Here is a 72,089-nt window from a genome sequence, read left to right as displayed (position 1 = left end):
CTCTCTCTATCTAATCATTATGATTACATAATGAATGCCACACTAATTTTCCCACCATAAAACCCTACAACATCATCTAGATCTAAACCCATGGCTCCCAAATCAACAAAGAGGGAAACTATATTGTCATTTGTAGATATGTTGGCTTCATTATCTTTGAATTTGCCATCCTCCATCTCATCATCATGACAATCATCCTCCTTGCTAAAAATGGTGGCATGGGACTCGATTCATCAATCTGTCTCTCCTTGTTCTCCTCCCCATCCAAAGTCGTATCTGGGAGAGGGTCGAAGATGGTATCCACTTCATTTGGGTAAAAATTGGTTCTTCCCCTCAAGGTGCTACTAGAACTACAAACCAAAGTTTTGGTTGGTGCATTGATGGGATTCAGATGACCTTTAGAATAGAAGTTCAAAATGAGTGACATTGATATTATGATACAAACAAAAAAAGTTAAATTTAGTAATCACTCACTTGTTCACAATTGTGTGGCAAAACTAAGTTATCATACCTCCCCGTGTGATGCACACTAGAGTCCACCATGTAGATTCCATTTCATGCCGTCTAGAGACATTCACAAACCACTTGCACTCAAAGATGAAAGTATAAAGTATTCTAAAATTGACTTTTAGTATCTTTCAATAGTCCCATTGTCTTGTGAATCCACTCAAGAATAATGAGATCTAGAAAACATGTAACATGTGTAGAAACAAAGGGTGCCCTCCTATCTTCATGAGCTTTTGTCCATCCTTCCCTCTCTTGCAAATGTGCTACCTTTTCCATTTTCACAAGTCCATCCACTTGGTCATAACCTTTGCATTGAGGATGAAAAAGCTATTGATCACTTGGTGTAGATCCATATCCTTGCTAGCTTGTTTTTTCTTTCCACTTGGCAGTGTAAATTCATGCTTGCATCCTCCTCATATGGCCACATGAGAGCCATAGAGGGATCAATATAATCCAAATACAATGAAATATATACAAATACCTCTTGCACAATCCATCCTTCAGCCATGTATGCCTCTGGTTGTGGGCACAAAATCTTTGTCAGTCTGTAAAAACCTCTCTAAAATAAAACATGCATTGTGCATACACTACTTTACATATAGATATCTTCTCAACCACATGAACTAGGAGTTGGACTTTACTAACAAGAATGGATTGATACCTTATGCAAGTGATCTGGTCACTCCATCACCAATGATGGCCCACAATTAGGATAGGCATTGTGGATCAATGTGGACAACCCTACACTCATATTGTTAGAAAAAATCTTGAAACTTTAAATGCTAAAGAGCGAGAAGAGAGAGAAAAACATACCAGAGATCTCTCAAAGGCCAACATAGTCATGCATACTCCACATAAGGATGCCCCTCACAATGGCCTCTTTCCTCTTCTTTGGAAGTGAAATATAAACAACGGAGATACCATTCCATAACTTCTCCAACTCCTCAAGGGGCTCAAGGTAGAAATTAATATTTTCCACTTTGTACCTCCTTGCCACAAGCAGTGAAAGAAGTATATTTCCCTTCTTGGTTGTCTCCCATGGTGGAAATTGTAGTTGATGATCACCACTGGCCAAGTGCTCCATGATGTAGACATGGTGTCAAAGGGATTGACACTGTCACTTGCCAACCCAAGCCTCAAGTGACAAGGCTCTAGCCAAAACTCTGGCCACTGAGTCTTGATGTACCTGCATGCAGGTAAATTGGTAGGGACATGCATCACTCCATCATTGGATTGGTGGTTGGAATTCCATTTGGGAAGCTCCATCGTAGACATGATTTTCAACGTATGCTAAATTCGAGGGATAAGTAGAAAAATTCATCAATAACTTATGGAGTAAGTGAGCCCCGATCATGTTGGTCTTGTAGTGCACTTCTATGAACTCAGGATAGGCATTAGGAAGAGGATGGGGTCTAGGAGGGCCTCTTTATTTTCATGAGATTATGGAGGTGATTAACATTTTGATAAATAGATGCACACCATGTGTGCAAGAATGGTGGGTGTGTAAGAGTGTTCAAAGGATGCACTTTCCCCCCAAAAAAGGGGGTGGACAACTTTATGCTTTCGGCCTTCCATAACTCCGACATACGATCTATAATTTGAATGGAGATTATGGATCTATGATCTACACTCTGAGCTCTTTCCATAGATATGTTATATGACATGGTTTTGCTTGATAGATTTTAAATTTCATTTGGGGGTAAAAATTGAATTCAAATAGACTAGCCATTTTGCCTATTTAAATTCAATAGTTGTCTTTTGATTGCTTTTTTAATAGGAGAGGTTTGACTTCCTTAAACTGCCAAATAAAGAGGCCCTCCTAGACCTCATTCTCTTCCTAATGGGGTGGCATGTGCATGTTGATTGTGGTAAAGTATGCAATTTTGATGCGTACGTGGATGTGCTCATACTCCATGCCAAGTGTAATTACAAACGATCTTGCCCGTTGATGCTCTAAAGGCATGTGGTGATCTCTAAGAAGCATTTTTCCTATCAATCTACAACCCAATAGATAATCAATAAAAATTTACAAAGAGACCAAGAAGACAATAGAAAAAAACAAAAAAGTGAAACTAGAACTTACTTGAGGAGTGCATCTACACTAGCATTGCTCCGACTTAAATTGTCTTGCAAGTTGAGGACTTCTAATGATGCTCGGAGCACCGAATACTATGCATCAACCTAACCTAAAGAGGTGTTCATGCACTCGATAGCAATTTGTCCTCTATCACTTGTGCATGTTTAGTGCATGGTCTACAATTCCCTTTGCACATGTTGTCTTCATGTGCCAACCACCCATCAACCATGTTGAACATGTTCTCATCCTCAAATTCAAAGTGTTCCTGAGAGGCCTATGAAGGAGAAATCAAAGTAGAGCTAATGCCACAAACACTAGGTGCCATAACTTTGCTCACACCCTCTTGCCGTTATCTTTCATCCTTGCATTCCCTCTTACCTCCACCAATAACAGACCAATGGGAGCATCCTCAAGCAAGGGAGAAATGGTGCTTTCATCTACTCAAGCTAGCACTTTTTTTAGGGATCAAAAGCCCCTTGTTCTCCACATGCTCAAAGGTAATGCATCACAAGTGAGTAATTGCACCTTTATACTTGGTGCAAGGACAACAGAGTTGAGCCATCACTCATGCTCAGGGGCATTCGGAGGGCCACAACTTTCCCCATCGCCCTACACACACATGTAAAAAAGTTATATTAATTCAAGAATCTTTGAACATTAACATGTGTTCTGAAAAATTAAGAGCTAGTAGACTAGGTGTAAGCTAAATTTTGAATAGTGAAATGAAAGAAAAGACTAAAGAAATATTTTTTTTAAAATACACTAAGTAGAAATTGAGAAAAGAGTTGAAAAATAAAATTAGTACTAAAGTCAGTGTGTGATAGAGAGAGGGTTGCAAAATCTATAGCCTTGCAGCATTGGATACTTTTTTGAACGTTTTAAAAACTCAATATGGATAATGTTTGTGACAATCGACGCGATAACAAACACAACAATATAGAAGCAAGATTTTCCATGTTTTTAGACATACCTTGCTCTCTTCATCTTCTGCCATTGCACCTACTAGCGAAAACATCTCCTATCTCTCCTTGTCAAGGCCCGCTTTCCCCCCCCCCCCCCCCCCCCCCCCCCCCCCCCCCCTCTCTCTCTCTCTCTCTCTCTCTCTCTCTCTCTCTCTCTCTCTCTCTCTCTCTCTCTCTCTCTCTCTCCCCCCCCCCCCCCTTTGCATACACACATCTACACACACGCGCGCACGCACAAGCTCTCTTTGAAGGAGAACTCTTTACTGGTGTTCGTTAGAGCTCAACCGCAAAGAAAAAAGGAAACCCTACCATAGTGGAAGCTCGAACGCAAGGAGGAAGAAATCTCTATCATTGTGGAAGCTCAACCGTAAGGAGAACTCTCTACCGGTGTCTGTTGGAGATTAACCACAAAGAAGGAAGGAAACCCTACCATTTTGGAAGCTCGACCACAAGGAGGAACAAAGCTCTACCATAGTGGAAGCTCGACCGCAAGGAGGTTCAAGCGAGAGGAAGCAAAGAGGTAAGTTTTCTAACACACCTCCCTTCCTTACCATAATTTTTTTAACACACACACACAGTAAAGAGTAGAAATAAATCTCATTTCTTATATGATCACTATCTTGGTTGCTTGTAGTTGCTTGTCCTCTTTGCTTATGGTTTGTTTGCTTGCGGTTTGCTTGCTTGCAATCCGTGTATGATTAGTGTGATAGACGTAGATTAATGTGTGAGTAGTATGAGAGAGAGAGAGAGATGTCGAGCTAGGATTGGAAGCCATGGCGAATATTGCACAACCACTTTCTTGAGGCCATCTCTTGCTCCCTGTCAACACGACAATTGAAAACTACTGGCCACTACCCCTACTCAAATCAACCATTTGATAGCTTTAGCATGGCTTTTCCCTATGCCTTTCAACTTGACCTCAAGGCGGCCGCATGCCATGAGGTCCTTGGTCAATGTTCTGTTGAATTTGACCCTATGGTCATGTCCAACTTTCTAAAGGATGCTCTAACTCCTGACATTGAGGTGAAACGGGATCATAAGGTATCCCTAAACTCATCAATCATCTAGTACCAACTAGCGGTGTTTGAAGACAGGGTTGTGGTTATGTTCTTTGCTGGGAAGCTTCCCCATTTGCCGGAGATAGCTGCAAAGATAGACATAGGCTTTCAGCACCCTGTAGTCAATAAGATCTTCTATTCGGGATTTGGGTTGTTTGAGATTTTGTTCTTCAAACCCAACAGCGGGAATAATGTGCCTTCATCCTCAAAAAATCTCAAAGTTGGAGACAAGGGGAAAAGAGTAGTGGATGTAGATGGCTACATTGTAGCAAGGAAATCCTTTAAATCTAAGGGTTTCTTATCGGGTTATAGCTCTCACAACTACTATGAAGCCCTTATAGAGGATATACCCTCCCTTGAGACACTGGCAGGAAATCGATAGCATCATGGAAACACATGAATTTTAAAAAAATGAAAATCTCCACAGATGAGACCCACCCACCAAGCATACATCTGGAAGTTCACATGCTAGAAACTAATAGCAAAGAGGAAATGCACGTGGTTTATAACTCCAATATGAGGTGGGGAACATTCAATGTGAAGGGGCCTGATGACCCCACTAGACTGTATACTTTTAATAAGTGGATATTATCTAGCCAGCTTGATGATGTTTAGTTTAGGAGCATAAAAAGCATGATAGGGTGGGGAAACTCCTGCACTATAGAGGTATGCAATGTTTCTATGGAGGAAATAAGAAAGGGGGATACTTAGGAGTATCTACATTAAGGCCTCTCTCAATCCTCTTGGATATTGGATCACCCAACTGGTCGATGTTCAATTTTCCTCCACTCAGTGGGTCAATCTGATGGTTGTTAATCTTTATGCTAATAATAGTCCTAGACTCAAAGGGGAGCTTTGGAAATTAGCTAGAAACTATGCAGTTATCTCATGGGATTGTTCCTAGAGACTTTAATATGGTCTATATAGGTCAAGACACCACCTCCACTGGCATAGTCATTACCAAATTAGAAAGTAGCTCTAGAGAAATCTTGGTAGGTGCAGATAACCTGCAAGATTCTTGGATTACAACATCTCACAAAAATTAGGGTTTTACCTTTCATTCCTAGTTAGGCTGGATAGGATTTATTTTGTTTCTACGCATTGGTTGCCCTCTAATGCTAAAGTGATTTTTGTTTATCAATGCTCTCTGTCAAATCACTTTCCTGTTTTTTTATCCTTGTCTGATGCATTCGTTGATTCTCAGTTAAAAAAGTTAGGCTCCCTCGCCCTCTCATGGTTAATAACTATTTATTGAAGCATTCATTTTTTAAAATGTATGTGAGCAAACTTATGCAGCAAATACATGAAATGTTTAAAGGGGAAGATCTAATTAATTCTTGGTTTTTCTTGTCTGGTAAAATGTAAAATTGTATCAAAAATGTGGGGAAGCATGTAGCTTATCAGAATCATCATAAGATAGTAGTTGCATCAAAATTCACTAAAATTTTAGTCACAAAAGATGTCATGTCCACCTTAACTGAATGAGAATTGGGAACTCTAGCTACAGTAAGGAAAACCATCCAAGATTTTGATTCAAAATTGGCTCTCAATTGGATATGAGGGCAAGGTTCTTATGTAGATATTCTGAGTTAAAAGATGTTCAATGCTCATCTAAGTTCTTCTAAGGGCTAAACATTGAAGAGATTGTATGTCCAAGATAGTGAAAGAAGATGACACATTGGTAACTGAGCATGACATAATCATAGTAGAATGTAAATATTACTTTGAGGACATTTTGATAGAGAGGTTGATCAGTATAATGAGAGGCAACAAGTTGTTGATATTATGCTTTCAATGGTTGATCCATGTGTTGAGGAAAGCAATGCCAAAATATTGAAACAACAATTTGATCAAAATGAGTTGTACTTTGCTCTAAAGAAATTGGCCAATGATAAAACTCTTGGTGTATGTGGATTAACCAAGGAAATCTTGGTGGAATATTGGGATCAATTAAAGGATCTAATGACATCAGCTATTAATCACATCTGGCTAAATCACTGCATGGATCCATTACTTAAGCAGGGTATCATCAAATTGTTGCTCAACAAGACTTTTTCAACCTCTTTTATGAATGGAAACCTATATCTATGATGGGGATTATGTACAAATTGTTGGCTAAAGACATTGCTATCAGAATTGCACCATTTTTTAAAAGACACATACATGAGGCACATTCATTCATTAGGCGAATGTCCATTTTAGACAACATTCTCACTATCATGCTGGAAATAGAATATGCTCAAATATGTAGCCAAAAAGTAGTGTTACTTCACCTTGATTTTGCTAAGGTATTTGACTCAATAATTTGGGACTTTATTGTGAATGTGATGAAAAGGTTGCGATTTGGGCAAAGAGTGTCAAACTGTATACAAATGCTGGGATTGGGGGCCATTTCAAGGGTCATTGTCAATGGGAGATTATCCCCAACCATTAAGGTGGAATGATCTACTAGGCAAGGATGTCCACTCAATCCTCTTTTGTTTACAGTTTCTACTCATCCTCTATTTTTCTTTCTTCATGCACAAGCGTTAAATGTGAACCTCAAAGGGATGCAAGTAGGGTCAAATGTATGTCTTATTTGAATCTGTACTCACTTGCTACTGGTTTAGATCTAAATCTTGGAAAATCTCAATTGTTTGATGTTTTTACATAATAGTTTCACAATCTGATTTGGCAAGGTAAGAGAGTTCCAAGGGGAGCTATTTTCATACATTTAAGGTATCCTCTGGGAGTTGATGTATGTGCTAAACAACTCATACAATGGGTACATGATAGAATCGAATGCAAAATGGCTTCTTGGCACTGCACTAAATGGCCCATTCATGTTAGATTAAGAATTTTGCAGGCTATTCTAATACCTTACTTGATGTGTTTTTTGCCTTTGCTAGACTAGTCTGACATTAGCTTAACCAAGTTTAAGTCTAAATTGCTGAAATTATTCTAGGGTTCATCTGCAAATGCATGGATTTCCTGGGATTATATTGCTTACCTATTAACCTTGGAGGGTTGGGTATCCTTAATCTGAAAATGCACATGTTGGCAAGGAAAGCAACACTAGTTAAACATATGCTTTTCGTTGATACATGATGAGCCAGAATAATGTGGATACTAATGGATAAATCTGTGGTGTACTTTCATGGAGTGTGGGATATGTCTGTATGGGACAAACTCTTTTCAACAGCTCATGTTAAATTGTGTGAGACTATTGCAAATATGTTGGTACAATCATGGAAAACTATGTTTGATTTGTTTATTTGGGAGGGTAGAGCCAGATACATTGATAACTCACTAGGGGTTGAATCATGATTTTGGAGTTTTGTTCTTTTAAAAACACCTACTTTTTTGGTTTAAAAAAACATTAAACCTCTTCAAAAGAGGGTTAAGCTCAATAAACCAAATAGCTGACTCTGAGGATAGTCTTATCTCTTTATGGTTGCCAAGAGAAGGTTCAAGCTAGGTCATGGTCTTAGATTTTCTTGGGGGCAGGTGTATGCTCATGTCTTCAACCTCATTATACCATGCAATCAGGATGTAAATCTCAGATTCAAGGATTGGACATTGCCAAACACTACAGCTAACTAGTGGTCTTCACCCACTTAAATGTTTTATATGCACTTGGTCCCTCAAACTTAGATCCAGATCGCATGTAATTGGATATGGCAATTCGAGTATACTCAAAGTTTGTGGTTGCAAAATGTTTTAAATGTATGGTGCTCATCAATGAGTCTCAAGCATAAAGTTCTGTTGTGGAGAATACTTACAGGGGTTCTCCCCATAGGTGAAATGTTAGCAAGGAAGAAAATGTTAGATGGCAAATGTCCCAAATGTGGTCAGCTTGAAACTATCAAACATTTGTTTTGGAATCACCCTACAATTCATTCATGGTGGTTATGCTTGTGTAATGTATGTATGATGCAATGGAAAGTAAAGGTCACCAAATACAATCTGCTTTTTGTTTCACTCAAGACTGGTGATGAGGGGTTGGATCTATGTATTGCCTCACTTAGAGTTTGGATGTTGTCTTTCTTGTGGAATGCTAGAAATTTAGCTTTGTTTGAGAGAGGTTTAATATTTCCTAATTGAATAGATAATTAAGAAAATTAGACTTAGATTAATATATTTCTACTAATCAATTGAGATTAACACTACCTTGATTAATCAACTAGAGTTTTTCTCTCTAGTGATTTTTGTGAAGGATCTTTTGAGCACGAGAGATTTTTGGCCAGGATTGCAAGTCTAAGTGAAATTGTGAGGCTTAAGGGCCTATTTATAGCTTTTCCATGCACATAGGGATAGCTTTTAGCAATTACTTGCAGCTCAAGCATGCCTCCATCTCTACCAACTGCTCCTATTCTAGTCCCTGGCAGGTCAATGATGGCCCTTCCCAGCACTTGTCCACTTTAAATTTCAACACTACCAATTTTCAAGCCTTTTTTTTTGCTTTGTTGGTAAATATTTGGAAAATATCTAGGAGGTTATGATAAAAGTTTTCTGCCTTAATGTACTAGAAACTTTTTTAATTATTTCAGAAAATAAAGTAACTATGAAAACTTCAAGAGGAAATAGCGGGGTTTGTTTTTACCCGTATTCAGTTCTGAAAATTCCTAACTATAGTATTGTCGTACTTAAGATTCTAAAAATACCAACCTTTGCTAAGATTGGGCAATCTATCATTGATATTTCAAAATTAAGCCAGGCTTAGTACAATTTTCTTTTATTACAATAGTTGGAAATCTTACAATATTGAGAGATGTCTAGGGCCAGAGTTATCGCAAGATGACTATCAATTCTCTTCATAGAGGGTAAGAAACAAAAATCTCAAAAAGGATTTGCACTTAAAGGCATGCACCACATTTGAGCAAGTCACTAGAGCAGTGTTGTATCTAGTTGACAATTGAAAGACTTACAGAGAGGTATCTAAGGACATAGACACAATCATCAGTAGTGTCTCTTCACCCATCAGTGAATCATCAACAAAACAAAGTGCTCCTACTTCAATGACATAAAATGTTGATCAAGTGGTTGAGGTAGTGATTGGAAGAATGAACCAAGCTTATCGACAAAATCCTAATCTACAACAATAGCCGCCATATGCAAAAAATATACCGAGAGCATTGAAGTGGTGTGCAATCCAAAAAAAATTATACCAACCACAATATGAATGAGTGATTTTACAACTAGAATTACATGAGAAAAAGGTCGTAAGGACCTCCAGCAGCGCAACAATTGCCACCACCTCCAAGGTACAAGATTGAACCCAACAATGCAACACAAGAAGGGAGAGATAAACCACAAGCTGTGTTGGACCAACAACCACCTTTACGTCAAGACAAAAGAGACATTATTTGATATACGCAGCCGATAGAACCACTTGTGAGTCAACAAACAAGGCCACCAACTGCTTATTACAAAGATCCAGTGAAAATTTATGAGAGGGAGCCTAAGGGAGTAGTGTATACCACTGAGGACTCTCCTTTTTGGGCAAGCCGAGATGATGCTACAAAACCTTTATATGTGACTCAACCAGTAAAAAACTAGTACACGATGGACAAAAACACACTCATGTTCATAGCAGACCAAGATTACAAACCTAGAGGATATCCTCCTAGGACGAGACAACCAATGGGGGCACCACAAGCTGCCCAACCAGAATGCCCATGCTATGAATATGGAGGTAACCATTGGACACAAATTTGTCCACACAAGGGCGAGAGAACAAAGACATTTTGAATTTTGTGAGGATTGTGGGAAAGAACACTTGATTCAACATTGTGCCAAGAACCCAATAAATAAGGAGAAAGCAATTGTGAATATCATTGGGATTTTGCCTTGTTCTAGTGCATCTGAGTTAGAGCCAATATTTCCTGTCAATGCAGTGACTAGAGCTTGAGCTCAAGAAAGAAGTAGCAAAAAAAAAAATCGAAAGCAGAAGAGCTAAACCCTCTTGAAGAAATAGAGTTTGAAATCTTCAAGATGAGAACTCAAAATTGTGGAAAGCGAAAAGAGATAAAATGGAATCAAAAACGCTAAGGAAAAGACGGCAGTAGAGACAAAACTACACCAAACAAAAGAACAGCTTAAGCACAAGCAACAGAATAAACGAAAAGTTGAGGCAGCAAAATTGTCAAAAACCATACTAGGTGGTTCAGTCTTAGTGAAAAAAGTGAATGAGCATTTGAATGCCATGATGCAAGCCTATGAGGTGAGACTGAAATGCAACCAAACATTGAAACAAAGATGGTTGATATCCAAAAGTTAAGATTAGATGGTTAGAAATGTGCAAACGGCTCATAGAGACAACCTAAGCTCTAATGCAGCAAAAAATATTGAACATTCTTGAATAATTAGTGTCAATAACTAAAAAGCAGGATGAAACTGCACACAAAAAAAACAAAATTGGTGAACCAACTAAACCAAGGAATGAAATTCCATTGGATACAAGGATGGTTTTAAACACAACGGATGAGGCCGAGTCTCAAGAGATACAGTCAATTCCCAAATTGGACGAGCTGTGGCCACAATCCTTGTGGATTCTTGGGGGAAATAATCAAGAACTGAAAAGATGGTAGTGCCATGTTGCAGTTAGCACCAATCCCATTAATCAACATGGACCATGAGATTTACCATGGGGATATACAGACATTGTAAAGAGATGCGTGAACAGAAGTATCCGCAAAGAGTAAATCTGGAACATTAAGGACTTTATCTTCTTTTGTAGGGGAACAAGAGACAAAATCTGAGGTGAGGGTTATTCCATCTCAATTTGGAGTCCAATTCCATAGCAGATGTTGGACATAAAAAGCCTCCACAAATTGATGTCATCTTCTATAAGATGCACCATTACTCGTGTAGAACTTTTGAAGATTACACCACATTTATGGGGTCAAATGGGTTAAAAAAATGGAGAAGATGGGGTTAAAAATCCCTCCACAAGATGTTCTTGTGAATTCAACCTGAGAAACCAAAAGTAAAGCCAATACCAGAGAATAAGGTGGGTGATTGTTGTGAAAGAGAAGAAGCACACACACCTTACCACTGAAGTACGAAGGAGTGAAGATGATATCTATGCTTGACAGTGGGACTTGGGTAGCCATTGCTACCAAGGAATTCTAGGAGAAGTGGGGAAGACCAGCTCTCAAAAAGACACATATAAAATCGCAACTAGGAGACGTGTTTGTAGAGAAACTTTTGGGTACACTTAAACAAATAAATGTATCCTCTTGTGGAATTGAGTATGAGCATACTTTTGCCATAGTAGACTTTGAAAAAAGAAATAATTTTATTTTGGGGTGAGCATTCACGTGTCAACTCAAAATGGTTCAAGATTGGGGCTATGACCATCTCTACTTGAGGCATATATGCAAAGGACCATATTTATAGAGATATTTATCAAACCCCAATGGAAATCAAATCCCAATGGAAGACTTTGACATAACTATAAAATCCAGAACACAATTACGTGTCTAGTTGATAAAACAAACACATATTTGGATGTGCAGAGCATCTAAATGTGGAAGCTTGAGAAAGGAAGACTGTATGCTAAAGAGATTGATTGAGGATAAAAGCTACATACGAGAGCCATTTTTGGAGGAGTTGTTTGAACCCTTTGGGTGGGATCAGATACTAGAAACTCTAAATGTTTGTGTGACTGAGCTAGCACACACACAATTTGCACAATAAAGACGAATTTGACATAATGCCCTTCCAAATAGTGAATGATATCTTGGAGCCAAAAGTTGAAACTCAGGCACTGAAAACTCACAAAATAGTCGAGAAGTACTCTCCTCCTCCATCTGACCTCAACCATTGTAAATATTTCCCAATCTTTTTTTAAACCATAAGCTTGAAATTCTGAAAGTAAGTAAACATCTCACATTTCCCCTTCATGAGTACACCCATTCTCTCCTTTCTAAACTTATTCAAGTAATCTCCCCCCATTCTCTTCTTTCTAAATTTAAAGTACTCTCCCCCTCGTGTGACCTTAGGCACTGTACGTATTTCCTAGTCTATTTTTCAACCATAACCTTGAAACTCTATAAGAGTTTCTTTGTCATGAAGCACCCCCATAGTTCCCTTGTATATTCATCAATGAAGATAACATAAAACTTGTGTCCACCCATACATGCAATCTTTGCAGAACCCCATACCCCAAAATCTGTTGTCTACAACATATTTTTACTTAGATGATTGTCATCAAGAAATCATGCATTTTATTGTTTTCCAATCTGCAAAGCCTCACAAACCTTATGCCTTCCAACTATTTTAGACACTTACAAACCTACATCATAAACCTTGTGTAAACATGGGAGTTTTTATCTCAAATATATCTACATAAAGAATGAAAATTATACCCACTTTCTTGCCCTATGCAATGTCTAATCTTGAAACCGTGTTCAACTATTTTACCAACAGAAACTAAGCTTTGGTAATGTGGGGTACATGTAATACATTAGCCAGATACTTCAATTTGTGATCTATTAAAGACAATGGAATGTTCCTTGTGTGCACAACGGGACGTGATACATCATCCCCAATGTTAACATAACCAAAACTATCCAAAGTTTGTAGGACTCCAAACCATTCACCATGGCTAATCATGTGATTTCATGCATTCGAATTCTCTTACCACCACATTTTGATGTATTTATAGACATAAGTGTTCATATATGCTACATAACAAAGAACCTCTTTGGCTCATTTAGGTTGCATAATTATTTAACTACCTTCTTCATGGTAGTGATGCTCAAATGGTCTCGACTTCTACATGTCCAAGATCTCCAATCATTGTCTACAAATTTTTTTAAAAAAGTTTCAACGACCTCTTTGAGTCCCCCTAGTTTTAAAGTTTTCTACAACATGATTGTCATATATCCACTAATTGCCTTGAGTTCGGTTTCTATAACTTTCACCTCTCTACTTCTACCTTTGTTTTTGTAGTAGATCTATTCAAAATTACTTGGACCTTGTGAAGATGATTCTTCATCAATATTCATATCTTCCACAATCAACAAAGACACAAGACCTATAACACCAAAATATTTTCTTGAGTATGAATAGAGATCTTAAACTAGTCTTAAATTGGTCCTAAACCACACAATCAAGTTTCCACCTTGTCATCATCATCATCAAATGTAACACCAGTAGATGTAACGGACACATTTGTGTTTCTAATCTTCAATACAAACTCATTCATAGTTTTGAGTGATACATCTCCTACAGAAATTCTTGTTCATCTTCATGTTCACCTTCAATGTACTCCCAATAACTTTTTACCTTGCCTGCCATGCGTAATATAGTCATATTTCCTTTAGCTCCCTTTGGGTTAAATAGTGTAACAAAGCTGGCCTTGTGTATCGTGATAAGGCCTTGACCTTTAAAACAAGTTATGGGTTGAGTTCACTCAAGGGCTCTTGATGGTACTCATAAAGGGATTCTTCTGTTAGACCCTTTCCACAAGCACTTGAGCAACGATTGATACTCCTTAACACAGATTGAGAGAAGACTTTCACCCACACACGAGAACCGCCACAGGTATCTCCCTGAGACTTGGATGTGGGTGCATCCCTCTCCTTAGCACCAGTAATCTTCAAGTTTTGAATAAAAAAGCAATATCTTACCAGTGTGGACAGAAAAAGGATTTCTGAAGTACATAAAAGTCTTATGCTGGAGACGGTGCCTTGAAAGCATTCACATAATTTATCGTGGATTGCAAAGCAACTACTCATTGTCGACCTTATTTACCTGTTAGCCACATTATGTAAACAACTACTCTTGGTTTTAAGTCCTTCACCAGTGAGAGGCAGAACCATTTAAATCTATGAGTTGGAAAACATATACACCCCATGTGTAAGATCTAGATATGGAAAACATACACACCCTGTGTATAGCGTCTAGATATGTGCCGAGTTCTGACCTGTACCCACTATTTGATAGAAGTCCGATTGATGAATTGGCAATAACACCGTTTGCCTTCATTATAAAGCTGACAAGTAGGTAACATTGTACAAAGTGACTTCAATCCTGGGAGTCCAACCCTTTTGGAGGGAAGAATTTTTTACAGAATCAGTTAGTGTCAAAAGAAATAATTGCTCAAAGAATCGGATGGCATTGAAAGGGCTCTCAGAACTGTAATATTGTACCTTCACACAATTTGTAAGAGCTCCTCAATATCTTGATCGACTAACCAATGGACTTAAAACTTCTATTCACTTGGTTGACACCAAGTCAGGAAAACATGTGCAGTAAAGAAGGGAATGTCTTCTGGAATATTAACAAATGTCCCCCCATTTCACCTTCAGCTTTGTGAATTTGGAAAGCCTTGTAACCTGGAACCATCACCAAACAACTAGGTTAAGGATCACCATTTGTGTCTGCGGGCTTACAAAAATAACAATTTGCAATATACAATTTCTTCTGCAACATGTACTTCTATAAATAATGATAATCTTAGGCTCACGATTAAAGTCATTATCTCACCTGCATGTTAGCCAATGTTTCCCGCTCACTTTGGCGTAGCCTTCAGGCCCAGTCCCTGCAGTATTTCTCCTATTTCATCTTGCTTCTCCAATCTCCAATTGACTACTTTAGCGACAGCATCTAAACCTGCTGCCTGAGTCACAAGGCATGCAAGTCAGGCTCAGCTAAATTGTGCAGTCAAGGATAGTTTCCCTTGCGGTGTGGACTAAAGAGGCGACTCATAGTGGTTCAGGGCAATGGAGATGACCCTGAAAATTTACTTAGGTCCTTTGTGAGCCACTGTAATGGGTTGAAGGATTATGTTTTTGCGTCTAGGTCAAAAGCACAGCTGAATGTGTTCGTTTGCGAGTAACAGACCCTCATTAGCTATACAAAGGTGCTCCAAGCCAAAGTATAAAGGCCTCCTATACCACGCACTCACATTCTCTCTAGATTCGCTACTCTCTCCAGAGAGTGCTGATTTCCTCTCTCTAAGGCTGATTTTTCCTCTCTAGACTGTCCATTCTCTCAAAAACAGTTTTCCATCCTGGTACTTTCTCTAAAATCTGCTCATATTTCAGTAGATTTATTTATTTTTGGTGCAAAAGTAAATGTTTCTATTTCTATTGCACAGTACATCAAATTTTGGCAGAATCTCCCTCTAAAACAACACTGATTAAACTTTTAGAATTTCAAAGTTTTTTCCTCTTCTCTTGCTTTTGTGCCCGAAAATCTCTTGCTTTTGCTTTTCTCAGAAAAGCACTTGCATCTCTTTTCTCCAAAAAAGCACTAGCTTTTTCTTTTCCCTGAAAAGCACTTCCTTTTATTCTTTCCTTCAAAAAGCATCAACTTTTTGCTTTCCTCAAAAAAGCATTGCATTTTACTTTTCCCTAGAAAGCACTTGCTTGTATGCTTTGTTTTGAGGATCTCTTTTTGCTTTCGCATGTGGGTGTGTGTAAAAAAACCGTGGGGTGGAGCATTGCTTTAGTTTCTTGCTTTGGAGGATAAACCCTATATAAGAGTTCTTAGAGGAGGCACCTGACTCACACAATGGTGAGGATGTCCTAAGTGACAGCGGAAGATGGAAGAATATGGCTGAATACAGCGGCAACAGGTGCATAATCTCTCGTACCCAATAGGGGACAGCAGCAACCTCCAAATGTGCAAGCTCCAAGAGCAACCCTATCGATGGAGAAGGCACAAGAGGGAAGAAAACCTACAAAAATGTGAAGGCAGAGTGAGGGGGGCCAATCTGGCAGAAAACGCTACACACAGAAACTGTGCAAAGAGAAAACACCCTCACGAGGGGGGGGGGGGGGGGAGAGATCCAAAATGCTAGCTAGAGAGAGAGGACCCGAAATGCTGGCTCTGATTGCAATGCACAAAACTGACACAACGTGGGGAAATAACTAGATTAATCATTGCCCGATATAACCTAAAAACCCCAAGACCCAGAGAATATGGGCAAACACTAGGATAAAAAAGATACCCCGCTCCTAATAAGAATGGGTGGCACTTGGCTCTGGGATAAAATGCATGAGACCTGGGCCACCAAGAGGCAACCTATATGACACCACGAGCAGTATAGGGTGGCAAAACAATGGCAAAACCCAAAACTAAGAAAACTACCTCACATAGGCTGGGCTTTTTTGCTACAATTTGACATGGTAAGAAAGACTAGGCTTGTTGACCCCTCACTTCTGTTTAGAGCACAAGAAGGTGCTGATTTTCTGTATCAATAGGGCCATTTGTGGCTGCACTTTCTTGCAGGGTCAGCCCTTGTTCTTGCGTTTTTGCATCCGAAGGGGGCTGCCAGTGTTTCACTACGATTCTGACGTGGAGAACCCCTGTGAATGTGCGTTTTTCAGCTTGGAGAGGTCAATGCAATGCTGCTGCATTGTCAGATAGAAAAAAGACAGGTTTATAATGGCGAGGGGCTCATGTGCGTAATTTCAGCCCAGATCCAGCCCAGTGTATGTGTGTGTTTCGGCTAGCCGGAAACAGGGTTTGATCGACAAAGGGAACCTGCTTTGGAGGCCATTTCAGCCTGGTGTACCTATCTCTTGTGAGAGGAGGTTGAGCCACAAGGCCATTTGCTTGCAACCTTGAACCGGGTTTATACTTATCTATGGATATTCCCTCTTGACTTTGAACTTTGGATCCGAGTGACCATGCTAAAGGGCATTAAAGAGAGCTCCCAATCGTCATCACATTGGATGTCAGATGACTCTTTGAGCAAACCCAAGAAGTTTACTCAACACATAGTTTTACTAATAGGGTCTTTTTTTGCAAAATACTTTTGACAGCTGCTTTTAGCCTCGAGCTATAAGTTAAAGGGCAGGCGTGCTAGTTGCAATTAGTGTAACAAACATGGACACCCCAAGTCAAGATTCTACCGCGACACAGCAGAGATTCACTTCAAAACGGTTCACAAAAGACGACACGGCCTGGCGTAGTTCCGTGCCAAGAGTTATTGGCCCCAAGACTGTCGCCCCTTTCGGTATATGTTTTTATATTAATCTGTGTGCAAAGTACAAGAGCCCGCGGGTGCTCGCTCTCAGTCTCTGCGTCCAGATGCCCCGAGGAGTGAGCCCCTGAGGCTTATTTATTCTTACAAGGGATGCCCAAAAGCAGAGTCCCAAAAGCTTCTCAAACTCAAAAGCTTTAATTTCCAAAAGCTGCCAAATACAGCCAACGTAATTTTTGTACGACCTATCAACATAAATCACGGAATTCCATACGCCTGCCACGTTAGCATGTCAGTAGAAATTTGCGGAGGTCCGTACGTATTGCCACGTCAACCTGTCGGCACGTTTTCCACAGCCTGCTACCACGTGGCATTTCCTGCCGCAAGGTGTGTGTATCCGGAGGCCTGCCACGTCACCAACTTGTGACATACCCCCCTCTTGAAAGAATTATAATCGCCCTCATTTACGCCTGCAAAACAGACAGAGGCCATAAACTGTCTTAGTAGACACTGACTGTTAGTACCGATGCACTAGACACGACACATCTAGCACTTGTACAAGACGACAGTCACATCACCGGACATCACAAGACATCACTTCACATCGCAGGACATCACATGACAAATCACATACAGATTCATTCCAAATCTCAGACCATGACCAATCGGCAACGTATTCAGTAATCGCATCTAGATTTATTCAGGACCACACGGATGCCCGATTAACTAATCCTTATTACAATCATGTCTATAGAGATTTATGAGACCAATATGTTGCAGTCATTCCATCTTTCAGTTCCTGCACTCAAACAAGCCAAAGTACAAATCAATCATTTTCATTTTGGGGAATTCCAATTATAAAGTCAAATAGAACAGAATACTACTCAGCCCTTTAGTATCCCTGAAACCCAAAGGAGACGACACTGACTCTATTCAAAATCGGGGTAATCCGTTAACAAAGGAGTGGAGTGACTCCCCTCTTGTGCAAACCCGCTGCACTAGATTCACCCTCACTAAAATCGGGGTTCTATCGGAGTAGACTATGCTAAACCGAATGCTTCAAGGTAAAGTTCTAAAATCTGAGGAGTATCTGCTAGGTCCTCCTTCTCCATCCACTTCGCATCCAATGCAGGATAGTTCTTGAACTTAACCAAGAACCACCTAATCACTTACCTTTTATCTTTCTGTCGTTGTGTGCCAATATCTCTTCTGGAACAAGTATCTCCTCGCTTTCCTCCACTTCAGGTTGCTCATTTGACTCCCCATCATCGAGCACATCGCCTTTAAAAGGCTTCAATAGACTCACATGAAATGCATTGTGAATCTTCCAAGTATCGGACAGCTTCAATCTAAAGGAGACATCATTTATCTTTTCTTTTATCTGGAAAGGGCCATAATACCTCACGCTAAGCTTTGGAAAAAACTGCTCCTTTCCCTTTTTCTTTCTTAGGAGTGCCTTCTCAAAACGTAAGAGCACCCAATCGTCTTCCTTTAATTTCAAATTGCGACAATGTCGATTTGTTGCCTTCTTGTGTCGTTCCTGAGATTTCGCTAAACCCTCCCGGACCTTGGCAAATGCAGTGCCCAAGTCCCTCGTGTATTGGTCGGCTTCAAAAATCTTATCTTTCGTGCTAAGGGTGGAACCTTCAAAGCACCTTCTATGATCTCAAATGGCGCCTTCCCACCGAAGAGTAAACCCTGTATTGTAGGCAAATTCCACCAAGGGCAAAAAAGAATTCCCATTAAGTCTTCTTATCAAAAATGTAAGACTTCAATAAATCCAGAACAACTAAATTTGCAATCTTAGATTGCACGTCAGTCTGCTGGTGGTGTAACAGACTTGGACACTCCCAAGTCGAGAATCTACCGCGACACCACAAGAATTCACTTCTCAAATGGCGTCTTCCCCACCAAAGAGTAAATCCTGCTGGTGGTGTAACAGACTTGGACACTCCCAAGTCGAGAATCTACTGCGACACCACAAGAATTCACTTCAAAACAGTTCACGGTTCACAATTGATTCGACATTGGCCCGGCGGAGTTCCGTGCCTAGAGATGTTGGCCCCAAAGACTGTCGCCCCTTTCAATATTTCTTTTTATATTAATATGCAACTCAAAATACAAGGGAGTGGGAGGCTCTCACTCTCAGACTCTGCGTCCAGATGCTCTGAGAAGTGAGAAGCTTGCCCACTTATTGAAAGGTTACAAGGGATGCCAAAAGCAGAGCCCCAAAAGCTGAAAATCAAAAGCCTTCAAAATAAAGCATCTTCAATTTTTCCAGTCGCAAGCCCTCATTAGGGAATTAAAGCAATTCCCAAAAGCTTCTAAAGCTTTGCATAGAATTCTCCTTGCGAAGACAAAAGCAGCCCACGCATCTACTTTTCCGTACGTTGTTGCCACGTCAGCATTCCGCGATTTGCGCCGCATTTTCCGGCCTATCCGTACGGTGCTTGCCACGTCAGCATTCCAACAAGGTAATCCGCGGGACTATCCATGCCAACCGGAGGTGTGTGCTGTGTGTGTATTGGGCAGCCACGTCACCAGTTTGTGACATACCCCCCTCTTGAAAGCATTGTAATCACCCTCGATTACGCCTGCAAAACAGACAAAAGCCATAAACTGTCTTAGCAGACACTCATTGTTAGTACCGACGCACTAGGAACACACATCTAGCACATGTACCAATCGACAGTCACATCACACGACATCACAGGATATCACTTGACATCACATGACAAATCACATTCAACATTCATTCGGATCTCAGACCATGATTTATGGGCAATGCAATTAGCAATGGCATCTAGATCCACTCAGGACCTCATAGATGCCCGATTGACTAATCCCTATTGCAACCATGTCTATCGAGAGCATTCAGACCGAAATGTTGCAATCGTTTCGTCTATCAGTTCCTGCACTTAAGCAAGTCAAGAACAAATCAGTATCATATTATCGGGAATTCCAGTTCATAAAGTCATAACAGCAAAATACTGTCAGCTCACAGTATCCCTGAAACTCAAAGAGATATCACTGACTTTAATATCAAAAATCGAGGCAATCTGTTGACAAAGGAGTGGAGCAACTCCCCTCTTGTGCATACCCGCTGCACCAGATTCTGCCCAAGCTGAACTCGGGATTCCATTTAGAATAGACTATGCTAATCCAAATGCTTTGAGGTAAAGATTCACAATCTGAGGAGTATCTGCTAGGTCCTCCTCCTCCATCTACTTCGCATCCAATGCAGGATAGTTCTTGAATTTGACCAAGAACCGCCTTATCGCTTTACCCTTAATCTTTCTATCTTTATGTGCCAATATCTGTTCTAGAACAAGGATCTCCTCGTTTTCTTCCACTTCGGGTTGCTGATCAGGTTCCCCATCTTCGGGCACATCACCTTTAAAAGGTTTCAGGAGACTCACATGAAAAGCATTGTGAATCCTCCAAGTTTCGGGCAGTTTCAGTCAGAAAGAGACATCATTTATCTTTTCGGAGATCTGGAAAAGTCCGTAGTATCGCATACTAAGCTTTGGAAAAAGCCTCTCTTTTCCCTTTTTCTTTCTCAGGCGTGCCCTCTCAAAACGTAAGAGCACCCAATCATTCTCCTTCAATTCCAAATCGCGACGATGGCGATCTGCTGCCTTTTTCAATCTTTCTTGAGATTTCTGCAAAGCCTCGCTAACCTTGGCAAAAGCCATGTCCGAGTCGCGCGTGTACTCATCGGCTTCAAAAATCTTATCTTTCGTGCTTAGGAAGGGTTGAACCTTCGTAGCACCTTCAACAATCTCAAATAGCACCTTCCCTGTCGAAGAGTGTATCGTGTTATTGTAGGAAAATTCCACCAAAGGTAAATACTTTTCCCATTGAGTCTTCTGATCCGAGATGTAAGACTTCAATAAATCTAGTACCACTGAATTGGCAATCTCAGATTGCTTGTCAGTCTGCGGGTAGAAAGATGACGAGAACTGCAACCGCGTGCCAATGTTCTCCCAAATAGCCTTCCAAAACAAACTCGTAAATCTAGGGTCCCTGTCGGAGACAATCGTCTTGGGCATGCCATGTAATCTGAAGATCTGGGCCACAAACAGTCTCGCTAAGCGATCCAGCTTGATTGTTTCCTTCACTGGAATGAAATGAGCTTGCTTGCCAAACCTGTCAATAATAGTCCCAGATACCATCGTGACCACTCTGTGTTCTCGAGAGATCTAAAATGAAATCCATTACAATACTTTCCCAGGGGCGGGAGGGTATGGGCAAAGACTGTAACAATCCCTGTGTTTTATGCCTGTCAAACTTGACCTTCTGGCATATCAAGCAACTGCGCACAAACTCGTCCACATCCTTCTTGAGTCTCGGCCAAAAGAAGTATCTCTCTACCCCTTTCAAGGTGGTAGCAACGCCGCGATGACCCGTAAAAGGTGGACAGTGGCATTCGATCATAACCTTTTCCCTCAACGGCTGTGTAACGCATAACATGGTTTTCCTCATCAAGTAGCCATCCCGAATGACATAGCTACTATCTCCCCATTCCGTATCCGAGTGAAAATATCTACACAATATGTATCTATGGCATACTTGTCGACCATATCCTCGAAGCTCCTATGATGGATCGCGGAAATAGCTAGAACCAACGGCTTTTGAGACAAAGCATCTACCACCAAATTCTTCTATCCTTGCAAATGGATAATCTGTTGCTAAATGGACTATTTTCTTATTTTCTCCAGTAATTTCTTTTTATTGAAATTAGGATATTTAAAGATGTGCACTTGAATCGTAAGGTTAGGAACTGTAGATCTACTGGAATTATTAAAAGCCATCAGGAACGGAAAACTCTAATGCGTCATATGATGGGTGACATTAAGCATCGCGAAGGGCTTTTACCGTTAGTTCGGTAGGAGAGATCGGGAAACGAATATTCCTGATGCGTCACGTGATGGGTGACGGGAGCATCGAAAAGGGAATATCTCGTTGGTCTGGTAGGAAACCTGAACTGGAAAGAGACGCAAGCATAAGAATAAAGATGGGTTCTGAGAAGCTTTTCTAAAAAAGCGGAATATTTTAACGAGTTTTCCGGGAAGAGCAGACGCTTTCCCACGAGGAATCTATGTCTGCATTGCATTTGTGCATGTGGTTGCATCCAAGGACGCCTAGGAAGTGCTATGAAAGGCATTGTTTTAAACTTGTAAGGTTTTATTGAGTTTTCGGGTAGGTTCAGACCAATTTTAACATATGCCGGCCGCCCACTTAATAAGTGGGCAGCCACTCAGAAAATAAAGCAACAAAACCAGCCAGCGAATTCTTGGTCCCTATTTCGGATAGAACAGCACACCTACCAAAAAAAAAAAACGCCGTGATCTCTACGCGGCCAACCTCTACTGAGCTATTCTTGCTATGGCAAGGGAGCTATAAAAACACCACATGCCCTCACTCAGAGGAGTGGTTGCTAGCACCAGTAAGAGAAGACTCTGCCGCCAAAAGACGCAAGAGATCGCGAGACTACGAAGCACGGAAGTCGCTTTTACCGCGAAAGAGCAACAAGTATCTATTGTGGAATTCGTCATACGAATTGTTGTTCCGTGTTTGTGTGTGTGTTTGCAGGTACTTCATCGCGAAGGAGAAGCGGGAAGGCTTCAGCCTACGCTTGGGAATTCCGGAAACGGAATTCGGAAATTGTCTGTAGAGTCTCACCTTCGAGTACAGACGGAAAAAGGATTGAGAGCTTGTCTCTCGGATTTCCACTTACAAGAAGGAACGACCATCGAGTCAGGAAATTAGAACGGAGGGGTTTTCCCCAGTTCTTGTGCTTGTAAAAAGATTCTCCCTAATAAAGGATTCTCTTTAAGGGGGGGAACAGCCCATATTCTGGTCCCAAATACTGTGTCAAACTTCTCTCTCAACTCTGTTTAGTTGAAAGATTATTTATTTTCATCTTGTTGATTATTCGTGTGCGCTCCCGTTTGTGACAGTGGTATTAGAGCTCGGATTCCTCTCTTTCTCTGCAAAGAAGGACGATTCCGGGAAGGAACGGGAAGAACCATGACAAGCCACGGAAGAACCGCGGAAGACGAACTTCAGCAAGTGCGAGCCCAACTCGCAGAATTGCAACAACTCATTTCGCTGCCGGCTGTCCAAAAGGCTTTGGACAGAATCAAGAAGCCACAAGGAACGGATGCCGATGGGCATCAAGAAAATCCTGTTAATGGAAGTAATCCGCAGGTGGATGGTGCGGAAAGAGGTGCCGAAACGCACAAGGGATCTCCGGATCAGGACAAACGGCCTTCCAAGAGCAAGGGCCAGGAAAAAGAACTTTCTCTGCTTAACGAAAGCAAAAGGATGTCTCTATCTCTTCTCCATCATACTCTCATGACTATACTACTACATCTACTTCTCATACAGTATCTAAATCTTCTCCCAAGAAGAAAACTCCTACTACTTCCTTACATACTACTAAAGAGAAGCCCCAGTTCAAGAGGGATAACAGCAGACATCACCACAAGATGCGGATTTTCAAATCCGGTGACAAGGATGTGAAGTTTGATAACTACATAGGACAGAAAGATATCTCCAAGGCACTGTCTTTCATCAGGCAGTTCGAAGTTGCTTTTGCCAACGGAAACTTCACTAAAAATCCAAGTTGCGTCATGTTGGGATGCATCTCAAGGAGACTGCAAGCAACTGGTGGCTAGCCAAAATTTTGGAAGGTACTCAAGCCAGAACCTGGGCTCAATTCAAAGCTGAATTCTATGAACAATTTCTTCCACCTGATTTCGAGGACATCCGGAAGGAATGGGACTGGTTCGCCCAAAAGGAACAAGAGAAAGTCATGGCTTATGTTGACAAGTTTTGGTCGGTCCTTTTGAAAGTTACGCCTTTCATGAAGATTTCCGACAAGGAAAAGATGCGAAAGTTTGAAGCAGGCCTTCAACCACTGCTTCGGAAGAAGGTGTACCCACACGACACCCTTCAGCGGATGATGGAGTCGGCAATCATTGCCGAGGATTTACATTCCACTAGTACCCCCAGACGGATGGAACATAGCACATACCGTGCAAGGCAAAGAGCGGTCTATGATGACCATGGCAACCAAGGCAAAAAGCGTTCCCCAAAGGACCCGGATGAGCCTAAGAAGCCAGAGGGTACCGGAAAACGGCTTAAGTATCTCACGCCGAACCAAGTACAAACCTTCAAAGAGCAAGGAAGGTGCTTCTACTGTGGTGAAAAAGGACATATGAAGCTTGACTACCCTGTTCGGCAGCAACGACAGGAACAAGCATCTTCGAAGAAGGAACAATCGAAGAAGGAACCCGCTCCACCGAGCTTGAATTCCATTCCTGACGTGCAAGGGAATACTGAATCCGAGAAAGTAAAGCGCCAGCTCCTTAAAGGCTGGGGATCTGTGAATAACCAGCAGGTGTTGATCCTTTATGACCCTCGATCGACGGACAACTTCATCTCACTGGAAACTGCAGAACGCTTGGGCCTTACATTGGCTCAGCTTGGAACTCTAGTCACTTCCGGATTGGCATTTGAGGGGTTGACCACCAATTCAACTCCTGTGCAAAGACAACTCAATCTCCGGATTGGTGAATACAAGGATTGCGAATGCTTTTCGATGGCACCTATCGAGGGATGTAATATCATCTTGGGTATGCCATGGCATTGCCATATGCAACCGGTCCCAGATTATGTAGAAAAGCCAGTCGCTTTTGAGCATGAGGGCAAGAACATTAAAATTTTTGCTGATGCAGGGGATTGGCTATTCCCTATTGTAAGCCATATCTCCATTAAGAAGGAAATAAAGAAGTGCATTTCCGCTTACTTGATTTTCCCATGTGAAAGAGATAAAACTAATGAGGGTTCGCTCTCTAGTTTAGAAATTAAACGTTTTCAATTTCTTGAAAAGTATAAAGATTGTTTCACGGATACTCCACCAGACAAGCTACCTCCGGAACGTCCGAAAGATCATCGCATTGATCTCGTACCAGGTAGCTCTCCCCCAAACCTACCCCCTTATCAGGTTAGTCTTGCTCAGCAAGAGGAAATTTTGAAGCAAGTCAACGAGCTTCTGGAAAAAGGTCTAGTACGACCAAGTACTTCGCCTTACTGCTCTCCAGTTCTACTGGTGCAAAAGAAAGACGGCACGTTTCGAATGTGCATAGATTATCGATCTCTAAACAAGATCACTATCAAGAATCGCTTTCCGATACCCCGGATTGATGATATTCTCAATAAGCTGCAGGGAGCAAGCAATCTTTAGTCGCATTGACTTAAAAAGCGGGTATCATTAGATACACATAGCCCCTGAAGATGTCCATAAGACTGCCTTTCGCACAACTTTTGGAATTTATGAATTTTTGGTAATGTTGTTTGGCTTGACCAATGCTCTTGCCACATTCAATCGAATGATGGATCGAATTTTCAGCCCACACCGAGCTTTCACAGGAGTGTTCTTTGATGACATACTCGTCTTTTCAAAGACCGAGGAGGAACATCGAAAGCACTTGGATATAGTGTTTCAGGAATTGCAAAAGCATAAGTTGCATGTGAATGCAAAGAAGAGTGAGTTCTTCCTCACTGAGATAAACTATCTCGGCCATATACTCTCACACAACCAAGTGAAAATGGATCCCGCAAAGATCTAAGTCGTGCAAGATTGGCCAACTCCCACTACGGTACATGACCGTACGAAGTTTTCTGGGATTGTGTTCTTACTATCGGAGGTTTATCCGAGGCTTTGCTCAAGTAGCAAGACCACTTCATGACCTAACAAGGAAAGAGATCCCTTTCAAGTGGGGATCGAGACAACAAGGTGCCTTTGGTAGGCTAAAATACCTATTAAGCCATGGACCTATTTTGATAGTGCCAGACTTAAGGAAACCATTCGAGGTTCACTGCGATGCTTCAGGTGATTGCATCGGTGAAGTGCTTAACCAAGAAGCCCATGCAGTGGCTTATGAAAGTTAGACGACTTAAGGATGCAGAATTGCATGCCTCAATCTACGAGAAGGAACTTATGGCTGTGATCCACGCCTTGTCTACCTGGAAGCATTATCTTCTAGGAGCGGATTTTGTGATCAAAACCAAGCACCTGAGTTTGCGGTATTTTCTTACGCAACGGAAATTGTCTGAGAAGCAAATGAGATGGGCAAACTTTTTGTCCATGTTTCATTTTCAGATCCTCCATACGGCTGGGAGTAAGAATGTGGCTGCAGACGCATTGTCTAGACGGCCTAGGATGAACGCAGTTACTTCTGTGTATCACCAAGACTTGGAATCACTTCCAGAGTTGTATCCGAATGACCCAGACTTCTCCTCCACTTGGAATAAGTTACAGAACGGAGAGGATGAATATCTCTATTCTATTCGGGATGGTTACCTCTATCACCACCAAGCAATTTGCGTGGCAGAACCATTGAGAAAGAAATCATGGAAGAAGCACATGCTTCACCATATGCGGGTCATCAAGGAATTCTCCCTACGACCTTAGCATTGAAAAGATATTTCTTTTGGCCAAGCCTTAAAGCAGACATTGATCAATATGTCAAGGAATGCTTGGTTTGCCAAAAAGTAAAGTATGATCGGCATAAGACGCCTGGGTTACTCCAACCTTTACCTGTGCCTGATCAACCCTGGGAGAGTATAGCCATGGATTTTATTGTGGATCTCCCAAAGACTCAAACTGGAAATGATGCGATGGACAGATTTAGCAAGCAAGCTCACTTTATTCCAGTTAAGAAAGCAATGACAGCAGACCATATGGCTAGAATTTTTCTAGCACAGATCTTTAAGCATCATGGGCTGCCCAAGTCTATTGTGAGTGATCGAGATCCTCGCATGACAGGCAACTTTTGGCGTGCCTTGTTTGATAACCTTGGCACAAAGTTGAATTTTTCTTCTGTATATCATCCTCAAACGGATGGGCAGAGTGAGATAGCTAATTCCACAATATTCGATATGTTGAAATCTTATGTGTAAGAAAGACAGTCTGACTGGGAGAAGTATTTGCCCGTTGTTGAGTACGCGTATAACAATACCGTGCATTCATCTACAGGGAAAGCACCTTTTGAGATTCTCTATGGTAAGCCTTTGCTTCCACCGATCCTTGTCACTAAGGATAAGATTTTCGCAGCAGATGAGTTTGTCCGGGATTTGGACACGGCCTACGAGCAAGTTAAGAGAGCAATTTTGCGCTCTCAGGAAAAACATAAGAAAGCTACGGACAAGCACAGAAGGAATCTAGACTTAACAGTCGGTCAATTAGTCTTACTCAAGTTTTGAGAAGGCAAGACTAAAGAAACAAGCGACTCAAAAAGGGAAAGTGGTAAAACTTTCCAATCCCTATTTTGGGCCGTTTAAGATAATTGACCAAGTGAACGATGTGACGTTCCGATTAAACTTACCATCTAATTGAAAGATCCACAATGCTTTCCATGTTAGTTTACTCGGGCCATATATGGGACCGCCTCCAAGTCAGCCTATTGCTGAGGAACCTCCAGAGGTTGAGGAAACGGAAGAAATACTCCAATCGGAGCAGATCATTCATCATCACGAGCGGCCACTTAAGTTCGGGAAGATTACACGAAAGTATTTGGTAAAGTTTAAGAATTATTCTACTCTAGATGCTCAGTGGATGACTGAGCAAGAATTAGCATCCTATCCCAAGATTCTTGATGGATATGTACAAGCACTACAGTTGAGGACAACTGTTTAGAAGCCAAAGGGATGTTGCTAAATGGACTATTTTCTTATTTTCTCGAGTAATTTCTTTTTATCGAAATTAGGATATTTAAAGATCTGCACTTGAACCGTAAGGTTAGGAACTGTAGATCTACTGGAATTATTAAAAGCCATCAAGAACGGAAAACTCTGATGCGTCATATGATGGGTGACATTAAGCATCGTGAAGGGGTTTTACCGTTAGTTCGGTAGGAGAGACCGGGAAACGAATATTCTTGATGCGTCACGTGGTGGGGTGACGAGAGCATCGAAAAGGGAATATCTCGCTGGTCTGGCAAGAAACCCGAACTGGAAAGAGGATTACGTGTAAAGACGCAAGCACAAGAATAAAGATGGTTTTTGAGAAGCTTTTCTAAAAAAGCGGAATATTTTAACGAGTTTTCCGGGAAGAGCAGACGCTTTCCCGCGAGGAATCTATGTCTGCATTACATTTGTGCATGTGGTTGCATCCACGGACACCTGGGAAGTGCTGTGAAAGGCATTGTTTTAAACTTATAAGGTTTTATTGAGTTTTTGGGCAGGTTCAGACCAATTTTAAAATATGCCGGCCGCCCACTTAATAAGTGGGCAACCACTTAGAAAATAAAGCAACAAAAGCAGCCAACGGATTCTCAGTCCCTATTTCGGAACAGCACCAAAAAAAAAAAAAAAAAATCCGCCGCGATCTCTACGCGGCCAGCCTCTACTCAGTTATTCCTGTTGTGGCCAGGGAGCTATAAAAACACCACATGCCCTCACTCAAAGGAGTGGTTGCCAGCGCCAGCAAGAGAAGACTCTGCCGCCAGAAGACGCAAGAGATCGCGAAACTACGAAGCACGGAAGTCGCTTTTCCCGCGAAAGACTGATAGGTATCTATTGTGGAATCGCCATACAAATTGTTGTCCCGTGTTTGTGTGTGTGTTGCAGGTACTTCATCGTGAAGGAGAAGCGGGAAGGCTCCGGCCTACACTTGGGAATTCCGGAAACCGAATTCGGAAATTGTCTGCGGAGTCTCAACTCCGAGTACAGACGGAAAAAGGATTGAGAGCTTGTCTCTCGGATTTCCCTTACGGGAAGGAACGACCATCGAGTCAGGAAATTAGAACGGAGGGGTTTTCTCCGGTTCTTGTGCTTGTAAAAAGATTCTCCCTAATAAAGGATTCTCTTTAAGGGGGGGGACCAGCCCATCTTATGGTCCCAAATACTGTGTCGAACTTCTCCCTCAACTCTGTTTAGTTGAAAGATTGTTTATTTTCATCATGTTGATTATTCATGTGCGCTCCTGTTTGTGACACAATCTGGAAGTGAAGCTATGACAAGATGTTCGCCCACCGCATCTGCTTTTCGGATAGCTGCTTTTGTGACAAGAAGTAGCATAAACTCTGATGGTCTGTGAAGACAGTAAAATCCGCTCCGAGCAGGTCATGCCGCCACTGAGTAAGAGCATGGATAACCGCCAAAAGCTCTTTCTCATAAATTTGTGCTGTCAATTCCGGCCTTAAAACAATCGGCTCTCGTAAGCAATGACATGGCCTTCTTGCATTAAGACCGCACCCAGACTACGACCACAAGCATCACAATGTACTTCAAATGACTTCTACAAGTCCGGCAAAGTCAAAACTGGTCTTGTAGTCAATTTCTCTTTCAATATCTGAAAGCCAGTCACCTCTGTGGGTCCCCACGAGAAAGGTACTCCTTTCTGTGTCAAGATATGCAAAGGGGAAGCAACCTCTGCAAACTTTCTAATGAACCGCATGTAGTACGAACACAAGCCCTTCTGACTTCATAGACATTCTTCAAATCGGGCCAATCACGAATAGTCTCAATCTTGGCCGGGTCCATTTTCACTCTTGCTACTGACATAATGTGTCCGAAAAAGTGTATCTCTGGTAGGAAAAATTCGCTTTTCTTCGCATTAATCACCAACTTGTGATCTCATAATGCTTGAAAGACTTGTAGCAGTGTTCTATATGTTCTGCCTCATCCTTGGAGAAAACAATGATGTCGTCAAAGAAAGTGCCAACAAATAGTCTGTACTCTCGAAAAATCCTGTCCATCATCCAATTAAATGTCGCAGGAGCATTGATTAGGCCAAAAGGCATCACCAAAAACTCAAATAACCCAAAAGTCGTCCGAAAAGCTGTCTTGTAGACATCTCCCGACGCAATTCGGATCTGATGATATCCACTCTTCAAAATGATCCTGCTAAAGCACGAGGATCCCTGTAGTCGGTCAAGAATATCATTGATCCTAAGAATCGGAAGTCTGTTCTTGATGGTGACTTTGTTGAGAGCTCTATAATCGATGCACATTCTCCAACATCCGTCTTTCTTCAAAACCAAGAACACTGGAGAGCAATACGGTGAAGTACTAGGCTGGATGTCACGAGGACGTGCAACCGTTAAGAATGTCACGAGGACGTGGCAATTGCTAACCTTAGTTGTTGGTTTCTTTCCAATGAATTTTGTTTTATTTTTGAGACCTCTTTTTGAAGTTGCAAATGGTCGGACACTGTATGGCCAATGTGAACGGTAGTTTTACCCGCAGACGGGAAGTTGGTCGGCACTGGAATTCATATAGTAAGAGGATGTCAAGGCTCAGTGCAAGGTCATGTAGGTTCCCCCCGTCGCACTTAGCAAGTTGGTGGATACTAGGAAGTGAACTCAATAAAGGTACAATGTCAAGGTGGGGTCACCAAAGTAAAGTACCCGACAGCTCGGTTACATTGCATTTTTGGATGCGGTCCCAGTCGGCATTGTTGGTCAGATGACCAATGGGAGTCCAACGGAAGCATCCCCTAAAATTTAGGGAACTACTATTTTGGGCCATAAAATCTGTTCACGTCATTAGCTTCAGAATGACAAGGGGAACATTTCATTACTCTGTTGCAAAGTCAACTGATGCACCAGTTAAGAGATTTTTAAGTGAGAAGCCCAATGAGGGAAAATTGCATATATGAGTGCCAAGTGGCACTTTTTGGCCAATTTACCAAGTCTGGGAGAACAAAACTCGTAACTGACTTTTTGGAGCAGTTTTGGAGGCTAATAACTCTGATTTTCAGCCATTTCTCTCCATTTTTGAGCTTCCTGTTACTTTACCTACGACCAAGAAGCTCCTTTTCAGCATTGGAAGGCATCAGATGTGTGTTTACAGGGCTGTTTTGGTGCGTTTTCAGCGATACACAGGTTCTGGCAGCCATGGAAATCTTTCCCTTTTTGCATCTATTCATTCACAGATTACAGGTTAAGCGCAGAAGAGGGGGCGCTCGATTTATGCTTGGGGGATGCTTCATTGAGAACCTATCACAAGTTAAGAGCTATGGAGTGCTTTCTTTCCCTCTCATGTACAGTGTGGTGCTAGGAGTGATGCCATGCACACTACACACTGCTCTCTCTCTCCCCTACGTGCAGTTATGTGATGCCCCACAAGAGGGCTCTTCATTTGATTGATGTACAGCTATGTGGTTTCATGCTTTTGTGCTGAGGCAAGAGCCTCCTTGAGCAGGAACAGGGGTAGCTAACTCCTACTCCAAAGCAAGCACCGGTGAGGGTCATAACCTCACCGTACAGGTGCATTTTCAGCGCTGTGTATGCGCCGTAAATTGACTGTTTTTCAGCCCTACGGACGCCAGAACCATTCGGAATCGTGCCCCAATGGCAGAGGACAGTTAGGGGACTGTTTGGGGCTGAAAACAGGGCAAAAACCAGTAAATACAACATGCTCAATTTATTGTTTTTGGGCAGGAATCAGAGGATTTATGCCAGTGGAAGTGAGTTCCAGCAGGGGAATTGGTTTCGCGTAAGTTTCGGGGCTGTTATGCTACCGAAATTTGGCCAAAACAAGTGGTATCTAGCTGAATACAGGTAAAGAATTCCCAGGACTCTACTTTGTAATTTACCCTCTCAAAGAATAAAGAAATACCGAAAGGGGCACCAATTTTGGGGCCTACAGGTTGTCGGCGTTTGCTCGGAGCGTTCTAGCTTCCAAGCCGTGTGTGTACTTAAGTGTTAATTCCCGTCGCAGGTTCCCTTTGCAAAGTGCTCTGTGTGTGTCTAAAGTAAAGTAAAGAATTTCGGGAGAAAGCCAAAGCCTACCACCCCACGGGCCGGTTTCACTGGACAAGACCCTTCTCCAAGAGGTCTTTCACTTGGTTCATAATTTCTTCGTTCTGGGCTCGGCTCATACGATAAGGTGGCCGGTTCGGTGGTGTGCTTCCAAGTATCAGATCAATGTTATGATCCTCAGCACGAGGGGGTGGTAACTCGCCTGGCAGGCCCTCTGAAAAGCAATCGGCATGAGTATGGAGAAAATCCTGGCGTTCTTTATCAAGTTCAGACATATTTGTCCTATGCTCATCACTCAACTCTCTCAAAAAAATCGAGTAAACAAACAGACTGGATTTCATTAATTTTTGAGGCGGCAGAAGCCGATACAATAGGGACAGACTCGCCCTTAAGTTTCACATCAAGTACAATGGTTTGGCCCTTTTTTGTAGTCAAAATCGCTTTTCTCGCCCGATAGTCGACCATGGCGTTGTTCTTATGGTACCAAGGAATTCCCAAGAGGACATCACAACCTTCCAAGGGCATTATGTAGAAGTCCTCATGCCCCAAATACCCCTGACAATGCAACCGAAGTTTGCCAATGACGGGTGTAATGGCTACGTCCCTGCTAGATGCCGCTAGAACCGCCTCTGCTAGTGGTCCCATCCGATCGGGTGTGATCTCGAGCCGCGCCGCCAATTCATGTAAAATGAAGTTGGCCTTGGCTCCTCCATCAAAGAAAACCAGGGCTTCTTGGTCTTTCACTTTGCCCCAAGCTCGGCAAAGTTTTGTACTCTCATCAATGGTGCTTGGGTCAGTACCCATGCAATCTGGAACCGGTCCTACTTTCATCTTGCCTTTTCGTCCACGTTCCTCAGCTTCTTTCGAACCCTCAAGCTCGTCTTCATCCTTCTTGTTATGTTCTTTCGGTGCCTTTTTAGGGCACTTCGCGAAGATATGCCCAGTTTCCCTGCATCCAAATCACTTCCCCTCTTTGATGTAGAGAGCTCTCTCCCGAAGAGTAAGCTTGGGTCGTGCATCCTTTTCTTTCTTTTCTGGGTTGCTCTTCTTCTTTCTACTTTCATTAGTTCGAAGTCTGTTCGTTCATGATTTCATCTGTGGGGCAGGTCAAACTGCCTGAGTGAATGGCAAAACCCGGTTTCGCATGACTCATCAATTTCTGAATGGAATCAAGAAAGCGAAAGCCATGAGTATCCAATTAGGGCACTTCGCAAAGATATGCCCAGTTTCCCTGCATCCAAAGCACTTCCCCTCTTTGATGTAGAGAGCTCTCTCCCGAAGAGTAAGCTTGGGTCGTGCATCCTTTTCTTTCTTTTCTGGGTTGCTCTTCTTCTTTCTACTTTCATTAGTTCGAAGTCTGTTCGTTCATGATTTCATCTGTGGGGCAGGTCAAACTGCCTGAGTGAATGGCAAAACCCGGTTTCGCATGACTCATCAATTTCTGAATGGAATCAAGAAAGCGAAAGCCATGAGTATCCAAGCCTCAAGGGTTTTCAAAAAATATTGAAACCAGTATCAAAACTAGAATCAAGCAATCTCAAATCGGCACCAAAACAAGTTCAAAACAGATGAATTCTATTTCAAACAAATTCTCAAACAAAGTACTTGTAAGGATTGCGGGTTTTGTAACAATTCCCATGTGCAACCGCTCTCCATGTGTCAAACTACAGTTGTGTGTTGTGTTGCCTACCATGTAACAAACTACTGACGTGTCAAAGTGTTATGTCCCGCTCACAGGAGAGGGGATCTAGCCCAGATGCCGTCAGGATGGGCGTCCAGTGTCTGGACGGACCTAGTGTGAACACGGCTAGTGTGGCCGGCCATTATTATAAAAGGGAGGCCAAGGCCTCATTTGCAGTTGTCGACCCCCACTGGCAGAGTGCCAGTGGTTAGCCGACGAGGCTAGGAGTGCGCGAGGTCACCTCGAGGAGGTGAGGCCGGGTTGGTATGGGATGCTCGGTCTTACAGGTGCACGCCTACGTCCTCGGACGCCGACCCCAGCACGGAGGAGCTACCAGATGGTGGCTATGATCGGGTGGTTCGTCCGACGCGTATCTGTAGGCAGTCTGTGTAGCCGGGAGATCCATTCTCCGCGTTCGTTTCATGGTATCAGAGCCGGCTTGGCTACGGGATGGACTATGTGCACACCTACAGACTGGTTTAAGTCGGATAGTCTTTATTTCATGCAGTTTTTTATGATATAATTGTTTAATCAATTATTTTCTTCTCATAAACATGTATGCAGGTGAAAATTAAAGTTTGGTCGCTGATTTTTGATTAAAAAATCAGCACATCAGGAGGTGAAAATGCTGAAAATCATAGTTCCTTCACTAGTTTTGCTGATTTTCGACGAAAATCAGTGAATTCTTTATTAAGTGACTGATTTTAGATTAAAATTCAGCATGCATCCTCTTAAAGCTTTCTCTGTAATCTCCTTCTCCTCTGTGCGAAGGAGAGAGAGAGAGAGAGAGAGAGAGAGAGAGAGAGAGAGAGAGAGAGAGAGAGAGTGCTACCTCTCTCTTTGCTTGGGGGTGACCAGCTATAGAACGAAGAGCCAAGGCTGCGTTAATTCTCCAACGTGGAGGAGTTTGTATGCAATGGCTCTAGGGTGGAGGTCATGGCGTGTGTTGGGCACGGAGGGCCACGCACTCGGCAGTTGCTTCATCCTTTGCGCCTCTCTCTCCACGCGTCGGCAACTCCAGAAGCCTTCGCTGAATTTTTTTTTACGCTGGCAGATTTAGGCCTTGCATTGAGTTTCGACGCCATATTTTGTCTAATAAATTGACCTTTTTTTTTATTAAGGGTGCCCAGGACACTTTGGTTTTTTTTTTTTAAGGTATGAAACCTGTCATTTGTTAAAAACTCACTTACAGAGCTTTGTAAGTTACAGAGAATTCACTTTTAAAGTTCTTTGCTTGTCTCCCGAGCTCTCCCGAGCTCACTTGCTCACACTCCCGCGCTCCCGCCATCACCTGCTCGCCTTGACACTCACGCCGACGCGTAGAGCTCTTCAAACTTCAACTTTTCGTGAATGGAAAGTGCAAAAAGGGCCCAGTTTTGCGTGAAAATTCCAGTTTTTCCACGCACTCCGCCATGGATTCCTCCAGCTCAGATGTGCAACGTGACGAGCGCCAGGTAATATCCAAATTCCATTCACGCATGCTCTCTACACATGGATTACAAGTACTTTCCAGAGTTTCGACCAGCGTGTTACCGCTCTGGAAAACGCGAATGTTCAGACGAACCTTCGCTTGGCCTCTCTCGAAGGGGTCGTGCAGGGGCTCAATTCCCGACTCTCTACTCTCGAAAATATGGCTCAGTCGACGACTACGCGTATTTCCGAGGGGGAACCCATCTCCAGCAATTGCGAACACAGATTGCTGCTTTTGGGCGTCCACAGGGTGGTCCGACTGCCACAATTCCGTACAAAACTACAAATTTCTCAGGGGAAGAGAAGGAGTGTACGGAACTGGCCGTCAATAACTGGCTGCACCAGTGAACCACGTATTGTGATCTCCATGGGGAGCATGATGAACGGAGGATTCAGACGATTCCTCTCTATCTGCGCAGTAAGGCGCTCACCTGGTGGCGCGACATGACAGAGAAGCCTACGACATGGGTTGATTTTTGTGTGAAATTCAAGAGGGATTTCGCTAAAATGGACCCTTTGAAAGCTTGTGCCAATCTACAGTCTTTCGATGAAAACTCTGTCTTTTGATAAATATACGACAGCTTTCAAAGAGACGCTCACCTTCTACAAGGTGGATTCTACGCACGCTGTGCACATGTATCTGCTGGGATTGCATGAGGATTACCGTTGGGCCTTAATTAAGGACAAAGCCCCAACTGATGTGGAGGATGCAGTGACAAACGCCAGGACGTTCCATTTGATAAATGGAGCGAATTATGAGAAGAAAAGAACTGCAGACCATCAATCCGATGAGGGTGCTTCGAGGAAGCGACCCCGACTCCAGCATAAGTCCAAATCATCACCCATATCTTCTCAGGAGAAGAAGAAAGCCATAAATGCTTCAATTGCTGATGCAGTGAAGAAGGGGGCTTGCTTCGGATGTGGCCAGACCGGTCACCAAATCAAGGATTGCCCCAAGAAGAAGAAGACGCAAAAACCGTAAGGTCGTCCTTCGGTTTAGATTCATGAGATCTCAGGTAACTCTGATGTTGTTCAAGTTGAAATCCATCATTTAGTGCACAGTTTATGCCCTAATTGTACTTTTAGTACCAAAGTGTTTGATAAGCACGATCTTCTCCGTTTCCCCGGGAAGATCAATGGTCACGACGTGACCGTACTCCTTGATAATGGAAGCTCACACAATTTTGTGGATACAAAATTGGTGCAGAAACTGAGCCTGCAGACGCGGGACAGTGACGATGAGTATCGTGTGAAGATGGCTCATGGCGTGGATACAGATGTATGGAATCGGATGGTTCCAGACTTGTCGCTCAAGCTAGCTGATTACAAAGAGAACCTGGATTTCCACATCATGCGCCTGGACAGAGTAGATGTTTTAGGAATTCCATGGTTTTATGATAAACAAGACTCATTGTATATAGACTATGTACATCACTCTCTTGTTTTTGTTAAGCAGAACATGCCTCATGTCTCTGTGTCACTTTGTAATCAGAAGTCTGTAAATAATGGTTTTGCAATACCAGTTGTTACTGCTTTGGAAATGTATAAAGAAATAAAGTCTTCTGACGTTGACTTTTATCATTGTGTACCATCTGCTTGGTTTGATTCATTAGTGCTTAGTACTTCATGTTCTTCTGTTGAACTTGGGGATTCCAACGAACCCAACCTTATCCGAGGAATCATGACTGATTTCGAGGATGTTTTTCCCGATGATATACCTCCTAGCTTGCCGCCTTCGAGAGGAGTAGATCATGACATTGAGTTGGTGACTGGTAGCCAACCCTTCTCAAAGCAACCCTATCGGTTTAGTAAAACCGAAGAGGACGAGATTCAGCGGCAGTTGAAAGATTATCTCGACAGGGGTTTTGTCCGACCAAGTAAGTCCCCGTGGGGAGCGCCAGTGTTACTTTCTCGAAAGAAGGATAACACTATGCACTTCTGCGTGGATTACAAGGGGTTGAATAAGCTCACTGTCAAGAACAAGTATCCGCTCCCGCGCATGGACGATTTGATAGATCAGCTCCATGGAGCGTTGTATTATACGAAGATAGACCTGCGATCAGGCTATCATCAGATACGGATCAAACTGGAAGATATTCCTAAGACAGGCTTCCATACACGTTAAGGTCACTACGAGTTTTTGGTCTTGCCTTTTGGTTTCGCCAATGCTCAAGCTACGTTCCAGTAGATGATGAATGATCTGCTGTGGGCATTTTTAGGCAACTTCGTTGTTGTATTTCTCGATGATATCTTGATCTACAGCCGAAGTTTATCTGAGCACCTAGTGCATATACGCATTGTTCTCGAAGTACTGAGAACTGAGAAGCTTTACGCTAAGGCTTCTAAGTGTGAATTCTTTAAGAAAGAGCTTCTGTACTTGGGTCACATCATTACTCGCGATGGAATTCGCGTTGACCCTGAAAAATTGGATAAAGTGCGAAATTGGCCCATTCTGAAGAATGTACGCCAAGTAAAGTCCTTTTTAGGCTTTACTGGATTCTTTCGCAAGTTTATCAAGGATTACTCTAAAGTTGTTGCTCCGCTTACGCAACTTTTAAAAGGAGGGGTGAAAGGGCCGAAGACTTCAAGTACCGCACGACCCACACATCAGAGTGGGCCGGCGAAGAGTCCCTTCTAGGATTCCGGATGCTATTGGCGATCTCCCTCGACGCCATACAATTCGGTTCCAGTACCTCATTTTGAAAAGGAGGGGATGTCACGTGACACATCCAACCCTATGTGTCCATGGACAAGCTACAGCGTGATCAGGGTTCAATCAATCCAGTCAGTCTAGATTTAGAAGTGATCTGGCACTCTTGTGAGTCTATTCGTAGACCATGAAGCCCAGTCACTTAGTGTAGATGCATATCCTCTGGTTGCACACAGCATGATCATCAGTATTCCCTTCAAAATCCATCAGATTCAGTCAAGGGCATTTTCCAATGCATTTAGCCTATTTTCCCTATTTTTGACATTTTTCACTTATTATTTTTAAGTGACTTTCCAACAAGAGTAGGTAGGCAATTTTGCTAAGAAAATATATAAGCAAACCCAAGTTAGCACTAAATGGCAGAAGAGGCAGCAGGAGCACGTGCTCAACAGGCATCTTCTCAGCAAGAACCCGCAGTACCCTCAGCGCCCGCGAGCCTTGGTGACCTCCCTCCCCAAGCCTAGCATTTTCAATCTGCCATCGCCAGCACCCACCATTGATTGGCGTTTTCAGCTTTACTGGACCACAGCAGATACACTCAGCCCTAGCGTTTTACTGACGCTACAGAACAACCCTAGCGTTTTCTATGTTCAGCCCAATCTGCAGCAGGAGGCCAACGTTTTACTAACGCTACAATCAGCCATCAGCATTTTTGGTTTTCAGCCCCGTTGTAGCAGATGCAGCAGCGTTTTCAGCATACAGGATTAGTAGCAGATTCAGCCCTAGAAGCATTGCAGAAGACCCCCATTTTCAGCCCATAAAAACGCAGCCAAAACAGATATTTTCAGCCACCTAAACAGCCCCGAAATTCAGCAGATAGAAGACCACAGATTTCAGCCCTAAAGTCGTCGTCGTCATCACCGTCGTCGTCATCGGCATAGTCCCAAGTTGCATCAGTCCATTGCATACGCATTGTACCACTTTATGCAATCAATAGTAGACCACTCTCGCCGACGCGAGAGTGGGGCCTTCGGAGGAGGGTTTTACAATGTCTCTGGTGTCGTATCTCTCTTCTCTCTCTATCTCTCAGTCTCATACATTTGAACGCACAGTGTCCATTCACTTTGTTCGTGTCATAGCACTTTCCATTAAGAACGAAAGGCTCTCCCTTCCATAAAAACTAAAAGGAACCTTGAGCACAGTTCGGAGCACTCATCTTGAGCAAAGCGCAAACAATCATTCCGCTGCACCTAACACCTCAAAAACCTCAAGAACTCAAGAACCCCAAGAACCCAAGACCGGCACAAGAACCCAAGTTCCTCGTGAACTTAAGAACCCACGACTTCAGTGGATGGTCATCACTCAAAGCGGAATGGATACTTCACTTGGAGGTGGTGAGCATGGGAGTGCCGAAGAAGAGTTTTCCCCACCAGGAGGTTTTTCTGACCCTCCCCCTTCCCCATCTACGCAAAGGATTGCACCAGATCCTATGGCAGCTTTCGACAAGATGATGATGGACAGGAAGTTAGAAAGCCAAGAAAGAATAGCAGCCATAAAGCGTAAGTACCAAGAATGGAAGCTATAGCAAGTGAACGCGAAGAAAGAATGGCAGCCATAGCAAGTAAGTACGAGCAAGCACGCTTGGCGGCCACAAAAAGAAACGTAGAATTGGATCACAAGTCCACAAAAAGACAAGCAAAATTTGATTGGGAGAACAAAGCAAGAAAAGAGAACAGCGACCAACACATGAAAGAGTTTTTGCGACTTTTTTCTATTGTGCACGCGCAATTTGAACAGAATCAGGAGAAGGAGACTCTTTCAGTCTTTTCTTCTCCCAAGCATGACACACATGATTTGGATGATACTGACAAGCATGATCAATTGCATGATGATGATAAGCATGATGATGAGCATGATCAAGATGTGATTTCTCACAAGCATGATGATTTGTAGGGAAAAGGTGTGATTGTTCACAAGGATGACGGTTTAGTTGATGCTTTTTCTAGCGAAGCTAACCTCATTGCAGATTCGATCGATAACCAAGAACCGATCTTGCATCTCGAGCCTAGGTCCAAAGAACCCCCACAGGAAGTATTATGTGTTCGAATGATTAGTCAGCACGCATTGTTCGAGTGTTTCATTCGTGATCGTTTCCTATATTTTAGTCAGCGTCCTCATGTGATCCCTTTTCAAAGGCATGCCATATTGTACATCGAGCACGATTCCCTCATGAATGAGCACGGATATATGCAGATGATTCATGAAAAGATGAAATGTTTACATTCAAGGAATTCACATTCCATGTCTCTTCCTTCGCATGACACAGTATCAGAAAGAGCACAAGAAGGATTGAGCATCAAGCATCGACATTTCCATTGTGATTTGCCACAGTTGATTGATTTAGATCAAAAAGTCAAGATTTGACCTTATTGTTTGCGTGTGTTTGATGAACGGTTTGGCACTCAATCACTTTGTTCATCTGCATCGCATGCACAGTTTTTTTGAAGGAATAGTATTTTCCAGTCACTTTACATGGAATGGGTATGTTCATATTTTTGTGTTGGAAGTGGTTTCAGGAATTTTCAGCCTTGGAGATTCTTGAAGAAGGAAGAAGCATGACTATCGTCGAAGTTGAAGCATTGAAGGAGCCTCAGAAGACTTTGTCGCTTTCGGCGCGGCCCAAAGAAGCAAGCCTTGCAGACCTTTATAAAGTTCAAGTATCAAATGACCCACGCATCAGAGTGGGCCGGCGAAGAGTCCTTTCCAGGATTCCGACAGTTGTTGGCGATCTCCCTCGACACCATACAGTTCGGTACCAGTACCTCACTTTGAAAAGGAGGGGATGTCACGTGCACATCTAACCCTATGTGTATGTGGCCAAGCTACTTCATGACATGGATTCAATTCAGTTAGCTTAGGAAGTGTTCTGGCACTTTTGTGAGTCTGATCGCAGATCGTGTATGCCGAGGCACTTAGATTAGATGCATATCCTTTGGTCACACACAGCATGACCATCAGATTACAGTCAAAACCCATCAGTAGCATTTTTACAAGACATAGACCTATTCTCCCTATTTTTGACATTTTTCACTCATTATTTTTAAGTGACTTTTGTTGGAAACTGGGTAGGGCACTTTTCACAAGCAAGTATATATAGAAACCTAGCGCTAGCATTCTACAGCAGAAGAGGCAACAGGAGCACCTTTGTTCAACAAGCACCTTCTCAACAGAACCCCCCAAGACCAACCTAGCGTTTTTGCCAAGCAAAGACCTAGCGTTTTTCATCCACAGTAGAAGCCAACGTTTTTGCACTGCAGTAGCCTGGCGACAGCAGAAGACAAATCAGCCCTAGAGTTTTGCATTTGCAAGACAACCGGCGATAGCAGAACCAGCAAAAGCCCTAGCGTTTTTGCAAGGAGACGAAATTCAGCCTAGCGTTTTTGGATCAACAAGACCGACCAGCGTTTTTGTAGTTCCATCGCGACAATATCCACAGAGGCATCAGTGTTTTCAGTTTGTAGCAGTCAAACATCGCAGAAGAAGTCCCGAGCCTCGCAGATCTCACCTTCCCGCAGCAGATCCTCGCCGCGCGGTCAGATCCAGTGTAGTTTGCAGTTTCAACCCAGAAAACGCAGATTTCAGCATCTGCATTTTCAGCGCGTCGCCATCGACATCGTCACCGACACAGAGTCAGAATTCATCAGATAAAGATTTGCAGATTTCAGCCATTAGCATTTCCAGATTTCAGCCCATCTCGTCATCGTCCCTCATCGTCATCGACATCGTCGGCAAGTCCAAGCATTGTAGAGATTTGTGCAATCAATAGTAGACCGCTCTCACCATAGAGTGGGGCCTTCGGAGGAGGGTTTTGACAAATTTCTGGTGTCCTATTCTTCTCTCTCTATCTCTCACTCTCAGCACCTTCATTCATAATGTTCACCCACTTTGTTTGTGTCCATTGCACTCTCACTAAAGGAAGGGAAGGCTCTCCCTTCCGTAAGTAAAAGGAACCTTGAGCACAGTTCGGAGCACTCATCTTGAGCAAAGTTCAACATTCACTTCCGCTGCACCTTACATCCTCATTTCATTGCCTTCATTAAACACCCACTTGTTATCTCACCTTCTACATTATCGCTTTACACCCTCAGTTTAGCCTATGCTTAGAGCTAATGTTATTGCTCATTGTCTATTGTCATTGCTCGCTAATTGATTCGTGTAGCCCATCACATCTCATGCTGCTCACCTGCCGATTGTGGAAGGCATTGAATGCCTGAAGCGGCCATCCCAAAAGTTGCTCCTGCAGTCCCAACCTACGTGACCCAATGCTCATGCTTTGCCCTAGCTTCCTCACACAACCGCCGTTCTGATTAAGTGCCTAGGCTCACAACTCAACCTGTTGCGCTACTCTCATCCTCTACAAGCACCTGTAGCCTTGCTCGCCTCCATTCTCAACTAGCCAACATGCTCCCGCCTTGGTGAACCCTGCATAAGGGCCTTCAACGAAAGTCCCATTGCTAATCCCACACACACACATGAGATCACCCTTGCGGGCTGAGCGTCCTACAAAGCACAACCTTTCAAGCCTTACCACCATACAGTTGCACCACTCCTCTCCCCAGCATCGGCACTCTCCACAGTTGCGAGCATCGGCGTCTGCAACAACCAGCCCTGCCCACGCTGTCGCGCGTCTCTATATCAGTAAACTGCCTAGTGCGGTCGTCATCAGCTGCTGTTGCTACTAAATCTTGCATTTGTGTATCAATAAGCTTCAGACACTTGCTATGCATTGATCTCGCCATTGCCACCTGTAGCTGCTCGCTCGCAAATCACTAGCACCAGATCCAACTCGTCAACAAGGACAAAGCTTTGTTGTCATTTTTTTATTTTATTTTTTTCTTACAATTATCCATTAAAACCTTGGTTTCCACCAAGCTTCAACAGTGGTCACTCCACACCACCTACGGGACATTTCCCACAGTAGGCAACCGCTCGAAGGGCCAAAACGAGTTGAAGACAATTCAAAACACCTTTCTTTGTGAAGAGTGGCTTCACTATAGGTGAAGAGGTGCTTCACTAAACCACTAATGATTGAATTGATCAAATGGCTACCAACAGCAGTACTTCAAAATCGAAGCCGGAATATTCGCCTGTATCAGCTAGACACAAGCCCAAGAATTTGAGAAGTAAATTCATTTCACAGCAACAACCAATTCAAGAGCAGATTCGATTGTGGAATCCTCGACCTCCCATTGCTCTATCAACACCAATACCTACACCTATGGAAGAAAACGGCGAAAATGACCTCGACCAAGCAAATAAAGCTTATGCACATAGCTTGGTCAATAAAGTTTTAAACTTTTGATGCCTATTTTTGTAAAGCACTCGTTTGTGTCTCTATGCTACCCTCTATGTGTTTGTAAGGGAAGAATTTGTGTGATCTCACCTTGTGTTCGGGGGATCTAATGTTCCATACCCTACATGTGTTCCACGGGAGGATTGTGTATACCTACATCCTGATGTGTGAGGAGGAACTTGTGTGCCTACACCCTATGTGTCAAGGGGAGGCAAGTTTATGTTTCGTCATCCTCGTTTGTTGTTTGAGGGGAGGAAATTGTGAATATGTGAGTGCTATTTTGTGTATCCAAAACCCACAAAGGGGAGGATTGTAAGGATTGCGGGTTTTGTAACAATTCCCATGTGTCAAACTACATTTGTGTGTTGTGTTGCCTACCATGTGTCAGCCTACATGCATAAACATGTGTTAACCTGCGTGTCAATACCATGTGGCCTATGTAACTCTATATAAGAGCACTTTTGTACAAACTTCAACAACGAATCAAGTATCTAATTTGCATGTGTATTTACCTATCTTTCTCGAGTTATTTTAATCACTAGTTATCATCGTTTAATGACGAACGGCTCTTTTCATTATCAGCCCTAAAACCATACGGTCTTAAATACAAATAAATTTTATTTTGGGTTTGTCTCTGTCAGTCAAACTTTAAGGACGATTGCTTGTCTTTCTAGAGAGAGTGAGCAATAGTAGAAGAATCAACGCTCAAAACACGTAACCAACCTGCCGACAACAACATCCATGGTCGTGTCTTTAGATCGACCTTAACATTTCTTACGATCCGTGGATGATAGCTCATGCTGGGCTGCTGGTGGGGTCTTGTTTGGCTCTGCACAGTGCACAACATAATCAAGATATGCATTTTCTGTCACTTACACAAGCGAGAGTCTTTGCAACCCTACTTGTGGGTTTACCCCTAGTCTTATATGGTGAATTGGGGTCCTATATGGTGGCTTGGGGTGCATTTTCTTGGATTCTGCAGGTCCCTGGTTCTTGTCTGACTTGTGAGGGGGCAGCTTCTCAGAAGTCAGCAGATGAGACATGCTGCCAGCTACTATCCATAGTTTTGCCTACAACCCCACGAGACTATTTTCCCTACTAGCACCTGCTATATTGAGAGAGAGATGCATGTGAAGTTTTTCTTTCACCCTGCATTGGCACAATAACATAATCATCGAATTTTCAACAATCTTATCAGTGAAATGAAGCTGTTAACAATACCAAATGCAGATTAGACACAACACTGCGTCAAACATTGAAGAACAAAGAAACTTCTGCCACAGTTTCTTCTAAGCGCATCATATACGCCTTTGACACAACACACAAAATGTTTTCAATCTCAAATGGCTCACGGGACCAAGTTCAAAAACATGTACAGTCGGGAATGCAAAATGTCATGAGTAGCCAAAACATTCCTGTATGTTTGCCCACTTGAACCATCCAAATCTTGATAACCACTCCAAAAAACCACACAAACATACAATCAAGTGCAATTAAAGCTCCCTTCCTCAAAGAAAACTCTAAACCAAGGCAGTTTTCAAGCCTTTAGGGCACAAAGATGATGAAGCTTGAGGCCTAACAAAAGAAAAGCATACAACTTCAGTATACCCTCTTGTGACTTCTGTATGGAAGATAAAAGTGCAAAGTGCAGGACTGGCAGACCATAGAGATAGAGAGCAAGCAAAGGGTTCAAGATAGAGTGGTCAATCTTTCTTTGATACATGATATTTCACTAGTTTAAAGACCTTAACAAGGCCCCATTTCTACAAATTTTCGGTGGCTTTCATGACTCAAAAGTGCAGAAATGACATGTCTGAGAACCTCCAATGTGTTTCATGCAATTAGGCATTCACATTAAAGGAGATATAGATTAGATTCACTACTTACTGTACTTCAGAGATAAAGATAGGACTACCTTATATACAATCGTGAACGACATTGAACAATTTGAATAGCGCCATCATAGCCACTCTATCTTGCACTTGCTCTCGATCATCTTCAAGGAATTCACAGAAATCCATTGGCGTAGACCTCTGTCCAATCCAAGATACTCCAGAGTAGGGCACATAATTGCCATCTCTTCAACATCATCGCTATAGACATTATAGCATGCTGCCAAAGTAAGTGCTTGCAAGGCCTTATGCTGGAAGAAACTGCGCACACCAAGCCCTGTAACTAATTCACAACCTGTGAGCACGAGCTCTTTGAGGTCTTTGCAGTTGTCTGAGATGGCAATGACTGTTGAATCAGACACATTGATGAGCCATGCCAAATTAAGTTTTTGCAAAGAAGAAATGGAAGCAAGAAGGATGCCACCAGTGTCTGTGATTCTTGGTCCACACTCCGGTAGATAGAGCACCTGCATAGACCTCATTTGGCTAAGTGGCTCCATGCCCTGGTCCGTTATCTGATCACATTCTGAAAGGTCAAGTTTTCGCAAGGACGTTCCTGCTCTACCATAGCCAATGAAGGAAAGACCAACATCAGTCACTCGTGTACAGCCCTTAAGAAAAAGGAATTGCAAGCAACCTGCGTCTGCAATCGCTTGCAATCCTGTATCAGACACCTTGTTACATCTAGACAGGTCTAAGTAAGTTAAAGAAGTGCAGAATTTTGCAATAGCCATGGCCCCAACATCCCCAATGCTTTGTCTCCAACGCAAGGAGACCCTCTGCAGACTAGGACAGCCTGAGGCCATGGCAGAGATCCCAGTATCGCTGATAGCATCATATTCGTACTCTTCGGAAAAGTTGAGAGAGACAAGGTCTCTGGATTTGGGTAGAGTGAGAATGAGAGTTTGGAGGTGAGTGCACGTGCGAGCAACAAGGGCAAGGTCTGCATCGCAAAGGCCTCGACGGCCCTCAAGGTGGAGCAGAAAGGGAAAACGCGGTAGAAATTGATGAAGAAGATGAGGGTCCAGAATGCGCAGACTTGAACGAGTGAAACCTTCGAGCCTGTACCATCTCTTGCTCACTTGAGAGCATGCTTTGCGATCTACCGTGCTGCGCACTCTTCGGAGAATGTGGCCAAGCTCGTCGTCACTTAGACGCTCAATGCAGTGATGGGCGCTTCGACTCGGTTCATTTTTGTCCTCATCATCATCCTCCTCTGCCTCATTGCAGCCCTTGCTCTCCACATCTGCTTCCATTTTGGATGACGAGAATAGAGAGCAGACCCCCGCCCCTTCGACATCGTGCCGCATTGGCTTCTCACCATCCGGACGCCTTCTCTTTAGGGACTGCGAAAGGGCAGAGAGCATTTTCGTGGCTTTTCCACCATTCATGCTTTGCGTAAAACTGAACGAGCTCGCATGACCCGCCTACGGCAGGTCTCGTTCGTTCTTACCAACGGGCGGCTCATTAATAGACACTTTACAATGGTCAGAATTATGCGTCCGTGAAGCCTACAGCTTGCTCCATTGCACTCGTGGAGGCTATGTAGGAAGTTGTCTTATGATCGGAGAAGCCCAAGTTGAGCTTGTCGCGACAACATTTGGTTGAGCACATCCTGGTATAGGTAAATGGTTGACCTACATGCCTTACTTCCTCTTTGTCTTCAATGTCCTAAGGACATCCTATGCAACCATACATATGGCCTTGTCACAGGGCATTGAAAAGCAGCCAACATTCAGAAAAGCCTTCCTCAAACTAAGGTGATTATCATAGAAGGATTTTTTTTGTGAAGTTAAAGTAGTTCAAGACGTCTTGAACCATCTCTATGCCCTTAATTGGCCACCCTAGGGCAAAACCCCCCTCATTAATTTTTGATGCAAAGGCAAAGCTTGTTGCTAGCTTTGATCATGGATGCAAAGATGTTTGGCATGGCCAGCTCTTTGTTGGTCAAGAAGCCGGCAGAGATATCTATCTCTCTACCTTGGAATTTTGCATTTGAATTTTTGTTAGGGCAAGGCTCTTATGCAAGTTTTTTAGAGTTAGATGATCAATACTCACCACAAGTAGGACTTCGAGCTCTTAAGTCGATCGAGACGCGATTGTACATGGTGAAGCAAGGCTTCTACACATAAGATGTTTTTTGCATAGAAAAACCACACCACGGGATGCTATGAAATCCGATGCCAAGGGCAGTGATTCAAGCAAGTCGGTAGCAAGCTAAATTTAAAGTTTACAATGGTGAACTTAATCACTCTTGCAGAATTTTCTACATACTTCGCTTGGCAAGCAAAGGCTTCTTCAGTCAAGAAGGATTTTGCAATAAGATAAACTTTGTTAGCTAAGTTTCCTGAGCTATTTACTATCCATATTTGGCATTCTAAGGTACTTTTACGTTTCTCAATAAGATGTACCATTCAACGCGGTCAATTATTATGAATGATCAACAAGGTCGATTTTATTTTGTCATGACATCAGTATGTACCATTCGACAGAGTCGATTATCTATGAATGATCAACAAGGTCGATTTTATTTTGTCACGACACCGGTATGTACCATTCGACAGAGTCAATTATCTATGAATGATCAACAAGGTTGATTTTATTTTGTTGTGACATCAGTATGTACCATTCGACATGGTCGATTATCTATGAATGGTCGACAAGGTCAATTTTATTTTGGTGTGACATCAGTATGTCGGTAGTAGGAGCATCCGTTAGCTACTATGAGCACAAAAACTCCATCATTTTTTATTCTTACAATGTCCTTATGCAAAGCACGGCTTTAATTTTAGGCATATTGCATAGAAACTTCCACAATTTGGAATATGCTACCAGCATACACACTTGAGGAACTTTTCAACATGTGTGAATGATTTTCATTGGAGGTTGGTATGAACCAAGCAAAGAGGGTATGCATGGTACATACAACAGATTTCAATTCATTAGCATGCATGGCTATGACCCCGATTCAAGCAAAGACAATTGGCTTCAGAGAGGTGACTAGATTAAACAATTTCTAGTTCTTCTTGTTTTTATGTGTTTTAATGTAACATTTAATGGCCTAAAAACTTGTGTGTAGCGGAAATTAGCATGAACATAGTGGGCATTTCATTAGAATAGATTCCTAATGAGAATTACAAGAGTGCTTGGGTGGAGAGAGAGCAACAAAAAGCATAACACCTAGTTAGATAGCATGAACAATACTTTCAAAAGAGAGAGAAATTAAGCTATTGACAACAGTTGAGGACCGGATTTGCATGTAGCCGGTCCCCCCTCCAAAAGGCTTTGTATTATGGTTTCTCCCATCAAGAGAGACATTGTACAATACAATTCTTTGTGTTCCTTCAAGACTAGCTAGTGCAATGAAGATGAAAGCTTTATGCACTAAGCAAAACACTTAGCAAACACAACATCAATTATCCCCGGTCTCAGACCCAAGACCTCACACACCTTCGAAGATGGTGAGAGCTAGCAGGGTATGAGAGTAGATTGAGAGGAAGAAGGAGTATTCTTACGAGAAAGATGTACATCTCCTCACATAATCACTCATATTAGCATAGCTTAGCTTAGTAATTAGCATGGTAGAGGAGATGAGCATGCATTGAAGCTTGGCTCTTGGTTGGATTTGCATCACAAAGCCAAGAGTTGTTGGTGTAGGCCTCCCTTCTCACAAGCTTGGAGTAGGTGATAAGCTTTCCGTTAAATCTTGAGAAGGAGAGAGAGAGAGTCTTCTTTACTTCACACATGAGATTGTGTGAGTGTGTGTGTGATAATGCCTTGCAAAAATCAGCCCCCTCTCTCTCTTGGGCGACCCCTCTTGCTATTTGCTCTTGCTATCCTCTCATTGGACCTCCCTAGGGCTAGCCAATGACAATTAAGCAGCGTAAGTGATAGCCTTCTGACATGTGTCCCCTTTTCCCCTTTTGTGAGAGCTTTAGGTAATTTAATAATTCAACTAAACTCTCATTGGACCCCTTTGCCTCCTGGCCAATAGGAATCCGGCAAGCCATTGGGCAGCTGAATGCTCATTGGACCCCTTGGGAGACTGTCCAATAGTCTTCTAGAGGACTTTATTCTCATTGGTTCTTTTATTAAGTGTTTTTAAATTAATTAAACTAGTGTTACTCTAGCCTAATTCTCATTGGTCCACCTCCAAGGCCATCCAATAGAATTGGGTACACCTTGTGGGCATCTGGCCTAGGGAGCTGACATGTGTTCCTCATTCCCTTTGTGTAAAGGGAGCTTGTGTGTGTGTGCGGGGCTTTCTCTCTCATCCCCTACAAGCAAGGCTCGCCCCCTCCTAAGTAGGGATTGGTAAAGACTTTTTTGGACACACACAAAGCATCCAATTCCCCTATGGTTGACCTTTGGACACAACCTTTGAATTTTGGAACCTTAGCATTTTGAAAGTCTTAATGGGCTAAACCTTAGGGTCTTTTTAGCCCATTGTTGCACATGGCTCTTTTGCAGATGGCCCCCCCTTTGGATCCCTATTTTCCCTCCTTTGGATCCCTACTGTGGCCGGTCTGCTAGCTTAACCAATATTCTAGCTTTTTCTCCCCTGGCACTTCCCCATATTAAATGATCAGTTTAACATGAGAAAATCATTTAGGAGAATTAGATATTGATTATTATGACATTTGATGTATACTTTGGACAAGATCTTCTACTTTGCAAAGCAAGGTGCTTTCACTGTCATCTTGAGAAGCAAGACTTCTACCCCATGCCAAGTTATTGTCCATGGACTTGGGATAGAGACAATGGTAGATAGGTTTGGGGCATTGGAATAAGGGGATATAAACTCACCGTCATTGAAGCCAAGGTTTATCACTTTATTTTTCTCATTGGCATGCATGGCCTACTAGTAAGTAAGGTCATGATGGATTCCATTCAATATGATGTCCACATGCACTAGGCTCGCACAATTCTTTGCGACAAGATAAGATCTTGTTTGTTTTCAATGTGTTTTTTCTAGATGTTTCTCCTGTTGAATCTATTGTAGGGGTTACCCATAGTTGTAACCTACTACTCAATAATAGTTGAGGATGGTATATTTGCTTCTGTTCGTTGCGTATGACTGCAACAGAGGGCATTGTATATCATCACTTATATGCACAAGGTGCATGCATTACACATGATGCTTTCTATGGGTAGCAAGTAGTCATGGCCTCACTATCAAGCAACTAATGCATGGGACAACATGAAAGTGCTAAGAGAGCCTCAAGGAAGGTAATATCTTGTTTTAAAAACCAAAGAAAATGACTACCTTCTTTTTGGTGTTGGAAATATTTCTCTTCTTTTCATAGGGAGATAATATGATTGTTTCAAGATCCAATCGTGAAAACTGGCGAGAATGAACTCCTTAGATTATAGCATTGGTTGTGTCTAAAGAATGGTATTTCAAGGACCCCGTTAATGATAAATCACTCCATAAGTGTTGAGGGTCATTGATTGGCCTCTTCACAATTGTATTTTCAAAGAAAAAGGTTCTCAATCTTCCAAGGGGTAAGGGATAAGTTCAACTTACCAAGTTACTTACACTCACTTAGGACGCGATAGACCGTGCTAGTCACATGTAACGGGTCGTTTAAGCAGTATCTTTGTAGAATCTAACCAAGGGGTTCGGATTGCCAAGGCAACCCATCGTCATCTGCTAAGTATTGGTTTATTCTCACTAATCTATAATTTATTGTTTAATAGGTCAAAGAAGTATTGAGCCTTTTGAGGTTGGACTTTTGGTAATGTACCTTTCAAGTTTGGAAAATGCACTTGACTCCAAATAAGCGTAAGCATAAGATTTGGTTTATTTTGATCTCTAAATATGCTTTGATTGAATTTTCCAAGTGGGATGCATAAGCTAGAATGTTTCATCAATTTTGCTCTTCAGATACATGATAAGGTCATATAAAAGCAAAGAATTTTGGGACAATAGTGCACCAAATACATTTCTGCAATTTGCGGTTATAGACCTACATGGTAGGGTTTTGTTTGGCACATGTCGATAGTCACAAGGTGTGCAAGATGGTTTAGGAACTGATAAAATTTGGTTTAGCCCTGTGTGGAGCAATGTTTATGAGGGTCCCACTCACTCCTATCTTGGATTGTTTTCAATTACCTTCACACACAAGACATCTTGTACTTGATGTATGTCATTTTTTCTGGCATCATTATATGAGACCTAGTCCACATGTGGCAAATATGAGTCTCTGGGACTGACGCTAATGCCTATTTTCCTAATTATGTGTCATGATAGAGTCCCTTGATACTGGTCAAATCCGTATATCAAACCATTTTGAGCACTTGTATCATGAACAATTTCATTGGCCAAAAATAATCGGATACCTAGTAAGACTTGTTAAGGCTACAAGTATTGTTGAACAACATTAATGGATGGTTGTTTATGTATATAGCAAGGCTATGTATTGGTAGTGAAAATGTTTCATCGTTTGTACCTAGATATGATTTATTTTTCACATCTATTATGGTTCAAACATTCTAACAAGGCTTTCATGTGATTGCAAGGGGAAGTATTTAGTTTCTTCATAGAGCTATTTAACCTCTTGTTCCATGTGTGCGATGAGCATAACATCCACCATAAGCATTGGAAATAATAGCCATGACAATGAAGGTTCGGATCACTTTTTTCTAACTAGGTGTTATGGCCCCTAGTGTTTAGCAGAGTTAGATTTGGAGCAGCATGCAAATACATGAAAGCGATAGCATTTTTCACCATAGGTGGAGTATCTCTATGAGATTTATTGTGGGTCTACCAACAACCACTAGACGAGTTTATGGCTCAGTATGGGTGCTTGTAGATAAGTTGAAAAAATTCCTTGAAGTTTATTGAGTTCACTATTCAATCTTTACAGTTAACCATGTTGATTGTTCATAATCTGTATCAAACATATAGATTACTCAGCAATGTTAGGAGTAATTGTGGCCCATGTTTACCACTCATTGGAGGACTGTTAATAAAACGTTGGGGAGAAACAACTCAAGATTAGTATTTCCAATCATCCAAATAAGGATAGGCAGCTTGCAAGTTTTTAATCTAGTGTTAAGGAATGTGCTACGAGCATACATTAGCGAGAAACAATCCAACTAGAACAATTACCTCTCTAGTTTGGAGTTTGCTTATAATGATATAAAGCAATATGCGACTAGGTTTAGTATCTTCATGTTTATGTCAGATTTTCAATCTCAATCACTAATCAGTTATGGTGGGGTTGTTTACTGATGAGAAATGCTAGCAAGTCAAGGACTACTGTTTGCTAAGGTGTTATGTCAGTATGTCACTTTCATGGAAAGTTGAGACGAGGCATTCTTGCATGTTCTAATACCTTCAGAAAGTCTGAAACCTAGTCATTCATTTGGACACCTCTTAGTTGTGCTAACTCATTGAAAGTACTCAAGTGAGTTATAATTAGAGCACACACACTATTTTTAATATAAACCAATGACACAAACGATTGTAAAAAAGGGACAACAATGTGAAAAATCAAGATGTTGTTCTTGGTTTTATTGAACCTCCGAATGAACCATGTATTGGTCAAATGGACAACTAAATTCGCAAGGGATGCAATTGTGAAAAACATTAGTGTTCTTATTACGAAGATATCAACACTTTTGTTTTGAGGATGAAAACGCTTCTCCAAGGGGGAGTAGTGTCAGGCCTAAGGTAGGACTGGGCAAGCCAAAGTCCATGACGCACATGCGATATATTTAGCAAACCAAGGGCCTATATATGGCATGGTTGGGTGGAGAAGTATGTGTGATAGTCCCCAGTATCTTACATATAGGGTAGGTGGTTTTCTACATATGCCATCACCTAAAAAGCTTCAAGTAGCAATGTACAAGGGTTCATGAGTTGCACACCTAAACAAAACAAATATTGATGAAATTTGATTAGAGTTGTTGAACATGATTAATAGCTATTATGCATGTTGTGTAGGGTGACAATGATACTCAAAATATAAGTAGGCTCAAGGCAAAGGGAAAATCAATGAGGTTTAGCACCACCCTTGTCCTCTCTCTATGTGTATATGTGTAGGCAAAATATAGGTAGGCATAGGGAACAATCAATGAGGTTTAGCACCCCCTAGCCCTCTCTCTATGCGTATGTGTGTGCGCCTTTCATCAACAGCTTCCATAAGTTTTAAGGACAAATGGGGGACTCAAAGAGGCAAGCTTAAGCATAATTAATTTCTCTCTCTCTCTCTCTCTCTCTCTCTCTCTCTCTCTCTCTCTCTCTCTCTCTCTCTCTCTCAAGTTAACAAAAGTACTTTTGAAAAATATCAATTAGATCAACCCATTGATGGTGATAAACTCTAACTGTAGTAGTGAGGCTAGAGATGTTTCAAGATCTAGAGGAAGCAATAGGCTGTGGTAGAGATAGCTTGTATGGCATCATTGCTTGCAATGATTGTAGCAAGCAATGGACATCTACATTATGCACCAAGGAGCATAGGAAAGAGAGGTGTTTCACTTAATAGAGATGTGGTGTGACAAGGGTACGACCTGGAGTGGTGCCAACCTAGATAGAAGGCGGGGCTTGCATAAAATAATGTGCAAGTGGAACAACAGAGGCTCCTACAGTAGTGCGATGCACACTAGGTGACGAGCAAGAAGTTCAAGGCAGTCAAGGTTGAGCTTAATGATATGTTGAAGTATTTGAGAAGCAACAATTGCCAAGGTGGAGCTCACACACTTGATGATGATGGTATCCATTTGTGTGTGTGCAGGCTCTCGTAGCATTGAGGACCGATTCCTTGGGCCAAGTTATGAGCCTCAATCGTGCAAGTTTCAAGTTGTTGTGGAATATTGCCACCTTCACGAGATTTGACCATATGATAAGAGCACCTTAGTAAATAAACTTCAACTCAATTTTCTTCTTTTTGATATAGGTGCTATCCCCTTCTTATGTTGGTTTTTCAACTCAAAAAAAGCTCTCCAAAATGTACTAATGATGGAAGCTAAAACAACCTAAACTATAATACAACCTAGCTAAATATGCAAGTGCTAGACCTTGATTCAAACACGATACTAATGATGATTAACACTTAATATGGAAAAAGAAGGGATCTAAATAGCTAGAAACAAGACTAGCCTAAATGTGGCTCTAATATCAACTAAAAGGATTCAAGGTGTGTGCATCAGACAAGCATTCATGATTAGTGCACATGTATTTCCTTGGTCCTTAATTAAATGACTTGACACAAACATGTATGCAAAGAGGTGTTGGATTGGAACTAATAGAGTGAGCTTACAAGGGCCTCTTTATTAACATGAGATGAGCTATTGATTACATCACAGCTTGAGATGATTTCTTGTTTACATCACAACTTAGATCATGGCTAGCATACATCATAGCTTAGGCAATAAGTGTTGGGGGTTCTCACTTGGTGGAGCAACCTAGAATCTCACACCACCTTTTCTCCATTGTGGTGCAACATATTACTTGTGTACTTGGTGTAAATTTCCAAGGATTTCAATGCATTTTTTATGATGCATTTGAGGGTGGGTCATCAACATGCATCGTAAATCTCTTTGGTCTTTCCATATTTCTTGATTTTGGTGGCCTTTTCCACTTCTTGCTTGGTCCAATTTCCTCTACCTTAAGTGACTAAGCCCCATCCATAACATGTTCCAAGCAATACCCTTTCATCCTTGCATGCATACCTTTTCATATATCTACCCCTCCCTCATGCGATCCATTAAAAATCCCTTACCCAATGCATCTACTAAAACCTGGCATATTTACAAAATGACAAGAATTCAAAGGTTCGTGATCTTATGAGATCCTAGAGCAACTAGAGTCTTTGGAAAAGGTTTAGGTCCCAAAGATAGACCAAGTGCAAGTGTGTAAGTAGACTGGATGGCTAGGCACATTTAAGGGTGCACTGCAAAATAGAAGGACAAAAGCACCAAGATTAGCCATGGATTGCAGCAAGTAGCTAGAATCCAATCTATGTTTAGGGGTGCTTACAAGAAGGAAAGGTTGAAAACATGGGACAAAGGACTAGTGAGAATGCCAAGGGATCAATGGGAGCCTCAGGGTCCGGTTCACATTGGGTGTCAACCTTTTTCTACATAAGCAAAGTTTGGGTGGAGATTTACACACTTAGTTCTAGTTTCATCTTTGTTTTCTATGTTTTCGTTGAACAATTGGAGTTTGCTAGCTTTATGAGACAATTGTCTCACATTTGGTATAAGAGCAATGGTTCTTGGAGCTTGTGAAATGGGCCATCTATGATTTTGCAGTTTCCATGTAGTAGATAAGCCAATCTTATTTTTGAATCCGATTTGGTTTATTGAGTTCTCTTATGAGTAATTATTGCTTCTAATGGCTTCCCAGAAATATTTTTTCACTATGTAAATAGTGCAAATAGTGCAAGGAAACTCTAAAGAGAACAAAATGATGAAGGAAAGGTAGTAAAGAAGAAATGTAAAAATGCATCAATGCACATAATGCAAACTAGACCACCTCCTTATATATAGGCATGGAAAGTCTTTTGGCTTTCCACTAACACGGGGATTTTCATTTTCTAAACTCACCCTACAATTATGCACCGGATATGTCTGGAAAGAATTTTTATTTTTCCAAGATTGGGGAGACGTAATTACTTCTTGCAATATGAATTCTCATGTACTTAGTAGTCATGAGGGTGTGATTAAAGCCTAAGCAATTAATGGTGTTCTAAATAAGAGGTTGATTAGGCTGTAGCTAGAGTGAGCATACAAGAGGAGTTGCACGCATGCACACACACATACATGCGTGCATGCACACGCACGTGCGCGCACACACACACACACACACACACATGTGTGTGTGCATGCATACACATACACACAAAAATTCTTAGTTAGCATATCATATTATTTGTTGCTTGGCTCTATTTAAATCGGAATGGCATACATATGTTGACAAGTCTCCCACTCACTTTATTGGTCATAAAACATCATGCCTGTTGTGCATGCATAGTTAAAACAACTCCTTTAATCGAGAAAACAATTGAATGGAATTAAAACAAATTATTATCTTTAAAATCGAGGCTTTAATAATGACCACATACACAATAACCTTGGGTAGTTTGTTAACTTTTTATGGACAATAAATGTTCAACATTAAGGCTATGTTCAATTAGGGATACTAGAACAGTGGTAGCCTTAAGCAGCTCCACAATTTTACTCATTGGCACCTTCTAATTTGTGCACCATTAGGTGTACCTAATAGCTAAACTAGGTATAGTATAACTACTTTTTCAAGCATTCCTTCTGTATGCTTTACTCTCAACCCCACTCTTACCCCCATTAATGTTTTTGGCTCCTTTGGTGATTCATCTTACTCTGGCATATCTCTATATTCGTCCACTCAACGCTTGTGCTATTTATCCCCTATACGTATGCATGCTCCTTTCCCAACCTAGTTCACCTCGGGTGTCTTGTGCCGTCAACAAGCAAGCTTGAGAAATCTTTTTGGATTATCTATGTTTGCATATTATGCCATTTTTTCATACTTCTCAAATATTAGGGAATGTATATATATAGCCTTATTATACTCAAACCAAAAATAAATAAATAAAGGAGCAAGCGCTATCTAGCAACAAGAATGAAGCATACAAGATCCAACCCATAGCCCAAAACTGACAATGTCACATCACACACAATAGAACAACCTTTATATTATTTGCAACCTAACCAAAATCTATTTGTGTACATGGATATGGCTAGTTCACCAAAATCATCCAATTCTACCTTTGGTGAGAGGTATCTTCTTTACTTTTCTCAAGTGTTTCATATCATCTATCCTATACTTACCTCTGGATGGGATCTGAGCTAAACTAGCATGTGAGAAAAATTTTGAGGAGCTAGAATGGTTGATACGTCTATTGACCATGAGTGATCCCTCCCCGAGAGAGAACATCTCCCTTTTTGCACAAACTTATCCTTTTGAGCAAGATGAGTATTCAAGACTAGTGACATTCTTGGTGAACCTATGTGTGTGGAATGATGAGAAGGATTTATTAGATTACATGAATGAAACTAATGGTCTCATTGAGGATAATTTTATCTTCTTGACGATGAGGATAGAGGTTTAACCTAGGACTATTAGGTGAGGATGACTTTATTTATCTTGATGACAAAGATAGAGGCTTAGCCTTATGACTACCAACTGATTTATACAACATTCTCTTACCTTAATCATTGTTAGTGTGGTAAGTGATTTGTAGGCTAGTGTTCTCCAATTTGTTTCTATTTTTAATTACTTCCAGTGAATATATGAATTCTCTTCACACTCACATGTCTCGTCAAGGTATTTTGTTTTCTTTGGTTATCTTTTGTGGAGTGTACAAGAGCATGGAGACTAGCTTGGCCATCCATTGTCATGCAACTTCTAGGAGGACATTTTTATCCACCCAAGAATATCCCTAGTACCAAAACATGTGTTATCATTCCATGCCTTGCCTTCTTGTTTGATTTTATTAAATATCATTCATGTGTCTTTGTTGCTAGCATGGTATGCATGAGATCATGCCATTATGTTTGCATGCTTTGCTAAGTGGATGATGAGTGTAAGTTGAGAACTACTAGTAACTCACATAACTTTATTAATTTAGAGTCTAAATTTATTGGTTTTGCCTTTAGAAAAATGGCATGACTTTAGGTTAACTCTTGATCTTTGACCAACTGGTCTTGTGCATGAAATATGATATTAATATTAGTGCTTCAAATACACATTTAGCAAATAAGTCCTTATGAGAAATTGAAAAAAGACTCTAATTAGCACAATACTTATTCTACTAAGCAAGAAAGGATGCTTTCCTGGGTAATAAAGCTCCTGAGAGAAAACTCCAATGAGTCCATGCATGCAAAACAAGTGCAAAGTCACACTTTTCTAGGATTCATAGCTCAAAATGAGAGAGGAAAAATATAGAAATGTGTGGAAGAAATTTCACATCCAATCGTGGTAAGATTATTGATTACCAAATGTAGTCATTGAGGTCTTATATACTAGATTGGTCTCTAAAGCTTTGGTTTGAGATATGGACAGTTGTCCAAATCTCAAGCTCTTATCCTTTTTCTATTTTGTTTGGAATGTATTTGTTTAGGAAAAGACACTCTATACTAGGCTCTTTTGAGTCCTGGCCTTAGTGGTGTTTGGAGGTAGAAGTTCCCTAATAGTCTTAAAATAAAAATGGGCCCTAGCTTAATGCTAAAGAAATCATGGTAAGATTTCAGGGGTCATCACTTCATGTGTGTGAATTAAACATGCCAAGCTAGTGGATGCTCTCTAATCAAAAGAAAATCAAGTGCAATTAGAGCCTACCCATGGCATTAAGCAACCATGCTTTCTCTATATTTAAAAAAAAAGGGAGAATATACATGGAAATTTCCAAAATCATTTGAATGAATATGCATTGCATTACGCTCATCATATCACTGCACAAATTGTTGGTCTTTGGAAACCATTAAGTACCAATAGGGTAACTACTCTTGACACATGATTTTGTAAACTCAATACTAGGTATAGATCAAAATTTAACCTTTAGTGTAACTATTGATTGCAAAATAAGCTAATAATTTCAACACTCTAGCTCATTAATTTATGTAGGTGCCTGATTGATAATAGATTTATACTCTTTACTATTGGAAATAGGGTTGTAGGGAAACACACACAGCTTGGAGAAGATGAAGAAGCTCAAGTCACACAAAAGAGAGTGTAGTGCTTAATGAACAATGGAAAGATAAGTTAGTCCTAGAGTGATGGGTGTATATACAATGCACGAGGGAAAAAACCTCCTAGTGAGGGAAAAAATGCCTTGACAATCCCAAATGTGTTCACACACATCACTACCACATATATATGGTAACAAATCCCCCCTAGGAATGATGTGGTGAAGAAGAGCTTACACATAATGAATAGGGAAGTGTCATGCCCTAAGTGCATAATCAATCCACAAAGGGAAGCAAGCCCAAAGCTTTGCAGAAAGCTTTAAACTTCTCACAAGGAAATGCCTTTGTGAGAAAATCTACAAGGTTGTCCTATGCTGTCACATAATCCAAGCTGATCTCTCACACTGAGAATCTCTATTTGACATAGTGATGATGCACCTCAATGTGCTTTGTGCGAGCATGAAAAGCTGGGTTCCTCACAACTGCCAATGCGCTCTGACTCTTAGTGGATATGATGTTCGCAATGTCCTTTCCAACACCCAAATTAGCCATAAGGTGTCTGAGCCATACACACTCAGCCATAGCAATGAAGACTACTATGTACTCAGTCTCACAATTGGAAGTGACCACAGTAGGTTGCTTCTTGCTCAACCATGATATGCATATATATGCTAACTTGTGAGATTGCAAAATGAACATTGTTCCTCATATTGCATACATAAATAAGGCATCCAACTAATAAAGCGTGAAAGCGGTAGGATCACCAGCATCATGAAGACTCAATTTTAAACCCATTTCCAGGGGAGTAGGAATAGGTTTGTAGTCAAGTCCAAATTTACATAGTAATGTCTCTATGTAGCTTGTTTGACACAAGGCAATACCACCATCACATTGCTGAAAATGTATGCCTAAGTAATGATGCATCAACCCCAAATCTTTCATCTCATTTGAATCAGCCTTGAATTCAAAAATGTGTCTCTCATTCGAATCAATAATCAACAAATCATCTACATATAAAATGATGAGGAGAATACGTCACCCTCATGCTTGACATACAAAGGGCTTTTAGTCGGACTATTATAAAAGCCTCGTTTAACCAAATGAGTGTCAGCTTTCTCATACCAAGCACACGGAGACTGCTTCAACCCGTACAAAGCTTTCTTACATTTGCGCACTTTATCTTCTTGTCCTTTCTTGACAAAACTACGAGGCTATGATACATAAACTTCCTCAAATATATCACCATTCAAAAAGAAATTATAAAATTTGAGTGATGTATATCCCATCCAAAATGTGCTTCTAATGCACAAAGAAAATGAACAATAGTCATATGGTAAGTGGGAGCAAAAGTCTCTTCATGTATGCCTTTTTGTTGTGCATAACCTTTTGAAAAGTCAAGCCTTGTAGGGATCAATCTCACCATCCGGCTTACATTTCAACTTGTAAACCCACTTAAACCAATGGCATTTTTGCCAAGAGGCAAATCACATAAAGTCGATGTGTCATTTTCTATAAGTGCATCATATTTTGATTGCATGTCAGACATTCACTCTTCAAAATTCTGTGCTTCATCTAAAGAAAGAGGTTCCTGCACATCACATAACCTAGAAACAGCCAAAGCATAACAATATGACACGTAAGATGCATGATGAGAACCTGAACAAGTACGACTAGACATAGGTGCATCCAATTTACTGTCACACAAAGTATGCACCGGCCATTTTGGCATACCTCTAGCCTCCTCATTCTCAACCCTTTCTACATCAAGTACATCATGTACATCTGCATCAGTAATAATAGGCCGTTCGTAGCAATTTTTGAAACCCCCATAGGCTATATATTTGCCTCATTGGAATTTCCATTCAAGTTTCCATAATTAAAAAGATGCAATAAAATGTCATAAATGTCTCGTGAGCTCACATTAGTGTCTCTCATACATGATAACAAAGGCCGAGTAGAATCTTCCCCAAACACAACATCTTGTGAAACCAAGATATGTTTTGTTTGCGGATGGTATAACCTATAATCTTTGCTTTTAGTATTGTAACCAACAAAAATGCATTTAACAGCCTTATCATCCAATTTTTTGCACTGCGTTTGTGGCACCAAAGCATAAGCTAAAGACCCAAAAACATACATGTGATCAATAGATGGCTCTTATCATGGCATGCTTCATAAGGAGTCATAGACCATAGTGCTTTTGTAGGATACCTATGTAGCACACACGATAGCCTCAAGCCAAAAAAATTGTGGCAATGATGACTCTTGACCATACATCGTGTCATCTCTGTAAGCGACTTGGTTTTTCTTTCAGCAACCCCATTTTTCTAAGGTGTACACGGCATTGTACATTGGCATAAAAAAGCATTAAAATCATGAGGCATACACTCCCCTCCCCCCTCCCCCCCCGATTTGACCGGAGGGTGCCCATAGTACATTTAGAGAAGTTTTTAGCCATAGCCAGAAACTTCTTGAAGCACATGAACACTTCAAACTTAGCTTGAAGCGAATATACCCATGCATGCCTGGAATAATCATCAACGAAAGTCACAAAGTATAGGTAATTGCCTAAGGACATAGTTTGCATAGGCCCACAAACATCACTATGCACAAGTTGGAATTTGCATGTAGCCCTTATTGAACCATCCTTTGTAAACTTTGAACACCTTCATCTTAGCTAAAATACAGCCTTCACAAACATGGTTTGGAGGTGCTTCAAGAGGCAGCAAAGAAGCAACCATATCAATTTTTTGCAAATGCAACAAACTCGCAAAATTTAGATGCCCAAAATGAGCATGCCAAAGTTTTGCATCTAAAATAGCCTTAGAATCCACAATTGCATTTGCAAAATTCTACCCACACTCATCATACAAAGTGAGCTTATACAGCCCACAAAAAAAAATGCTAGATGCAACAATTTCATCACCAAAACTGAGATTCATCACCAAAACTGAGATCATTAGCTGTACATTTGTCAAGCACATATTTGGAAACAAGACCAAGTCTAGCAAGTGCAGATATAGAAAAATGGTTCTTTTTTATCCCAAGTACATAAAATGCATCAACAAATGTGAATATTGTAGTAGTTAGCAAAGTCTTTCCAACTCCCTTGACCGAATAAGAGGCATTGTTGGCACAAGTGACTGCGTTTCCATGAGGGACAAACTCTAGAGAGGTAAACAAGTCACAATGTGAAGTAATGTGCTTTGTAGCACCACTACCAAAGTACCACACATGTGAATTTGCAAAAAATGACATACATGAATCATGAATAGAAGGATCATAAGTGCACTCTACACTAAATGCCCACTCTACATCTATATCAACATCACAATCTCCTTTCATAAAAGATTCTACAATAGTTGCACTTGTAGTGGAACCAACCTCTTTCTTCTTGGCCTCTTTAGACTTCAATTTAGGACACTGCTTAATCAAGTGATCATTAGCCTTGCAATAATGGCATGCATCTTCTTCTTGCGTTTTTCACTAGAATCCCTATAAGAGGTGGTGCTATCAGAAGCATTAGGAATATGTAATTTTCCACTTGCTGAAGGACCATGCGAAGTGGCTACATTGATGTTATCACCTTTTCTTTGAACGTCAATAAAGGTGTGTTCAAGTGCTTAGCCTTGTTCTTTCTTGAAAGTGACTCTTGCAATAGCAATGTGCATAACACATCAAACTTGACAACATTAGGATTTCCTTGGTCTAGTGGCAACTTAAACTTCTAGGTAACTAGATAATATTGAGGACAAACATGAACAAATTTCTCACTCCATGGAGAGTCAAAGACTAACAAGTACTCTAGATACCATGACCATTACAATCATTAGAAGAATCTTTATATAGAAGAATTTATGGTCTCTATTAAGGTTGCTAGATTGTCTACTAGTTCCTTTATATCCTTGATATACCTATATAATTTGTAGATACTGCAAGGGGGCAATGCATTCAACGTTTTCAACATGAGCATTTAGCGCCAGCATTCAATGTTTTCAGCACCAGCATTCAGCACATAGGTTTTAAGCTTTGACATTTTATTTTAATTATTCTTGAAAATAAAAAAACTTTAACCTTAAAAGCTTAGTTTCCATACCTACTAAACATAGTAGGCAAAAAATTATATTCTTGAAAATGCTGATAAGGAGGCAAATTTTAGGCTTTTAAAACTTATTGGATGTAGCTTTAGTGCAAAGCTATGACCCAAAATGAATCTACAGGTTAACGCCAAGAAATCATATATATTTTGGGTGTCCAATCTTACATAAATTTAATAAATCAAGTCGCATTTTAAAATTTTGTGATGCATACCTTACAAAAAAATTTAATTTTGTCACCAAAAACCATGTAAATGAGATTATAGATGCTCTTTATATGCTATTATTGAGGAAGTAGCCATGCTTTACTAATATAGACAAAAATATATGAAGTTATGTCCATTTGTATAGATTATATCTCTCATGTGAAAAATGAAATTTTTTAGGGAGTGTAGTTATGAAATATAAGAATATATCCCACTTATAGCTTACATAAAAACTACACTTTTGGTTTCATTTCTTTCTTTGGTAGCCTACATATGTATACAAACAGTATATTTCATTTCTTTCTTCGGTAGCTACGTATGTATACAAAGAATATGTTTTACTTCATATATACTCCCATGCATGAAGTAGCTTCATATTATACAAAGAGTATGTTTTACTTCATAAACACCCCCGTGCATGAAGTAGATTCAGATTATACAAAGAATATCTATTACTTCATATATACTCCCATGCATGAAACTTGTGTCTTATACCTATCGTAGTAAAAATTATATAAACATGTGGAGCTATTATAGGTAAGCTTCTGTAACTTGTGTGTCATGTTGGAGAATTACACAACAGGCTTAGTACATATCACACATGTATGGTACGAAGACCAAAAAGAATCATTGCGCAGATGAAGAGACAATTGGAATAGTACTCGTAATCAATGGAGCATACAGGAATGTTGGTAATATAAAAGATGATAAAACATGATACATCACACACTGGCCACATCTATCTTTATAGATACATCCCGCACTTTGATGCAAACAATTACACAGTTTCTTATCAGAAACATCCAATCCTTCAGTATTCGACTAAGGTTCCTTCGGCCTAACATTTGGCATGCACGGAGGACTTGATCCCACATTACTACAAATTCAATCCCCGTCAGAGGAATTAGCAGGTGGAATAAAAGAGGGAAATGGATTGGGATTTATAAATGGCCGCAATTGGGCAAAAGGCTTGTAGCCCAGGTATTTCCACCTGACCAAAGTAGATGATTTTGTCCACCAAGGAGGAGCTGAAGGATTGAAGAGGCTCAAAGAATTAGCATGTTGGTTTAAAAAAAAGGTAGTGCATCAAAAGAGACTCTTATACTTAGCTGCACTATGCGTCTATGTGGCCACTTCCTCCTGCAACTACTCCTCCTCCTCCTTGCTCATAACAATAGCTGAGTCTTTAGGCTCTCTAGCTCCTTCTTCGTTGATCCTTTAAGAGCCACCTCCACATTCTATAGCCCGTTATGAGGATTCACAAGACCATCAACAGGGGTTGAAAAGATAGTTGACTGGGGAAATAGGATACATTCATCAGCCTTTCTCTTACCCCTAAGTCAAATGTCCCACCCGGATGACCCTCTAGTGTGGCCAATGTCAGAATTGCCGAGAAAGGTTTGAGTGCAGCTTGCCATTTTTGAATCTCTGTCTCCAATGAGCTTTTATCTTTTAAAAGTGAGACCACTGTATCCAAATCGTCTTCCCTCAATGACATCACATTTGAACTGGACTTTTGATATGCCATCTTCAGTGAGTAGTTTGATTGATGCCGAGCTAGCTCCTTTGATACACTTCTTGAAAATTTCACCTACTGCTCTTCAGCCACAACGGCTGCCTGTGTTGCCTCGTAGACTTGGCATCGAGCTTTCTCCAGCTCTCAGTGCTCTGAGGAAAAGGAAAGCGTCTCAGCCTGATGCAACCTTCCTTCCATTTCAACAAGTCTTTTTGTTAATGATTGACTCTGGGCTGTTAGCTCAAAAATATCCTATTGCTAGGTGAGAATAACCTGCAGCTACTGTCATTGCTCCTGCTAGTGCTAATTCACTCGATACATAAACTGAAAGCAATTGGTAACATGTTTTTTTTGGAGCTAGTATCCTCGTTGCATCCACGAATACTCCGCATTGACATTAGAGACTGAAGGCAATTGTTTTGGTTTTGAAAGGATTTTTTTTTGTTGGAGCTGATATTCTGGTTGCATCCAAGAATACTCAACATTGGTATTAGAGCTTGAAGGCAATTACTTTGGTTTTGAAAGGATCGTAGCCGCACCAATAGCTTGGGAATCTTTCTAGAATACTTCTACTTCTCTTGATGCAGATCGAGTAGAACTAACATCGATAGAGGCTTGCAATGGGCCTATTATCACTTGCACGATCATTAAAGGAGTGGATACGGGTACAGAGATTGGTACAAAAACCATCCGGCATGCATCGATAGTCTGACCAATACCTATAATCGCATATTGATTTGCTAACAAAGCCCGCAACCTCTCTAGCATCCCCTATTTCCACTTTTGGTTGGAGGTTGTGCACTCCATCTTTTGAAGTAGATGCTACCACCATTTTAGGTACTGGTGGCACAAAAATTAGGTTACTAGTGGCCGCAATAGAACTAGACTCAAAAATAGAACCATAACTTGTTGCTCCTAGTCAGGGTGCTCATAGTTAGCTAGACTCCACCGTATCTAGAAGTGATCAGCATTGAGATCACCAACACATCAATAGGAAACAAAGGTACATATGGGAAATTCGGGGTATAAACTCAAAAGATGGGGCCCTCAAGAAATGATTCCAAAAAAAGAAGCCATACAATTTGCCCAACTTTTGTATTCACTGCTTGGCCCCAATCCATTGTGTTGACCACCCTTCTAGCCTCTGTAAACAATTATCAAATGAGAACCTCCACTCAGTTATACACCACCTAGAAACTTAGTCTTAAAAATCATGACATGAGCAACTTGAGAAATATCATACTCTTTGTTGAGGGTGGAGGTAGAGAGAGAATGGCGGCGGTTAGAGAGAGAGAGAGAGAGAGAGAAGCCAAACGTCGGACGCCATTGTTACTTGATTCTAGAACTGTTTGTTAGTTACAAAGAAGAGACACAAGCCCCTTTTGTGGACCTTAGACTCACACCCGTTCGCTCCTCCTTGCACCCATAACCCTTACAAAAATGCTTATACAATTGCATCTTCTACACTTGGCACGCACGGTGGACCCATTGTGAAACAATGAGAGGACCCACTCCCTTGATTGCCTAGGTTTTACGTTTTAAACATGTGAGTTCGGCATTGATTAACCAAAAATGTTTGCCTTTAGCTCGTCCAAGTCTGGTATGTCTTCTTGCAAGCTTCATGTCTCCCGGTGGTACATCCGGTCTTCTTCTTGCGGTGTATGTCCCCTTTGGATCATGGCTTTAACCTCGAAGATCATCCTCTTGAATCGGCTTAAGGTGTCCTTTTGGCATCCATGCTTCTTTTCATTGCTTAATAGAAGTTATAAGAATCCTGCTTCATATTTAACAAACTGCACTTACAGTCATAATGATCCAAATATTCTGATCCATTTTCTGCCATAATGTGCTCATAATGTATCATTTGATGATAACAATTCTGTTACGGCACATGATGCAATCGAAGCCCTCGATGGCAGTCATGATGGAATCCTATTGCTTCATCTTGATCAGGTTGTAATGGATCCCAAACTATAGCATTGGATAGGGTGGTGACTTTCATAGCATAATACGGGAAGGGATCAAAATCTATACGGCACTGCAGCAGACTATACTCCTGAGGATGTGTCGCTGCTCTTGAGGCTTTGTCGTTGACGCTTAGGGAGAAACTTTTGGAGCGCCAATCATCATGCTAATGACAGCCGTTGCTACTACACAATGCCTTATGAGTGTGATTGCTAATTTGCCGCTGCTGTTGCATTTTTGCAATTGTAGCCTTGCAAACCAGCGGCAACCAGCTCCATTCTTGGGAGAAAAGAGACGCGTCCGTGGTGGTTGCGCATTCAACAACGGGTGCCTCTTTACAGATTTGATCAAGCCTGCATGCTATGTTTAATTCCAATAGCCATGCAGAGGCGTGGTGCTTTTGCTTCTCCTCTGGCCGCACCTCTAGTGGTCATGTCTCTTAACATTAGAAAAAGGCCTTGGTTGTGTGCTTGATAATCTGCAGCCAGTTGCTTCCTTGTACTCGACTGCATGTTTGTTGTGCTCTTGAAAGGCTATGCAGCGTCATTGCTTAAAACCCGCTGACGTTGCAGTATGGAAATCGCATTTTTCTTTTGAAATGTTGCAGCAAGAGAGCTCGATCACAGGAATTTTTCGAGCCATCAAACTTCCATAGTGTAACCGCTACGCCAGCCTCCTCACATTTCAAACAAGCTCATTTCGCCTGTGCCGTATGAGCAAGCGCCACTGCAGGATCGCCATGTGTTGAGGGTGGAGGTAGAGAGAGAATGGCAGCGGTTAGAGAGAGAGAGAGAGAGAGAGAGAGAGAGAGAGAGAGAGAGAGAGAGAAGCCAAACTTCGGACGCCATTGTTACTTGATTCTAGAACTGTTTGTTAGTTACAAAGAAGAGACACAAGCCCCTTTTGTGGACCTTAGACTCACACCCGTTCGCTCCTCCTTGCACCCATAACCCTTATAAAAATTCTTATACAATTGCATCTTCTACACTCTTTAGCCATCAACCATACTCCTTCTAGTACCTAGTGGTGACACCTCGGGGGTTCACCTTTGAGTAACCCCCTATATAACGCGCATTCGTGGGGTATTGAAAAAAACCCTCTTTTAACATGTCTAAATGAGTAAAATGACCCCTTATTTTAGGATTTTTCCCCAAAATTGAATATAAAAATCCCTTATTTTAATGTACCTCTGTTAAATTTCCTAAATTGTTTGCATTTTAAAACCCCTCCTTTCGAATTCACGTTATACATTAACATGATTACATAGTGCACCCCCCAAGGGTGACACTCTCGTACTTTGATATCCACACACCCACAAAAATGGAACTCATTGTTGGCTGGGTTGTCCTATGTCGTAACCATCTCATAACCATATCATGCATGGTCATCTTATTTGCAAGGACAATCAAACTTGTGTAATGTAAGCAACATTTTTCATGTATAAACTTTACTGACAATTGCCTGGTCTCTCCATGAAGATGCACAATGCCCTGGCTGTCTTTTGTTGCAAGCTCCTGCAAATTGAAAGAGTGTGGGGATAAGGCTATACCTATTCCAATTGATCAATATATTTGAGTAGACCTCTGTGCTCCAACCAGACCTTCATTACTTTAGTCATTTGATTGTTGAGGGGAGTGAGAGCTTTCATGATCACTAAACCCACAACTAATGCCATCCTTTGATAGTATACGGAGACCTCAAGAGCTACAGAGAGAGTGGAGCAGTGCACAAAGCTTGACGATGAAAATAGCACAGAGCTAAGTGAAGCATGTGAGCAAGAGGCATAAAAGAAAACGGAAAGCAAAAATAGGATCAAAGAATTGGTTGCACTTATATAGTATCACTTTTGCATGTTGAACTCCAAACACCATGCATACGGTCTCGGATTCACAAATGTGACAGTCAATGAACCGCCCTCCTTTATCACAATTATCCCACTCATTACAAGATCTTGATCATCATGCCTCGTTTACTTCACATGAGACTTAATCCCACGTTCAAAATTGTACTCCACCATTATTAATGCAATTATTGAGATTGACCCATCGTCGCAATCTCCTTATCATGATGTGTGGGTATGGTCCCAAGGTAGTGCCGCAATTTAAATCCATTAAGCGGACTTGGAAACATAGTGCCATCTAGTTTTTGCAAGAAAAATGCATTCACTCCCACACTACCTTGAACAAAGTAGGGCCCCATTGATCACAATTTTAGCTTTCCTTTGTGCCCGAAGATTGGAACATCATCACCATATCACCTCCTTGAATCTCTTAAAACGCATTCCTATATCCATTCATTTCTTTTTCCTGATCTATAATTCCTACATAAACATGAAATTGGTATATTGATCCTCTTCCAAATGTAGCAATTGGTCCATCCAATAGACAATTGAATCTGTAGGTAACACTCTTTCCGATACCGCAATGTGCATGCTAGGTACCACAAATTCCAAAGGGAAAATTGCTTCTATTACAAATGCCATCTTAAATGGAGTACACCCCATAGCCACTTTAAATGATATGTGGTAGGCTCAAAGTGCCACAGGGAGGTTCAAATCCCAATCATCTCATTCCAAATCTACTAACCTTGTCAACATCCACATAATCACCTTATTGCTGGTCTTTACCAGTCCATTCACTTGTAGGTAATAAGGGGTAATATTTTTATGCATGATATGAAATGTACGCAACAACTCCCTTATTACTTTATTCAAAAAATGGGTACCTTGATCACTGACTAGTTCCACTGGTAGACCAAACCTTGGAAACACATCTCGACAAAGATAGTACGCAATTGAAAGTACATTATCTTCTTTCAATGCCCAAGCTTCTATCCACTTTATACAGTAATCCATACAAATCAAAATATATTTAGATTTTGACTACTTTGCTACAGCTTTGATTGGACTGATAACGTCCAATCCCCATTTTTAGAACGGTTCAAGGGGTAGGACCAGATTAAGCGGTATTCTATCCTTATTCACCGGCTGACCAATTTTCTAACAAACTTCACATTGAGCTGCAAATTTGATTACATCCACATGCATTGTGAGCCACCAAAGCCTAGCTTGAAATACTTGCTTTATTGTTAGGGTTTTGGACATCAACAATGCCTTCATGAGATTACTTGAGTATGGCTTGTTTTTCTGGTCCAGGGACACACCACAATAACACTCCCCAAAGATCTCCATAATAGAACTGACCCTATAAAATTTCAAACCTGTTACTCTTGAGTGCCTTCCTACAAAAACAAAATCATCTCTTCATACCATGTCCATGGAAGGGTTTCCAAATGCGGAGCAACTTTGTCATTTTGCCCATTTCCTTCTTCTTCCACTTTGGTTTTGAACAAATGCATATTTGGTAATTCATCTTCAACACTAGTTGGTGCTTCCCTTGTATCCAATCATGATAGATAATCCACCACTACATGTTGTGCACCTGGACAATGCACCACATTCAAATTGAAATTCTTGAAGAAAAATCATCCACCTGGCTCATTGACCTACCAATTTATCTTCTATTGCACAAGAAATAGCAATGCCGAATGATCTTGAGCCACTATCTACTTGTTACTTCTCAGATTTCTTGAACCAAGGTATCTCCAAATATCTCTTAGCCACCTTTGCTGCCAACATGAATCTTTCCAATGATACCATTTTTGGTCAATAGTTGTCAGTGCGGCTCAAAGACTCCTCCGTAATGAACATAATAGGACTTTAGCATCTCATCAGCAAGTCGTATTGCTCCCACACTTTGAAGTAGCATGTGAAACTTAGCCGTGTAAGTCTCCACATTATATTTGTTTTGCTTGCATAGCTGCTGCACTCCAATATTTGTAGCGTCGTCTTTTTTGTATGTAACCTCTTTAGGAATGCCCCAACAATCTCTACAAATGTTTTCAAATAGTCGATCAAGTATTCAACATGAAGCTTTCTAGCTTAGGGTGGTTTCAAAAACTCCTTCCTTATACACTACATCACTACCACCATCTAGTAGTGCATACTGCTTTGCAAAGAATTGAATGTGAGAGTCTTGAATCTTCATCCAATTTGTGTGCAATTTTACTGTACTTTAGCCCATGGTGCTTACTACTGAACCCTGCCATACCATAGACTCCAAGATTTTCCAATACATTCGGAACAGGTGCAGTTGTGACAATAGGAATTCTAGATGAGAATCCCACATGCTCACTAGGTCTTGTGGGATTGGTTTGGGTCCTCGCATTGGTCTGAGTGCATTTAGAATCAAGGATTCAAGAGAAGTAGGATCCCAATCCACAATTTCACCTGGCATGGTTCTCGTTGTTGTAGTAGCACTCCATCCAAGACATAATCTGACTAATGCAAGGAGGAGTGGTTTGGACACATGTGCACCGTCCAGATCATAATTGTGGTTTGATGAAGGTGGATCAATTTGTAGGAATTTCAGTGTTGATTCGGACCCTCGATGCACATCTACAAGACAAATCAACTCTGTCGAGTCCACTTGTGCAGATATGTCTCTGTGACTTCCACTGTTTCCTCGTCAAGCCCCATGGGTCTTTCAATTCTACCAAAGTGGCATCTTGGATTATGAGGGAGCACTACCACCCTTGTTTCTACCTTGGCGGAGTGGTAATGAGAGAATGCAAACCATGTTCGTTGGAACATGATACCCACCGTGCCTTAGTAGCCAGTGCCATGGACCCCAACTCCATAGGTTTTGTCACGATTCGTGGTTGATCATGGTTGCTAGTGTTACTGGTGTGTCATGTCAGAGAGCTACAAAATAGACTTACTACATCACATACATGTTTGGTATAAAGGAACAAACAGAATCATTGAACATATGCAGAGACAATCGAAATAGTACTGGTATTTATTGGAGCATACATGAATGTTGGTAATACAAAAGATGATAAAACATGATACATCACATACAAGTATGATATAGAAGACAAAAAAGAATCATTGCACATATGCACAGATAAATGAAATTGTACTGGTATTCACCGGAGCATACATGAATGTTGGTAATATAGAAGATGATAAAACATGATACATTACACACAAGCCATGCATGTCTTTATGGATACATCCGACATTTGTGTGCAAATAGTTACACTATTTCCGATCAGATATATCCACCCTTTTAGTATTTGACTAAGGTTCCTCTAGCCTAATAGCTTCCTACAATATTTTTTAGGCATTGGAATTTTTTTCTAAGCTTATTGTACCTGTTCTGTTCTTGAAAATCATCGCATTTAGTTCTATGTAAGTACTCTTTATGGGACTCATTATA

General features: G+C 41.4%; 1 protein-coding gene across 8 annotated transcripts; it reads right to left on the bottom strand.

Annotated features, from left to right (window-relative positions):
* Positions 1–14,399: 14,399 nt before the first annotated feature.
* LOC147440395 (F-box/LRR-repeat protein 4-like) lies at positions 14,400–46,776 on the bottom strand. 8 transcript variants are annotated; one of them, XR_015190380.1, is made up of 5 exons: positions 45,373–46,776; positions 44,360–44,606; positions 44,181–44,286; positions 15,081–15,213; positions 14,400–14,929 (listed from the first exon to the last, which is right to left on the bottom strand). XR_015190380.1 is itself a non-coding variant. In XM_086530135.1 (2 exons), the coding sequence occupies exon 1, from the start codon at positions 46,738–46,740 to the stop codon at positions 45,418–45,420; it is 1,323 nt and encodes a 440-aa protein (XP_086386261.1). In that variant the 5' UTR covers positions 46,741–46,776; the 3' UTR covers positions 14,400–14,929; positions 45,373–45,417. The 8 variants fall into 8 exon arrangements, 1 of the variants encoding a protein (XP_086386261.1); XR_015190379.1 differs by having other exon boundaries at positions 44,181–44,606; XR_015190382.1 differs by lacking the exon at positions 15,081–15,213.
* Positions 46,777–72,089: the final 25,313 nt, after the last annotated feature.

Source organism: Adiantum capillus-veneris, chromosome 15 (assembly GCF_014529385.1).
Source record: "Adiantum capillus-veneris isolate H3 chromosome 15, ASM1452938v2, whole genome shotgun sequence".
NCBI classification, from domain to species: Eukaryota; Viridiplantae; Streptophyta; class Polypodiopsida; order Polypodiales; family Pteridaceae; genus Adiantum; species Adiantum capillus-veneris.
Note: the sequence above shows the minus strand (reverse complement) of the source record. Positions and strands in the feature narration are given on the sequence as shown.

Coding starts and splice junctions, on each gene's coding strand:
- LOC147440395 (XM_086530135.1), bottom strand. CDS start 46,740: ATGAATGGTGGAAAAGCCACGAAAATGCTCTCTGCCCTTTCGCAGTCC.